General features: G+C 42.4%; 1 protein-coding gene across 1 annotated transcript; it reads left to right on the forward strand.

The window, feature by feature from the left end:
- The first annotated feature begins 6,780 nt into the window (after positions 1-6,780).
- Positions 6,781-17,267, forward strand: LOC115144517 (serine/threonine-protein kinase SBK1-like). The gene is made up of 4 exons (XM_065002290.1): positions 6,781-6,785; positions 9,161-9,399; positions 11,738-11,940; positions 12,326-17,267. The coding sequence occupies exons 1-4, from the start codon at positions 6,781-6,783 to the stop codon at positions 13,157-13,159; spliced, it is 1,281 nt and encodes a 426-aa protein (XP_064858362.1). The 3' UTR covers positions 13,160-17,267.
- The last annotated feature ends 54,822 nt before the right edge of the window (positions 17,268-72,089 follow it).

The following is a 72,089-nucleotide window of genomic DNA, read 5'->3' on the forward strand; positions in this document are numbered from 1 at the left end:
AAAGGATAGCTGATGACCACCAACCATGGTTAGTTGAATACTAACGTTAGCCAGTAAACTGGCTAGCTTCTGGCTAGCTTATTTTGTGGATTTCAGATTTGAGGCGAATAATACTTTTTTTTTTTTTATTGGTGAGGCGAGCCTCCCGGGTGGCACAGTGGTCTAAGACCAGAGACTCTGGGTTCGAGCCCAGGCTCTGTCGCAGCCGTCCGCGACAGGGAGGTCCATGGGGCGACGCACATTTGGCCTAGCGTCGTCCGGATTAGGGAGGGTTTGGCCGGTAGGGATATCCTTATCTCAGCGCGCACTAGCGACTCCTGGGGCGGTCCGGGCGCAGTGCACGCTAACCAGGTCGCCAGGTGCACGGTGTTTCCTCCGACACATTGGTGCGGCTGGCTTATGGGTTGGATGCGCGCTGTGTTAAGAAGCAGTACGGTTTGGTTGGGTTGTGTTCCGGAGGACTAATGACATTCGACCTTCATCTCTCCCGAGCCTGTACGGGAGTTGTAGCGATGAGACAAGATAGTAACTACTAACAATTGGATTCCATGAAAAGGGGGTCAAAATAAAATTAAAAATTAAAAAGTTGGTGAGGCGTGTTGCAGGAGAGTGTTTTGAAGTTGAGTTTTTAGAAAATAAAATATATAAAAAGATATGAAGAAAAGATGTCAATACACATATACGCGGGACACCAGAAGAGGACAAAGGACGTCAGACTGCTATGCCATCTTGGTTAGTTAGCAAGATGGGGAGGTAGAATCTGTTTAGAAGCCTCTTGGACCGAGACTTGGCGATCCGGTACTGCTTGCAGTGTGGTAGCAGAGAGAACAGTCTATGACTAGTGACTGGAGTCTTTGACAATTTTTAGGGCCTTCCTCTGACACCGCCTGGTATAGAGGTCCTGGATGGCAGGAACCTTGGCCCCGGTGATGTTCTGGGCCTGTACGCACTACACTCTGTAGTGCCTTGCGGTCAGAGGCCGAGCAGTTGCCATACCAGGCAGTAATGCAACCCATCAGGATGCTCTCGATGGTGCAACTGTAAAACCTTTTTGAGGATCTGAGGACCCATGCCAAAATATTTTCATTCTCCTGAGGGGGAATAGGTGTTGTCTTACCCTCTTCACGACTGTCTTGGTGTGCTTGGACCATGTTCATTTGTTGGTGATATGGACGCCAAGGAACTTGAAGCTCTCAACCTGCTCCACTGCAGCCCCGTCGATGAGAACGGGGATGTTCTCAGTCCTCCTTTTCCTGTAGTCCACAATCATATCCTTTGTCTTGATCACGTTGAGGGAGAGGTTGTTGTCCTGGCACCACACGATCAGGTCTCTGACCTCCTCCGTATAGTATGTCTCATCGTTGTCGTGATCAGTTGTGTCATTGGAAAACTTAATGATGGTGTTGGAGTCGTACCTGGCCGTGCAGTTATGAGTGAACAGGAAGTACAGGAGGGGACTGAGCACGCACCCCCGAGGGGCCCCCATGTTGAGGATCAGCATGATGGATGTGTTGTTACCTACCCTTACCACCTGGGGGCGGCCCATCAGGAAGTCCAGGATCCAGTTGCAGAGGGAGGTATTTAGTCCCAGGTTCCTTTTTAATGAATTTATTTGCAAATTATGGTGGAAAATAAGTATTTGGTCAATAACAAAAGTTTATCTCAATACTTGTTATAGACCCTTTGTTGGCAATGACAGAGGTCAAATGTTTTCTGTCAGTCTTCACAGGGTTTCACACACTGTTGCTGGTATTTTGGCCCATTCCTCCATGCAGATCTCCTCTAGAGCCATGCAGATCTCCTCTAGAGCAGTGATGTTTTGGGGCTGTTGCTGGGCAACACGGACTTTCAACTCCCTCCAAAGATTTTCTATGGGGTTGAGATCTGGAGACTGGCTAGGCCACTCCAGGACCTTGAAATGCTTCTTACGAAGCCACTCCTTCGTTGCCCGGGCGGTGTGTTTGGGATCATTGTCATGCTGAAAGACCCAGCCACGTTTCATCTTCAACGCCCTTGCTGATGGAAGGAGGTTTTCACTCAAAATCTCACGATACATGGCCCCATTCATTCTTTCCTTTACACGGATCAGTCGTCCTGGTCCCTTTGCAGAAAAACAGCCCCAAAGCATGATGTTTCTACATCCATGTTTCACAGTAGGTATGGTGTTCTTTGGATGCAACTCAGCATTCTTTGTCCTCCAAACACGACGAGTTGAGTTTTTAACAAAAAGTTATATTTTGGTTTCATCTGACCATATGACATTCTCCCAATCTTCTTCTGGATCATCCAAATGCTCTCTAGCAAACTTCAGATGGGCCTGGACATGTACTGGCTTAAGCAGGGTGACACGTCTGGCACTGCAGGATTTGAGTCCTTGGCGACGTAGTGTGTTACTGATGGTAGGCTTTGTTATTTTGGTCCCAGCTCTCTGCAGGTCATTCACTAGGTCCCCCCGTGTGGTTCTGGGATTTTTGCTCACCGTTCTTGTGATCATTTTGACCCCATGGGGTGAGATCTAGTTTGGAGCCCCAGATCGAGGGAGATTATCAGTGGTCTTGTATGTCTTCCATTTCCTAATAATTGCTCCCACAGTTGATTTCTTCAAACCAAGCTGCTTACCTATTGCAGATTCAGTCTTCCCAGCCTGGTGAAGGTCTACAATTTTGTTTCTGGTGTCCTTTGACAGCTCTTTGGTCTTGGCCATAGTGGAGTTTGGAGTGTGACTGTTTGAGGTTGTGGACAAGTGTCTTTTATACTGATAACAAGTTCAAACAGGTGCCATTAATACAGGTAACGAGTGGAAGACAGAGGAGCCTCTTAAAGAAGAAGTTACAGATCTGTGAGAGCCATAAATCTTGCTTGTTTGTAGGTGACCAAATACTTATTGTCCACCAAAATTTGCAAATAAATTCATAAAAAATCCTACAATGTGATTTTCTGGAAGTTTTTTTCTCATTTTGTCTGTCATAGTTGAAGTGTACCTATGATGAAAATTACAGGCCTCTCATATTTTTAAGTGGGAGAACTTGCACAATTGGTGGCTGACTAAATACTTTTTTGCCCACTGTAGGTGTTCCTTTTGTCCAGGTGTGAAACGGCAATGTGGATTGCAATAGATTGCATCATCTGTGCATCTATTGGTGCGGTATGCAAATTGGAGTGGGTCTAGGATTTCTGAGATAATGGTGTTGATATGAGCCATGACCAACCTTTTAAAGCATTTCATGGCTACGGACGTAAGTGCTACATGTCCGTAGTCATTTAGGCAGGTTACCTTAGTGTTCTGCTGGTATTACAGACTCAGTCAGGGAGAGGTTGAAAATGTTAGTGAAGACCCATGCCAGTTGGTCAGCGCATGCTCGGAGTATACGTCCTGGTAATCCATCTGGCCCTGCGGCCTTGTGAATGTTGACCTGTTTAAAATGTCTTGCTCACATCGGCTGCGGAGAGTGTGATCACACAGTTGTCCGGAACAGCTGATGCTCTCATGCATGTTTCAGTGTTGCTTGCCTCAAAGCGAGCATAGAAGTTATTTAGCTTGTCTGGTAGGCTTGTCTCACTGGGCAGCTCTCGGCTGTGCTTCCCTTTGTAGTCTGTAATAGTTTGCAAGCCCTGCCACTTTATATAATGTTTTCATACTCTACATTACTCATCTCATATATATATACTGTACTCTGTACCATCTATTGCATCTTGCCTAAGCCGTTCGGCCATGACTCATTCATATATTTTTATGTACATATTCGTATTCATTCCTTTATACTTGTGTGTGTATAAGGTAGTTGTTGTGAAATTGTTAGGTTCGTCGGAGGTGATATCGGGATTTCTTATAGGCTTCCGGGTTAGAGTCCTGCTCCTTGAAAGTGGTAGCTCGAGCCTTTAGCTCAGTGCAAATGTTGCCTGTAATCCATGGCTTCTGGTTGGGGTATGTACTGTACATAGTCACTGAGGAACGATGTCATCGATCCACTTATTGTTGAAGCCAGTGACTGATGTGGTGTACTCCTCAATCCCGGAACATATTCCAGTCTGTGCTAGCAAAACTATGCTGTAGTTTAGCATCTGCTTCATCTGATCATTTTTTTACCCACCGAGTCACTGGTGCTTCCTGCTTAATTTTTTTTGCTTGTAAGCAGGAATCAGGAGGATAGAATTATGGTCAGATTTGCCAAATGCAGGGCGAGGGAGAGCTTTGTACGCATCTCTGTGTGTGGAGTAAAGGTGGTCTAGAGTTGTTGTTTTTTTATTCCCTCTGGTTGCACATTTAACATACGGATAGAAATGAGGTAAAACTGATTTAAGTTTCCCTGCGTTAATTAAAGTCCCCGGCCACTAGGAGCGCCGCCTCTGGATGAGCGTTTTCCTGTTTGCTTATGGTGGTATACAGCTCATTGAGTGCTGTTTTAGTGCCAGTCTCGGTCTGTGGGAGTATGTAGACAGCTATGAAAAATACAGATGAAAACTCTCTAGGGAAATAGTGTGGTCTACAGCTTATCATGAGATACTCTGCCTCAGACGAGCAAAACCTTGAGACTTCCTTAGATATCGTGCACCAGCTGCATAGGATGCCGCCCCGTGTATTACCAGATGCTGCTGTTCTTTCCTGCCGATAGTATATAACCCACCAGCTGTATGTTAATAATGTCGTCGTTCAGCCACGACACAGTGAAACATAAAATATAAAAAATGTTAATGTCCCGTTGGTAGGATATACGTCCTTTTAATTTGTCCAATTCATTTTCCAGTGATTGAACGTTAGCTAGCAGTACGGAGTACAAAGGCAGATTAGCCACTCGTCACCTGATCCTCACAAGGCACCCTGATCTCTTTCCGCAAAATCTCAGTTTCCTTCTCCAACGAATGACTGGGATGAGGGCCTGTTCGGGTGTTTGGAGTATATCTTTCCCGTCCAACTCATTAAAGAAAAAGCTCTTCGACTCCGGGATGCTGGCCTTCTTGGCAGAGTTCCTCTGTCCAGTGTCTGTGTTCTTTTGCCCATCTTAATCTTTTATTTTTATAGGCCAGTCTGAGATATCTTTTTCTTTGCAACTCTGCCTAGAAGGCCAGCATCCCGGAGTCGCCTCTTCACTGTTGACGTTGAGACTGGTGTTTTGCGGGTACTTTCATGAAGCTGCCAGTTGAGGACTTGTGAGGACTTGTTGAGGACTTGTTTTGTTGATGGTGGTGGAAAACGGTCTCAAACATCACTCCAGAATCTCCCATAAGTGTTCATTTGAGTTCCTTGCTCAGAACATGAGGACATATGGGGTTCCTTTTAACGTGAGTCTTCAATATTCCCAGTTAAGAAGTTTTAGTTATTATAGGACTATTTCTCTCTATACCATTTGTATTTCATAGACCTTTGACTATTGGATGTTCTTATAGGCACTATAGTATTGCCAGCCTAATCTCGGGAGTTGATACGCTTGAAGTCAAACAGCGCTGTGCTTCAAGGATTGCGAAGAGTTGCTGGCAAATGCAGGAAAGTGCTGTTTGAATGAATGCTGCTGCCTACCACCGCTCAGTCAGACTGCTCTATCAAATCATAGACTTAATTATAATATAATAAACACACAGAAATACAAGCCTTAGGGCCTTTTTTATTTTACCTTTATTTAACTAGGAAAGTCAGTTAAGACAAATTCTTATTTTCAATGACAGCCTAGGAACAGTGGGTTAACTGCCTGTTCAGGGGCAGAAGGACAGATTTGTACCTTGTCAGCTCGGGATATGAACTCGCAACCTTTCGGTTACTAGTCCAACGCTCTAACCACTAGGCTACCCTGCCACCCCATTAATATGGTCAAATCCGGAAACTATACTTTCATTGAAATACGGAACTGTTCCATATTTTATAGAACATGTAGCATCCCTAAGTGTAAATATTGCAGTTACATTGCACAACCTTCAATGTCATAATTATGTAAAATTGTGGCAAATTAATTACGGTCTTTGTTAGGAAGAAATGGTCTTCACACAGTTCACAACAAGCCAGGCGGCCCAAACTGCTGCATATACCCTGACTCTGCTTACACTGAAAGCAAGAGAAGTGACACAATTTCAGGCACCGCATTGATTATATGCAACCCAGGACAAGCTAGTTAATTAAACTGGTAATATCATCAACAATGTGTAATTAACTAGTGATTATGTTAAGATTGATTGTTTTTTATAAGGTAAGTTTAATGCTAGCTAGCATTACTTACCATGGCTCCTTGCTGCCTACACTCGCATAACAGGTGGTCAGCCTGCCATGCAGTCTCCTCGATTGCATTGTAATCGGCCATAATGCCGATTACTGATTTGTTATGATAACTTGAAAACGGCCTTTCCGATTAATTGGTCGACCTCTAGTGGAAACACCTGCTTTTGATGTACTTTTTTATCCCTCATTTACTCAAGTGTTTATTTTATTTTGTCAGTGAATATTGCACATGGGGTCATGGGGTCAAAGACTGTACTTTTTGGAGAAATGTCCTCTGATCTGTTTGGCCATTATATAATATATAACTGTTTGGCCTTAATGACTATCGTTATGTTTGGAGGAAAAAGAGGGAGGCTTGCAAGCAGAAGGACACCATCCCAACCGTGAAGCACGGAGGTAGGAGCATCATGTTGTGCGGGTGCTTTGCTGCAGGAGGGACTGGTGCACTTCACAAAATAGATGGCTTTATGAGAAAGGAAAATTATGTGGATATATTGAAGCAACACAAGACAATAGTCAGGAAGTTAAAGCTTGGTCGCAAATGACCCCAAGCATACTTCCAACGTTGTGGCAAAATGGCGTAAGGACAACAAAGTCAAGGTAATGGAGTGGCCATCACAAAGCCCTGACCTCAATCCTATAGAGAATTTGTAGACAGAACTGAAAAAGCGTGTGCGAGCAAGGAGGCGTACAAACCGTTACATCAGCTCTGTCAGGAGGAATGGGCCAAACTTCACAAAACTTATTGTGGGAAGCTTGTGGAAGGCTACCCAAAATGTTTGACCCAAGTTAAACAATTTAAAGGCAATGCTACAAAATACTAATTGAGTGTATGTAAACGTCTGACCCACTGGGAATGTGATGAAGAAATAAAAGCTGAAATAAATCATTCACTCTAATATTATTCTGACATTTTACATTCTTAAAATAAAGATCCTAACTGACCTAAAACAGGGATTTTTTTTACTAGGATTAAATTACAGGAAATGTGAAAATCTGAATTTAAATGTATTTGGCTGAGGTGTATGTAAACTTCTGACTTCAACTTTATATCTATTTCAGTAGTACTGTTATTAGCCTTCTAAATCACTGTGAATGACAGATTCTAGAGTAGACCCATTTTGGCATGTCAAAACATAAAAAGAAACAAAGTATTTTAATTTGGGATTGTTCATCTTCAATTTGGAACGGTTGAAACTTCACTTTGGGATGGTGATGAGCCCTGCCTCTGTCTTCTAATGGTCAGTCTATGCTATTAAAAAGTCTTAACAATTTCTTCAGGGTTCAGGAAATTGAATCAGCATCCAACTTTCTAAAAGCTAGCCCAGAGCTGCAACAAGTCAAATATGTTTACTTGGGCACATCTCAAGTAATCCCTTCACTCCTGCTACGCTATCAATTGTATGGTCATGGATATGTACTGGAAGCTTTTATCTCACCCCTCAGCCACTCTCAGCCCATCCCACCTATCACCATAGACCACCCTCGTTTGGCACTTTTAAATGTGAGAGCAATCATAAGTAAAACCTTCCTTGTGAATGACCTCATTACTGAGCGCAAAGTTGATTGGATGTTTCTCACATTTAAAGTGGCATTTAAATACAAAACAAAATTGACAATACAACTTTCACAACAGTTGCGCACCAATAAAAATAATAATAGTAAGAAATAAGAAATAAAACATTAAATAGCAAGAACTGATGAGAAGTTTGTGCCCTAGCCTACCACGCAAAGGCACTATGGATTTATTTTCCCTGGTTGACACAGATATGCTCAGGAAAATTATATCACAATTTAAGCCTTCTACCTGCCTTCTCGAACCTATCCCCAACACTCTCTTCAAAACTTTTTTTAATTGCATATCTGACGAAGTGCAATCTGTTGTTAAAATCAATCCCTGTTTACAGACACTTTTCCCACTGCACTAAACTGCGATGGTGAAACCCCTTCTGAAGAAAAGTAATCTAGATTGTTCAGCTTTTAGCAATTTTTGGCCAATCTCCAAGCTTACATTCTTAAGCAAAATTCAGGAAAAAGTGCCAACTGTAATTTTGAAAAATACCAATCTGGTTTTCGTGCCCAGCACAGAGACCATGGTAAATTATCTAAAAGCCAACACAGATAGCAAACAGCTCTTTGTCCTTGTACTCTCAGATTTAAGTGCTGCAGTCAACACTGTTGACCATTATGTCCTTCTGGACTGACTGGAGAGTTGGGTTGGCCTCTCCGGTCCTGTTCTAAATTGGTTTAGGACCTATTTAACCTGTCAAGAGTTTGTCATCCTTGGTGACCATAACTCAGAGAAAATACATGTGGCGTTCCACAAGGTATGATTTTGGGTCCGGTACTGTTCAGTTTTTACATATGTTCCCTCTTGGCAGCATTATCAGAAAGCACAGCATTGATTTTCACTGCTACGCAGACGATACAACTTTACATTTCTGTGTCACCAGAGGATTTTAGCTCCACTGATCAATTATTAGACTGTACTAGTGATTTAAATACTTTGATGGCTCACAACTTCATCCAGCTAAATCAAGACAAGACTGAGGTACTTATTGTTGGAGCCAAAGCACAGAGAGAGAATCAAGCCGCATATTTTAATTCACAGGCAATAAAGATAAAACACCAGGTAAAAAAACCTAGGTGTTATTTTAGATTCTGAACAAGATTTCAAATCACATATTAGGAAAGTGACAAAAATATATTTCTACCACCTGAGGAACATTGCCAAGAGCCGGCCGTTTCTCTCTCAGGCTGATACAGAGACTTTATTACTGCAGGTAGCCTAGTGTTTAGAGCGTTGGGCCACACACACTGAATGACATTCAAGGTCAAGTTGTCACATTTATTTGTGATATCGCCAATAAGCCTGCTGTATTTAGCGTAACACAGTTTTTCTTGTTTCAGACACATTATTTTATGTTGTCTGTCTGTGTTCTGTTCCGTCCCTAGTTTGCCCCACAGCGTCAAGGTGAGCCTGTCTCTGTTGGGGCCGGGCAGGGTGGGTGGTGGAGGCTCTCCCAACTCCAAGGTGGGCTACTGCGGTGGTGGAGGAGTGCCTGTGGAGGACATGCAGGCCCTGGCCATTACCTCCCTGCCGGGTGCAGACGTGGCAAAACACTACGAGCACATCCGCGAGCTGGGCAAGGGCACCTATGGCAAGGTGGACCTTGTGGCACACCGCACACAGGGTGAGTCAGAGGGCATGGCTGTGGTGAAGGGACATTGTTGGTGGCAAAAGTTTCCATAGAGTCAACGGTCAATGAAAAAGGGCACTACAGTGACAAGGCATTGTGAGGTCAAAGGTCACCATAGTGTAAGATGTCAGGATGAAAGGGCTCTTCAGGTTGAAAGTTAATTACAAGGTTACATGCCATTAAGCTGAAGAGGGCATTAGACTGGGTAAAAGTGAAGGCCTTAATGCTCAAATTAGTTTTGTTTTTCAAATCCATTTTGGACTACTGAATGTCCAAACAGCAAGTTACAAGGGACCAAATCAGATTTGTGTGTGTTCAGACCGCAGTCATTTGCTGAGAAGGCTACCATAGCTGTCATAGTAATGACGGGTATGTGTGCAGTGGTGTAGGCTGATTGGTGGTGGTGCTCATGCAGCAAGCTAAGGTGACAATGCCTCCAATGGACGTTTCCCAGTTGCTTTGAATGTTCAAAATCATAGGGTAAGAACACTTTCAAAGCCACAAAGGATGATGATCCAACTTTCAAAACAAGTCCTTTTTGGCTAGCCACAACAGTCAACTAGGCAGCTAAGTAGCTGTTTAGCTTTCTAGCACGTTCAGTAATTTGTTGTTTTTTAAACAATTAACAAGTCAGTTATCTACCACATGTTCTTGTCAAACTATCAACAGAGTAGCTAGCAAACGTCAAGATATGCGAAATAAGAGCTGAAAAACCACTTGAGGGCAAATAAATCAGATTTGACCATTCAGTCACATGGCCAGGAATCAGATTTCTGACGTTAAACCACCTATGAAGGTGGTTTGAAATGTGGCTTGAAATATCCGATTCCATGTGCTTTTTGGCTGTTAAGACTGCAGGAAAAATAACAGATTCAAATCGTATCAGATACACAGAATCAGATAGAACAGGCATATTTAGTTCAATTCACTTAATACGTGTCAGTTAAGTTTAGCCTTGCCTAAGATATTTATCTGATACTGTACAGCAAGGTTATAATAATAAACTGAAACAAAGTAATCATGAAAAAAAATATTTAGTCAACTGAAATAAAATAATTAACAAACCAGTTTGAAAAACGGAAACTATACTGAAACTATTATCTTTGTCTCCAAAACAAACTAAAATAACATTTTAGTTTTTCTTCTAAGCTTTGGGGATAAAATCTAATGGGGTTTTCAAGCTACTGAATCTGACAGGTAAATGCTGCCAGGAGATGCCAATGTCTCAAATAGGTCTAGTTTGTATAACCATTAGTCTCTCTAGAAAGACCGGTTATAATACTTCAAGGTCTGGGATATCCGAGATGACATCACACTCACTTGAAAAAATCGTTAGGTTCTAACTTGATTCTTCTTATATGTCCTATAAGAATATGTCCTAGGTGAAAAAGCATTGGATTGGTGTAAATATGGGCGAGAGAGAGTTTCCTTCCACAATATTTTTTTGTACCAGTTTCAGCACTGTTCCTTTTAAATCCTAGTCACATTGATATTTATTTGATCATTTAATGAGCCAATCAGCAGTAGAAAAATAACAAAGCATTTTCCCCTCCATACGCTGAGGGATGGCTCTGGAGAAATGTAACCACTTTCAAATTCATAGACTGCGCATATGGAAACAAGAACTGACCGTCCATGATATCAAAATTATAGTTTTAACCATGCTTTAATGCTTTCCCATGTTTGTTTACATTTACTTTGTTTATAAACAATGAAGTAAAACAAGCTTATATTTTGGGTTCTGATGGGGAATAACAGTTTAACTAAGCTCATGAGGCTCATAAGTTATATTATTCAAGAATCAATCATTAATTGAAGTAAAAATGTATGAAGCAACTGCTGATGGCTCCTTTAAACCTAACCCAACCTATGACCTGATCTATCACCATGTGTATTGCTGCCCCCTGGAAAAAACACACACACAAAAACTATACAACACAAATGGCTCCTAGCCGGGCCCACGTGTACTTTCTGTCTCTAACACTAAAACTGTAATGTAATAATATAAAAATGAAATAATAATTACTTTATACAACTGAAACAGGTCTAAAAAGGAATTGAAACTAAACTGAATTCCAAATACAAATCCCAACACTAACAGAAATAAAAACAAAAAATAAAAAAACCTTTAATAATTTTGCAATACAGAATGTTGATACAGTATGTGAGTTGTAATGTTATTAACTCAGGCGTGTGTGTGAGCGTGTGCTTGCTTCTGTGTGCGTGCATGTGTCTGCCTGTCTATCTTCTGAAATGTTGCCAAACAAATTTCCCTATTGGACATTCAATTATTAATTCATTAATTCTGTCCATCACTGTGTGTACATATCAGGCACCAAAATGGCTCTGAAGTTTGTGACCAAGAGCAAGACGAAGCTGAAGAGCTTCCTGAGGGAGTACAGCCTGACGGGAACACTGAGCTGCAGCCCATTTATCATCAAAGTCTTGGACGTACTCTTCGAGACCGAGGATAGCTACGTCTTTGGACAGGAGTATGCCCCCGCTGGAGACCTGTTTGACATCATTCCTCCCCAGGTACTGGATCATACTTATCTCCACACCAATCACTGTTCTCCCATACCCTAGCCAATCAAGCACAATGTTTCAAAACACTGGTTCTGGGATTGGAGCCTTGTCCTTGCTCAGACTTGAGCTGCATACTCATTTAGTGTACTGTAGAGCTCCGTTTAATTTCAGTGGAGGGACTGGTACCCAGACGCAAAGGTTCTTATTCTAGGTTGTTAAAGAGGAGTGCAATATGATGCTTAACAAGAGCCTCGTTGTCCCACTTAAGTCCCTCTACAACTCTTCTATTTCTTTCTCATTTAATTTATTGTACTTCGTTTTCCTCCCCTACTGTAAAATCTAAAACTAACACCCTTTTCTCTTTCTTCACTCCTTCCTCCTCTCCTCCCTGTAGGTGGGTCTTCCGGAGGAGATGGTGAAGCGCTGTATGCAGCAGCTGGGTCTGGCTCTGGACTTCATGCACAGCAAGAACCTGGTTCACCGTGACGTCAAGCCCGAAAACGTGCTCCTCTTCGACCGCCAGTGCCGACGCGTCAAGCTGGCTGACTTCGGCATGACGCGGAGAGTGGGCTGCCGGGTGAAGCGCGTGAGTGGCACCATCCCGTACACAGCGCCGGAGGTGTGCCGTGCCAGTCGTGCCGAAGGCTTCCTGGTGACCACCAGTCTGGACATCTGGGCGTTCGGAGTGCTTGTCTTCTGCATGCTGACCGGTAACTTCCCCTGGGAGGCAGCGCTGCCTACTGACGCATTCTATGAGGAGTTCCGGCGCTGGCATCGTGCGGGGTGTCCCACGGCGGCCTACCCATCCCAGTGGCGCCGCTTCACTGACGACGCCCTGCGCATGTTCCAGCGGCTGCTAGCTGCCGAACCTGAGAAGCGATGCGGCGTGAAGGACGTCTTCTGCTTTGTCAAGTACGAGCTGGTCAGCGAATTCCGACGCCGTGCCTCCTGCCGAGCCAAGCGAGGCGAGAGGTCCAGTTCATCTGGTGTATGCCCTACAGGCTGCACCTCTACCTCCTCTTTGACCTCCTCCTCAATGCGCTCTCACAGACACCCAGAGCCCTCCACTCCCCCAGGAACGACCTCACTCTTGCGCCCAGCGCCCCTGAAGAGGAGCGTCCTCTCTGACCCCCAGTCCCCTCAGGAGGAGTCTCCTGGCCAGCACCACTCTTCTCTGGTTCGAGAGAAGACCAAGGTGATGGCTACTGCCATAGAGATCTGTGTCTGACAGAGACTGGATGAGCAGCGGTATCTGTGGGCGTTGCCATGGCGATAGGAACCTGCGCAAGGTACTTGTAACGGCCATTTTGACTGGAGTTGAAGGTTGACGCTGCTGAGAAGAAGCCCAATATTGAATTGTTGACTGTGACACAGATTGGTATCAGCACTCACGGCAGTACACTCTTGGACAAGTCATCACTAGCGCATGCGTTTGTCATTTTGATTTGTGACCTTAGACTGTTTTCTGAGTTGGAGAAGCGACATTCAAGAGTCCACTGACTGACATCGTTTTTTTCACAGCAACTCGTTCCACTGTTCAGCTATTTTGCTTCTTGGTACACACATTAACACGGCTAATGATGCTAATAGAAACAGTTCTAGCCATTTCTAAACATTGGGTTCAGTAGAAACATTCAATGCTCCCTGACGACACATTTCCATTCTGCCTCCCTTCTCCCTAATTTCTCTTATTTTTATATTTCTTCTTCTGCTTCTCTCTCTATATATATAAATACCTTTGACCTGGGGAGGCCCAAACCTTAGCTGATCTAGTGACATGCTTTAGATCCAATAGCGATCCAATAGGTCAAATTGATCTTCTGTCTGACTGACATATCGCTGAACGAATGGGAATCCATGGCAGTTCCGTCCATTTCCAAAGTGTGAAAATGTCTATGGACATAGGGGAGAATGATTGTTTTTCAAAAGGAGAAAATATGTGAAGGTGACTCTCCAATGTAGCAGTTACCAAGACAATGGGACATTGCTCATCTAGACTGTCTGAACTGAGACAGGACCCTGCTGTCAGACATCTCAGGACATCTCAGCGGTTACTTCCTGTCTCAGAGTAACTTCCTGTTGAGGGTTACAGGTGATTTCCTGTAGTAGACCACTGTTTAAAAGGACACATTTCATTCTGTAATAGTGCCTAAATAGTTCATACAGGCATCTTCCAATGTGAAAAGAAATGAAAAAATATATAATTGCTTCTGTTGACATTCAAATGCTTGGAAACTGTTATAGAATAGAGTGAGTGTTTATTTTATATTTGCTGTGTGTGTGTGTGTGTGGGGGGGTGTTTGAACAACTAAAACACAATCTCTTTGTAAAGGGGGAGAATAAAATAAAAAGTGCATTATAGATATTTACTATGTTAAGCGCCACACTGTATTATTGTCAGGTAGTTCAACCATGTAGCTCTATTAATATTGTTTACTACTGGGAGAGGTTACAGGGATCAACGCACTGAATGTAGCAAAAATAGTATGACATGTACGTATATGAACATTATAAAATGATAATGCTCTATAGTGGTGCCAAAAATGGGGTGGACAGTAGCAGCCTTTAGAGTATGGTTGGGATGGGACCAGGGCCTATTGGAATAGTACTGTTTAACACGTGTGTGATGTCTCTCCCTGAGCACATTCTGAACACTGTGACCTTAGCCCATCTTAACCATCAATAGTCCCCTTCCTCTGTCAATACAACTCAACTCAAATCAATCAAGTACTTTACTGAGTTACTGCTTTACTGCACACATGCATCCTGTATAACATTACCGAAGCAATTCCAATATAATTGATCATAGTTCCCATGTTCGCTCCAGGCTCCTCAAACTCCCAGCCAACCAATCTTCCTCCACTCTTTGTCCTTCACCTTCATCTATCTCTCACTCACTCGCTCTCTTCCTCCCTTCCCCATCTGCTTGTCTTTCTCCTGCACTTGAGTCTCTGAGCCATTCTGTGTTGTCTGGTAGGATGACCTCTCTCTCCCCCCTTTGGCATGCTGTGGGCTGATGATCAATTGAGGCCGCCACACCGCGAGTGTCTCAGCTAGCGAAAAAAGAAAACAAATTATGTAAGCATCTAAAATGCGCAGTGTGCTGCTTTATCAAGCGTTCATCTCTATTTATCGGCTAAGTTGCTGCTGTTATGTCAGACAGGTGTGTTTTGTGCGTGTCCCACCCTTCCCTTCTTTCCTTTCCCCGATGACAGCCCATCATCCCTGTCGCTATAGTGACAGTCAGTGTTTTTATGGTTAGTTTCTCAGCTCCTGTCCACTCCCGAAACATCAAACATAATTGTCTGGTCTGGTCATTCTGCAACAACACCAGTATTATTAACAACACTGCCCTGCTAGAGTTCTCATAGAAATTGCCTTCCACATATAATGTGTAGTTTACAGTATGTCTGTTCCACTATGTCGGCAATGTCAGTCTCATTCTATCACATATACTATGTACATACATCTGTTGTACTGTTTACGTTTGTCAAAATCTGTCCAATTCACCTTCCTTCTTCCTCCATCGTCTCTAGAACACCTACCTGCTAGTCATGAAGTCAGTGCCCTTGTCATATTTCACACTTTAAGGATGACCGTAGTCAGAGGAGAATGGTGGTTCATTGACCTCAATCTGGGCGGAGATTTTCTGTGATCACTCATAGGGTGAATGCGTGCATAACTTGCATATGTAGCCTCTACTTATGTCAAGATGCATACACTGTTTTGCTGTGTGAATTGTGAATATTTATAGTTTTGTTCGATATTGCATAACCGTATACATCAGAACAGTGTTATGTCAGTTGTCATAAGTGTCAAGTTTTTGTCAGACTGTTATAATAGGTTATGTAGGCATTATGATCACATTGTGTAATGTTCATTTTAGTTTTGTAGCCTACTGTTTACCTCAGTTATGTCCTGATCCTACTAGCTGGTCTCCACCAGCAAGTTGAATTATGTAAATGTGCAAATGTATTAAGTCTTTAACACAGAAACAAATAAAATGTTTAATATTGAGTTCAAATCAAACTTTGTGTACCAGAACTGATACAAACTTGTATTATTTTTGGCAATATGTTAAAATGACCAGTGCATTAACATCTATAAATGGCTGAATGTCTTTGTTTATCCCCTCCCCCTTTTCCCCGCATTTAATTCTACTCCACCTATATGTGTATGCAAATCCAGTCCAACTCTAGGTGTTTCCTTTTGACTGCACATTAGCTGAAGGTCAGGTCAAAGCGGGTCTCATTTCCTGAGTCTTTGGTCTGGTGCATGTGCAGGCTGCTTTAATAAGCTGACTTCCTGCTGAAAGACCAATTGACACATCCGTAGATAAGTTATCTGGCGGTCCTCAAAAAAGTGGGATGAGAGCGAGGCAGTGTGAATATCCCACCACAAACGAGAACAATTATCAGCCACCCCCTTCAGCGAGTGTTAATGTTGTCTTCTCTGAGCTGAGGCATTAGCAGTATAGCCATAATGGGGCTGAGTTGGACGTCTGGGAAATGGTGGGTTTTAGCGGCTACTGTGTTAAGCTAATCACGTCAGACAGTACAGAAGCACTTGAAAGGTCTACGTGGCAGAGAGAGAGATGGGGTTAGCATGTGGAATCTAGCCATGTGCAATAGCCTGTTCTCCCGCTCTTTGAAGGACTGGTGACCTGAGGTAACTAGCTACAGTAGCGACTGAATTGCAGGTTAATTGAGTTAGTATAAGATGCTCTAATAGCCTGTTACGGATACAGGTATCCTGTGTCTGTGTGTATATGTATCCTGTGTTGTTTTCTCTCCTTCTCCCCTCACAGGTGAAAATCATCACTCCCCAATCAGTCAACAATCAATCATCAATCAGAAGACACACCTCCTCCTGTTTCCTACCCAATCACAGTTCCTTTCCCTTGGTTTAAAAACCCCATCAGTTGTTTGCTCAGGGGCTCAATCTCTCTGTAAATGCCATGTCTGTAGGTCTCTGTGTTTCACTCTCGCGTTGTGTCTTAAACCTCTTTTGTTTGAGCACCTCCATAGCACTTTTTCATCACCTGTGAGTATTGTTTTTGGTTATGGTGTTTGTTTGCTTGTGGGAAAAGGGGAAACCAAGACAAGTCGTCCATGGGCATACACTACCCGTAGGTAGACTTTGTTAAATACACTAGTTAGAACTGGGTGGACCACCCACTGTATTTTTGGTTAGTTAGCTATTGTTAAAGTAGGCTAGTCTAGCTTAGGGGTGTTTTTGAATACTTATTGTTTCTTTCCTTTGGTCCAGCTCAGCCCCTTTTCCTGCTCCCCCCCATTACCGTGTGTTTACAAATAAACCTTGACTTTGATGGTAGATTTCAGTTGTCGTGATTATTTCGTTCTCACTTTTACTTTGTCACAATTATAATTTGCATGAGTTATGTTACGGGTCTCATTACCATCCCCCCCCTAGACTGTCGGGCCGAAAGGGATTCGTAACAGCCTATACCTCAGATCTGGCTGGAGAGAAATAGGATTTCTAAACCAAGGCTGTGTGGAGCTGATAGGCAAGGGTGGATGGAGCCTAGATGTTTCATGGATGGATGGAGTTGTCAAGCTCCGCAGAGGTGCTGTGGTGTTAAGCCCTGGCTTTGTGGAGATGCTAGCTAAATCGCTAGGAGGGAGAGGCGGCTGGTGGGAGGAGCTATAGGAGGACAGGCTCATTGTAATGGCTGGAATGGAATTAATGAAACGTGGTCTCCATATGTTTGATATGTATAAGACAGTTCCATTTACTCCATTCCAGCTAATACAATGAGCCTGTCCCCCTGTAGCTCCTCCCACCAGCCTCTTCTACAAGTAGGCAGTTAGCAGAAATGGAGTTCAGGTCTCGAGACCACATATTGAGTGTCTAGGTCTTGCTTTGGTGTCGGATATATTTGTACTCTGTCTCACAGTGAGGACTAGTATCGGGAATCAAGGAAAGACCCAGATGCGGACTGACGAAGTAACACTGTTTATTGTAGCAACAGGGGCAGGCAAAAACAGGTCAAGGCAGGCAGGGGTTGAAAATCCAGGGTGAGGCAAAGGTACAGGCGGACTCAGGGACAGGCAGGGTTCAGTAATCCAGAGGTGGAGCAAAGGTACAGGACGGCAGGCAGACACAGGGTCAGGCAGAGAGGTACAGTGTCAGGACATGCAAAGGTCAAAACAGGGATGACTAGCACAGAGAGGCTGGGAACCGATAGGCGCTGACAGGAAAACCACTAGTAAGCTTGAACAAACAAGATGAACTGGCAACAAACAGACAGAACACAGCTACACCTGGAGGGGGTTGGAGACGAGCACAAGGACAGGTGAAACAGATCAGGGCATGACACTAGTAATGTATTCCCGTAACCAGCCAAGACCAGTAGAGTAAAACACTCATAATTGTCAGCTTCCATTCAGTCAGTGCATAAAACCGCTTCGCCAAGCCAAATATATACTCTTTTCTTTTTAAACATTAATATCTTAACAGCCTTTATATCTTTTACAGATATGTTTGCACAGTGGTGGGACAGGTTCATGATTCTGAAAGGACAGCAAACGTAATACCAGCACTTTTGGTAAAACACAAAGAGCCAGTGGTGTAGTGTTTTTTTTCAGTGTGCATTAATCTGTATTGATGCGTATCAAAGTAGTGGAGGTATACGACTTAGCAATTATGTAGTACGATACAGAGATCATACACAATCGCAAAGCACGTGAAATATATTCACATGCGTGCCGCACCCAGCCTAGTTTCAGCGGAATATCATCTGCAGTTTGCAGCTCTCAATTGTTTTTTTTTCTTGTTTTTTTCTTTTTTTCCCCCCACCTTTATTTAACCAGGTAGGCAAGTTGAGAACAAGTTCTCATTTACAATTGCGACCTGGCCAAGATAAAGCAAAGCAGTTCGACAGGTACAACAACAGAGTTACACATGGAGTAAAACCAACAGTCAATAATAGAGTAGAAAAACGTATATATACAATGTGAGCAAATGAGGTGAGATAAGGGAGGTAAAGGCAAAAAAGGCCATGGTGGCGTAGTAAATACAATATAGCAAGTAAAAAATAAATAAACACTGGAATGGTAGATGATAGTTTTGGTATGGAGCCGCTCACAGAAGAATAACATCGGTAGGGTAGGAAAGATGTCTCAACTCATCTACCAGTAAATGCTAACTAATTCAACACTGGGTATGCAAACCAGGTTTTGTCCGATGTCTTGGTTAGTAAGTAGGCTATTTGTGACCAACCGGCTCGATTCAATCTTGTCGCAAAATTTTAAATGGTGTTTTTTGCATTTGATAAAAGTAGAAACTCAGAGGTAGAAGATGGTATATCAAACACTACAGTTGAGAAACGTTTAACCTGCACCTGCTTCTCAACTCACAGCGTCTCCATTACAATACCCAAAGGGCTCCTAAAATTCTAAATCAAATAGCTAAGCATATGCTAATTTCAACTTGAAAACATCATAGAATATGGATTGATGTGATATTGTGGTAATATTACCTCAGTGTTTGAAAAATGCACCAAAGACTAAACTGGAGGCTTGCTGGTGAAATGTGAATGCATCTGTAGCCATACAGCTGTTGTGCCTTTGAGGCCTCGTAACCTGGTTTGCGTCAGTAAATATCCAGCTGTATGAATGGGTAAATATGTTAAATATGAGTGATTCACTATGGTTAAATGGAAATAATTAGCAGCTTAGTAAATGCAAATCATATTATTTCAATGTTTTCACAGCAGTTACAAATATGTGATGGAATTTTATAGGAATATTTTTGACATTTCCACAACAGTGGAGTATCAGACACACTGTAGAAACTAGACTCCTTCTCTGTGGAAAAGAGGGCACAATAATGTGCCATAGCAGTAGGAAACCCTGATGAGAAATGAGTTGATTCCATAAGTCACCAGACCCTCATATCTAACCAAGCCACCCAAGCAGACAGACAACCTGTCCAAGGCTTTTAGGATTATCTCCCTATTGGAGGTAGAAGTGAATGAGCTTCGAGGTGAGAGGACAGTTCTGAAGTAGGATAAGGTGGCAACGGTCGAGAGCATCATGAGAGCGGTGGCTGACATCAGGGAGAAGCTACAGAAAGTTGTCAGTCATAGAATTGCTTCAATACAAATACCACCATCCACACTCTAAGAGAACACAATCCCCACTACCACACCCTCACATCCCCTCATCAGCGGTAACACTGCTGCTCACTGTGACCCTCTGGAACTCATACAGACTCATACTGAGGAAGACACGGAAAGGCCACCTGTGGTCCCCACCGCACACCCTCCAAAGAACATCACAGACAAATTAAATCCAATTGTATTTGTAGACTAACAGTGAAATGCTTACTTACTCATTGTGTATTTAGTCGTTGTGTGTGTGTGTGTGTATATATATATATTTTTATTTTTTTTTTTTATTTTTTTATTCTGTGCATTGTTGGGAAGAACAACAAAGAGAGAAAAAGATTGAAAAATATAAATACTACAAGGAATAGATATAGAAAGAGTAACTAACTTGGCTATATATAAACAGTAGCAGCAGCATGTGATGAGTCAAAAGAGTTAGTGCAAAGAGGGTCAAAGTCTGATGACTTGGGGTTAGAAGCTGTTCTGGGTCCTGTTGGTTCCAGAATTGATGCATCGGTACCACTTACCATGTGGTAGCAGAGAGAACAGTCGATGACTTTGGTGGCTGGAGTCTGACAATTTTTAGGGGCTTCCTCAGACACCGCCTGGAATAGAGGTCCTGGATGGCAGGGAGCTCGGCCCCAGTCATGTACTGGGCCGTATGCACTACCCTCTATAACGCCATACGGTCAGTTGCCATACCAAGCGGTATTGCAGCCAGTCAAGATGCTTTCAAAGGTGCAGTTGTGTACATTTCTGAGGATCGGGCACATGCCAAGTCTTTTCAGCCTGCCTTGGTGTGTGTGGACCACAACAGCAGCACACAGGCAGAGCACCCTATCTAGCTAACAACAAAACATTCCCACTACTTTCGAGAATGTTCGTTCCCATAAGAGTCTCATTAGGTCATTACCTAACATTTTTTTAGGAATGTTCCAGTGATGTGCAAGACTGACTATGGTATAGGAAACCTACAAAATAATAGCAACAACCCCCTCTGCAGTTTAGAAAATGCTGTCATAACGCTGTGCTGATAAACATTTGCAATACATGTCAAGAGTCCAAGAGACCATTCCCTTCATTCTTAGAGCTAGGGGACAACATCCTGAATTTCCGCCTGACTGACGTGCCCAAAGTACACTGCCTGTTTACTCAGGCCCAGAAGCAGCATTGGATAGGAAACACTCTAAAGTTTCCAAAACTGTTAAGCTAATGTCTGTGAGTATAACAGAACATATATGTCAGGTGAAAATCCGACCAGAATTCATATTTTTTCAGCTCCCAGGCTCTTATTATGGAAACCTATTGCTTTAACATATGTCCCTCACCCAAATTGCAATTCCTACAGCTTCCACTACATGTCAACAGTCTTTATTCAAGGTTTCAGGCTTCTTTTTGAAAAACAAACAAGTATTTGGAGTTTTTGTTAGGAGAGCACCTGGACCAAATCAGTCTTTCGGCACGTGAGGGAGAAGGTGCGCGCTTACGAATTTTACTTTCCTATTGAACATAGTACTTTCCGTGTGACAAAGTTGTAGCGGTAGCTTTTTGGACTCCTTTATTTGCATGTTGAACGAGTGGATTACTGAAATCAAACAGACTTTTGGGGATATAAAGAAGGATTTTTATTGAACAAAACAACCATTCATGTTGTAGCTGGGACCCTTGGGATTGCAAACAGAGGTAGATATTCAAAGGTAAGTGATTTATTCAATTGCTATTTGTGATTTTGTGAAGCCTGTGCTGGTTGAAAGATATGTGGTGCTGTCCTCAGATAATCGCATGGTATGCTTTTGCCATAAAGACTTTTTGAAATCTGACAACGCAGTTGGATTACAAAGAAGTTAAGCTTTTAAATGATATAAGACTGTTTAATATTACAAATATTTATTTGAATTTTCTATATTAATGTTCTAGACACTTTTCTTTGGAATGTTACAAACATTTTCCAGAGTTCAGTATTCTGAGGGTTAAAATCAAAAAATGCTGTTTAGAGAACAGCAAAAGCACCAACAAGAAATGACCCCAAGTATTAATTGTCACCGCAATATTAAGTTTAAACGTCTGTAGAACTGCGTGTACAATGTAAACAACTACTCAACCTCATCATGAATTGACACATTTAGGCTACTTGTGGAAAGATGCAAACATTGCAACATGAAATACTGAAATATAAGATGCACAATACACACTGTCTCAAAAAGAATGACTTCAAATGACGACGTCAATGTGAAAGTTACTGGTGCATTAAACAGCTGACTTTGAATGCAAACTATGCCAGATAAATGCTACACACGCATTGAAATAAAAGGACGTACTTAGGCCTACAATCGACAAGGACACATGAAGACAAACAAGCTCAACCAAAGAATGACGAAAATCACGAAATACAAAAGAAACATCAAAACATTCCTTTTTAAAACCACAGCTGAATGGACAGTGCCTCGGTAACCTACAGGTTGGAATAGTGGAGCTCTGTGGAGTGGTTCTGAATGGGCAGCGCCTCTGACTAGTTTACATAAGTATTCAGACCCTTTACTCAGTACTTTGTTGAAGCACCTTTGACAGTGATTACAGCTTTGTGTCTTCTTGGGTATGATGCTACAAGCTTGGCACACCTGTATTTGGGGGGTTTCTCCCATCTTTCTCTGCAGGTCCTCTGCACAGCTATTTTCAGGTCTCTCCAGAGATTTTAGATCGGGTTCAAGGACATTCAGAGATTCGATCCTGACTAGTCTCCCAGTCCATGCCGCTGCAAACACCATGCTTCACTGTAGGGATAGTGCCAGGTTTCCTCCACTCTTGGCATTCAGGCCAAATAATTCAATCTTGGTTTCATCAGACCTGAGAATCTTGTTTCTCATGGTTTGAGAGTCTTTGTGCCTTTTGGCAAACTCCAAGTGGGCTGTCATGTGGTTTTCACTGAGGAGTGGCTTCCGTCTGGCCACTCTTAAGGCCTGTTTGGTGGTGCTGCTGAGATGGTTGTCCTTCTGGAAGATTCTCCCATCTCCACAGAGGAACTCTAGAGCTCTGTCAGAGTGACCATCATGTTCTTGGTCACCTCCCTGACCAAGGCCCTTCTCTCCCGATTGCTCAGTTTTGCTGGGCGGTCAGCTCTAGGAAGAGTCTTGGTGGTTCCAAACTTCTTCCATTTAAGAATGATGGGGACCATCAATGCTGCAGAAACTTTTTGGTACCCTTTCCCAGATCTGTGCCTCAACACACTCCTGTCTCAGAGCTCTACAGACAATTCCTTCAACCTCATGGCTTGGTTTTTGCTCTGACATGCACTGTCAACTGTGGGACATTATAGACAGGTGTGTGCCTTTCTAAATCCTGTCCTATCAAGTTGTAGAAACATCTCAAGGATGATCAATGGAAACCGGATGCACCTGAGCTAAATGTTGAGTATTATAGCAAAGGATCTGAATACATTTCTAAAAACCTATATTCGCTTTGTCATTATGGGGTACTGTGTGTAGATTGATGAGAAAAAAAATGTCATCCAATTTAGAATAAGACTGTAATGTAACAAAATATGGAAAAAGTCAAGGGGTCTGAATACTTTCCGAGTGCACTATATATGAAAATCCTAACTTGCACGCAGATCTTTAGAAATGGTAGTTTCAATTTTAAACTGGCACTCCATTATGAAAAGGTTGCCGAACTCCTGCTATAGGCTATATGAAGCCACCCTTGTGGAAAGTACTGTGACAGTGTCGTTGTCTCCTGTGCTTCCCACCAACATTGTCTCGTGCACTTCAATATAATTTTTTTTATTTGTCTGCTGCATTATTCGCCAGGAAATGGAAACATTCTGCGAATATTGAAGCATTGTATCAACAAAGTGGCTCTGAGAATATTGTAATATTGTATCAACGAACAAGGCGGCTGTGAGAATTTTGAAATATATTGTATCAACAAGGCAATGCCGAGAATATTGAATGTGGGCGGCTCGCGCATTTCCCCCAGGCCAGCTTGTCTCGCGTCTGATATTATTGTTGCCTACGCAGTAGTTGCACTCTCTGGTGATTATATACATATACCACACTATAGCTAAATAACCTAGCAATATTTAATTACGTTTTGCCAGCAATATTGATCTGTAAGAATTCCTCATTTTAATTGAGGAAGATGGACAAGCAATACTGATAGAGTGAGAGGTGGAAATTCATTATACCAGAGGCAGGTAGGCTACAGGTACGGATTAGGGATGCAGGCAGAGGATGATGATGAAGTATGTGTCATGCCTGCTCCCGCTCTTCCACCCTGGTGCTCAAGGGCGCCAGGCTGCCCTGCATTACGCAATCCTGCCACCATCATTTACGCGCATCAGCGATATTGGACTCACCTGGACTCATCCAATCACCTGTTTATTAACTCTCCTATATTTGTCATTTCCCCATCTCTGTTCCCTGCTGCTGCATTGATTGTAATTTGTTTCTGTCTCGTTCTATTAAATGTTTGACTCCCTGTACTTGCTTCTCCTCTCCAGCGTCATCCCTTGACAGTATGCCTAAAAAGTTAATCCAACTTTTTTTTAAATTTTTTTATTTTTATCTCAATTATCATTCTGTCACTGCATGACAATGCATATTTGTTATAGCCTACAATTGTACTGTCTTCGAAGCCAAAACCAGGACATGTATTTTGTGGAAATGCTCTAAATAGCAAGTTGTTCAGTTGTGTTTATTTTTATACTAATACATAACACCAAGATTGCACAAGCCTACTGGGCAAATAAATGTAATTATAAATTAGGTTTACAGCTAACACAGCTTATATTTTAATAGCCATAAAGTGACTTTTGGTTTTGAATGGTCACCAAAAATGCAGGCTTCCCCACCTCCCAATTAAATGAACAATAAAGGGAGACGGGTGGGCAACGGTGTTGGGGGCTGTAACAATGGTGAGGTGTAAATGTCAGGATAACTTAATGAAATGTCTCAGGCTGGACACATTGGCAGTCAGGATCTCTAGTCTCTACCAAGTTTTCTTAACACACCATGTTCCCCTTATCCTACAGTCAGTGGACAAATCAACTTTTGAGTGTTCAGAAATAAAAACGTAATTTATTCTGACTGGCATGGAAGTGGCTAGAGTCTACAGAGTTGTAAGGTTAATTAGGAGTCTGAAAGTAGGGTGTTTCTTAGTGTAAACAAATACATGTATTTTCTTGGTGACCTGAACTTAGACTGGTTATCATCTAGCTGTCCTCTCAAGAGGAAGCTTCTAACTGTGACTAATGCCTGTATTATGACCCAGGTTATCACTCATCCAACTACAGTGTCGGAAAGTATTAGTGGATCTGTGACATCCACTTGTATTGACCATATATTCACTAATGTTGCAGGGCTTTGCTCCAAAGTAATATAAGTTCCCATTGGCTGTAGAGTCATTCCAAATCATTTCAGCAGCAATGACACCCACCATCTCAGATTGCTCTAAAAATCAATCCTGTAGTTGGAAATAGGTAAGATTTGCAATCCTAGCATATTATTTTGCTGAAATTGTATTTAATTTAGGAGAAATTAAAGTAATTGATTGCACTCAAATTGGCTCTTTGAATGTGTATAATTTAGATAATAATCTAATTATAAACCGGGCACTTATCTGCTTCACTGACTGGTGTGCAGGAAAAGGGAAAACAACAAACGCAGCTGAACGTCATTCTACGGGACTTGTATGGTTCAGTGAGAAACATGAAGTTTTTGTTTTATTTATTTCACCTTTATTTAACCAGGTAGGCAAGTTGAGAATAACTTCTCATTTACAACTGCGACCTAGCCAAGATAAAGCAAAGCAGTTCGACACATACAACAACACAGAGTTACACATGGAGTAAAACAAACATACAATCAATAATACAGTAGAAAAATAAGACTATATACGATGTGAGCAAATGAGGTGAGATAAGGGAGTAAATACAATATAGCAAGTAAAACACTGGAATGGTAGATTTGCAGTGGAAGAATGTGCAAAGTAGAAATAATGGGGTGCAAAGGAGCTAAATAAATAAATATAGTAGGGGAAGAGGTAGTTGTTTGGGCTAAATTATAGATGGGCTATGTACAGGTGCAGTAATCTGTGAGCTACTCTGACAGCTGGTGCTTAAAGCTAGTGAGGGAGATAAGTGTTTCCAGTTTCAGAGATTTTTGCAGTTCGTTCCAGTCATTGGCAGCAGAACTGGGGCGCAGTGCACACTAACCAGGTCGTCAGGTGCACAGTGTTTCCTCTGACACATTGGTGCGGCTGGCTTCCGGGTTGGATGCGCGCTGTGTTAAGAAGCAGTGCGGCTTGGTTGGGTTGTGTTTCGGAGAATGCATGGCTTTCGACCTTCGTCTCTCCTGAGCCCGTACGGCAGTTGTAGCGATGAGACAAGATAGTAACTATTAACAATTGGATACCACGAAATTGGTGAGAAAAAGGAGGGTACATTTTTTTAATAAATAAAAGTTACTGGAGGCCAAGTCTGGAAACGGTGGAGCACTATTCTCTCAGACAACACAGCAGCAGCTCCCCCAGTTAAAATAACCACATCAATTTCCAGCAGCGTGGAGCCAACAAACGACAACATGGGCAAGTCAACAAGAAACAATAACATGAGACAATTTTTCATTCAATCTATAGTTAATTGAATTGTATTGCTAATTTATAACACAACCTTTTGATATAGCCAATCATTTCATAGACATTTCATAGAAAAAAAATACAAGTTAACTACTGACTTTCAGCTTGCATATAGGAAAGGGCACTCAACTTGTACTGCACTCTCAGATAACTGATGTTTGGATAAAATAAATGGATAATAAGATGATGGTTCAAAACATTCTCTTAAACCTAAACCTCAACTGGAGTTGTGCATAAAGGGTGTGACCCAGTAGCGTGCCGTGGTTCTGGGGCCTGGGCCTTCAGTGAAGTCCTACACAGTCCCACCCGAATTAATCCACCTCTTATTACCATCATTATGATGCCATGGCTCTAGACACTATACATTTAAACAGAAACGCAGTTTAAACAGGCGTTGCGTCACCTTGAAATTGACATTTTTATTCAGAGAATTGCAGGGGAAGAGTACAATACCTTTTCATTGTGCAGCTTCGTTGCCCTACGCGCTTGTTCGTTGAGCTGTAGATCCACTCGGGTGTCCCCAAAAGTTTTCAAAAGCACCATTTCTTGTAAGTGCCCAGCCGTACTTTGGTGTCTCGTTGCTGCCTTGGTTAGACAACTCAGGTTTGCAAAGCCAGTGTGGCTCCAAACACCAAATCGATCACTTGCAAATAATAGGCATTCCCAGCAGTACAGTTTGCAGTGCTTCTCGGAGCCTGTGAGTCATTCATAGTTGAAAGTGGCGAACGAACCCCTTTCCCGCCTGCGTCGGCGTCTACCTCTCCTGACAATGTCTAACTTTTCTTGAGAATGGCGTTATAATTATATCCTCGACCAACTCGATATCTTCTCCTTCCGCCATTGTGGGTTGAAAAAACAGCTTAGTAGTACGCGAATGAATTTGTTGATCAATTTCAGTTTCCTAGTTCTGAGACCTGCCCATATAGGACCTGCCTCTCAATATTGGTAATCCAATCAAAAGACGTGCACGCACTACGCCTGCTAGCTGGCTCCTGTGTAACACTGGAGCCAGGCAGCAGGTGTACAATAGCCAACTCTAAAGCTGATTGGTTGACACAACATTTTAATTTCCATTCACTTTAAGCTACAAGCGCCCGCACTGTTGATTCTGAAGGCCTGAGGGCAGATTTTAGACCCCTGGCAACACATGATGGCTGAATATGATTGGATAAAAGATCTAACATAAAGACCAGCCCTCCAAATCTCAACCTGGGGCTGGAAGCAGTGCAACCAAGAGGAACGCTATGAAATGAAGAGTGTAACTCTTACTCTGGGGAATAATTTCATACATATTTGTGGGAAAATATATTTAAAAAATATATATATTCTGATGATGTTTAAGGCCAGCAGAGAAGGCCTTGCTGGCCCTGACGGCCCACCACTGGTGTGACCATTGAGCAAGTTGAAGAAGCTGAACTCATAGGAGTACAATTGGATGGTCAGTCATCATGGTGAAGTCATATTGACAAATTGTTGCGTTTTTGACACAAAGCTAAATGGAACTTGTTGTTGGTTTCCCGACGGATGGAATTTAGGCCTACTGATGCATGTTTCCTACAACGGCTGAAGATTTAACATGCGTTTCCCAAAACACCAGATAGAAAGTTCACTAAGTACATTGTTGAATTGTGTCGATACTGATAGGTTTGAATGAAAGACAGCGCTGCACTCAGATCAGCGTTCTCACTTTCAAATCTTACCTTAAAATTAGAATTATTCCATAATACTGACAACGGATCAGCTTCTATGAGATATTATCACCTATTGCTATAAATATTGAGGCTGCTTATCCTTACCCAAACATAATGCACTAAATCAAGCTTAGACACATCATTGCTTTGCTACATGACAACTTTACGTTTTTTACTTTTTAATTACCGTTAATATTTTTAGTTTTTCCCTCACTCAACTTTTTTTCATTCAACTTTTTCACTCCGGAGGTTTTATCTGGACATGATGATATACAGGTGACTCATAATATACAGGAGAAAGAGAAAGATTGTCTTACGGCGAGGATAGCTGTGCTGCAAGCCCAGCTTCAGACGCAATCGTTAGGCAAGGGTAATTTCAGTGCAGGAAAGGATGAAACAGTGTCTGTGCCACCAGTAAGTACAGATAGTAACGTTAGTATAAATCCCCTCACACGGTCCCCGCAGCCGGACAATTTTCTCATGGTTTCTAGAGGGAACTGCTGCAGGAATGCTCAACCGGTGTCGCTCATTCAGAAGACAGAAACTTCCAACCGGTTCTCCCCATTAAGCAGCGAGTCAGAGGCCGAGCCTTCTCTTGTCTCTACTCCTCCCGTTACGTGGTCTGAGACGCCGAAGCTTCCCACCATTAGCTCTGACAAATTGAAAACCCTAGTCATTGGCGACTCCTTTACCAGCAGTATTAGACTTAAAACGAATCATCCAGCGATCATACACTGTTTACCCGGGGGCAGGGCTACCGACGTTAAGGCTAATCTGAAGATGGTGCTGGCTAAAGCTAAAACTGGCGAGTGTGGAGAGTATAGAGATATTGTTATCCATCAACGATGTTAGGATGAAGCAGTCAGAGGTCACCAAGCACAACATAGATTCTGCGTGTAAATCAGCTAGAAAGATGTGTCGGCATCGAGTAATTGTCTCTGGCCCCCTCCCAGTTAGGGGGAGTGATGAGCTCTACAGCAGAGTCTCACAACTCAATCGCTGGTTGAAAACTGTTTTCTGCCCCTCCCAAAAGATAGAATTTGTAGATAATTGGCCCTCTTTCTGGGACTCACCAACAAACAGGACCAAGCCTGGCCTGTTGAGGAGTGACGGACTCCATCCTAGCTGGAGGAGTGCTCTCATCTTATCTACGAACATAGACAGGACTCTAACTCCCCTTGCTCCATAATGAAATCGGGTGCAGGCCAGGCAGCAGGCTGTTAGCCAGCAGGCTGTTAGCCAGCCTGCCAGCTTAGTGGAGTATGCCACTTGCACAGTCATCCCCATTGAGACAGTGTCTGTGCCTCGACCTAGGTTGGGCAAAACTAAACATGGCGGTGTTCGCCTTAGCAATCTCACTAGAATAAAGACCTCTATTCCTGCCATTATTGAAAGAGATCGTGATACCTCACATCTCAAAATAGGGCTACTTAATGTTAGATCCCTCACTTCAAAGGCAGTTATAGTCAATGAACTAATCACTGATCATAATCTTGATGTGATTGGCCTGACTGAAACATGGCTTAAGCCTGATGAATTTACTGTGTTAAATGAGGCCTCACCTCCTGGTTACACCAGTGACAATATCCACCGTGCACCCCGCAAAGGCGGAGGTGTTGCTAACATTTACGATAGCAAATTTCAATCTACAAAGGTTTTCGTCTTTTGAGCTTCTAGTCATGAAATCTATGAAGCCTACTCAATCACTTTTTATAGCTACTGTTTACAGGCCTCCTGGGCCATATACAGCATTCCTCACTGAGTTCCCTGAATTCCTATCGGACCTTGTAGTCATAGCAGATAATATTCACATTTTTGGTGACTTTAATATTCACATGGAAAAGTCCACAGACCCACTCCAAAAGGCTTTCGGAGCCATCATCGACTCAGTGGGTTTTATCCAACATGTCTCTGGACCTACTCACTGCCACAGTCGTACCTAGTTTTGTCCATTGGAATAAATGTTGGGGATCTTAATGTTTTTCCTAATAATCCTGGACTATCGGACCACCATTTTATTACGTTTGCAATCACAACAAATAATCTGCTCAGACCCCAACCAAGGAGCATCAAATGTTGTGCTATAATTTCTCAGACAATCCAAAGATTCCTTGATGCCCTTCCAGACTCCCTCTGCCTACCCAAGGACAAAAATCAGTTAACCTCCTAACGGAGGAACTCAATTTAACCTTGCACAATACCCCAGATGCAGTTGCACCCCTAAAAACTAAAAACATTTGTCATAAGACTAGCTCCCTGGTATACAGAAAATACCCGAGGTCTAAAGCAAGCTTCCAGGAAATTGGAACGGAAATGGCACCAGAACCAAACTGGAAGTCTTCCGACTAGCTTGGAAAGACACTACCGTGCAGTACTGCTGCTCGATCATCCTATTTTTCCAACTTAATTGAGGAAAATAAGAGAAATCTGAGAAAAAAATGTATACTGTCGCAAAGCTAACTAAGAAGCAGCATTCCCCAAGAGAGGATGGCTTTCACTTCAGCAGTAATACATTCATGAAAAGATCATGATCTTTTCATGAAGCAAATTAAGGACTCCTCTTTAAATCTGCGTATTCCTCCAAAGCTCAGTTGTCCTGAGTCTGCAAAACTCTGCCAGGACCTAGGATCAAGGGAGACACTCAAGTGTTTTAGTACTATATCTCTTGACACAATGATGAAAATAATCATGGCCTCTATACCTTCAAGCTGCATACTGGACCCTATTCCAACTAAACTACTGAAAGAGCTGCTTCCTGTGCTTGGCCCTCCTATGTTGAACATAATAAACGGCTCTCTATCCACCAAATGTGTACCAAACTCACTAAAAGTGGCAGTAATAAAGCCTCTCTTGAAAAAGCCAAACCTTGACCCAGAAAATATAAAAACAACGGTCCTATATCGAATCTTCCATTCCTCCCATTTTTTTTTAGAAAAGGCTCACTGCTTTCCTGAAGACAAACAATGTATACGAAATGATTCCGTCTCGTTTTAGACCACATCATAGCACTGAGACTGCACATGTGAAGGTGATAAATGACCTTTTAATGGCGTCAGACCGAGGCTTTGCATATGTCCTCGTGCTCCTAGACCTTAGTGCTGCTTTTGATACCATCGATCACCACATTCTTTTGGAGATTGGAAACCCAAATTGGTCTATACGGACAAGTTCTGGCCTGGTTTAGATCTTATCTGTCGGAAAGATATCGGTTTGTCCTCTGACAAATCAACTGTAAATTTCGGTGTTCCTCAAGGTTCCGTTTTAGGACCACCATTGTTTTCACTGTATATTTTAACTCTTAGTGATGTCATTGGAAAACATAATGTTAACTTTCACTGTTATGTGGATGACACACAGCTGTACATTTCAATGAAACATGGTGAAGCCCCAAAATTGCCCTCGCTAGAAGCCTGTGTTTCAGACATAAGAAAGTGGATGGCTGCAAACTTTCTACTTTTAAACTCGGACAAAGCAGAGATGCTTGTTCTAGGTCCCAAGAAACAAAGATCTTCTGTTGAATCTGACAATTAATCTTGATGGTTCTACAGTCGTCTCAAATAAAACTGTGAAGGACCTCGGTGTTACTCTGGACCCTGATCTCTCTTTTGACGAACATATCAAGACTTTTTCAAGGACAGCTTTTTCCATTTACGTAACATTGCAAAAATCAGAAACTTTCTGTCCAAAAATGATGCAGAGAAATGTATTCATGCTTTTGTTGAATCTAGGTTAGACTACTGCAATGCTCTACTTTCTGGCTACCGGGATAAAGCAATAAATAAACTTCAGTTAGTGCTAAATACGGCTACTAGAATCCTGTCTAGAATCAAAAAATTGGATCATATTATTCCAGTGCTAGCCTCCCTACACTGGCTTCCTGTTAAGGCAAAGGCTGATTTCAAGGTTTTACTGCTAACCTACAAAGCGTTACATGGGCTTGCTCCTACCTGCCGTACATACCTACATGTATGCTACAGTCACAAGACGCAGGCCTCCTAATTGTCCCTAGAATTTCTAAGCAAACAGCTGGAGGCAGGGCTTTCTCCTATAGAGCTCCATTTTTATGGAATGGTCTGCCTAACCATGTGAGAGACGCAGACTCGCTCTCAACCTTTAAGTCTTTACTGAAGACTCATCTCTTAAGTAGGTCGTGTAGTCTGGCCCAGGAGTGTGAAGGTGAACGGCAAGGCTCTGGAGCAACGAAACGCCGTTGCTGTCTCTGCCTGGCCAGTTCCCCTCTCTCCACTGCAATTCTCTGTCTCTAACCCTATTACAGGGGCTGAGTCACTGGCTTACTGGTGCTCTTCCATGCCGTCCCTAGGAGGGGTGCGTCACTTGAGTGGGTTGAGTCACTGATGTGGTCTTCCTGTCTGGGCTATACCCCCCCCCCGTGGGTTGTGCCGTTGTGGAGATCTTTGTGGGCTATACTTGGCCTTGTCTCAGGATGGTACGTTGGTGGTTGAAAATCTCCCTCTAGTGGTGTGGGGGCTGTGCTTTGGCAAAGTGGGTGGGGTTATATCCTGCCTGTTTGGCCCTGTCTGGGGGTATCATGGGATGGGGCCACAGTGTCTCCTGACCCCTCCTGTCTCAGCCTCCAGTATTTATGCTGCAGTAGTTTGTGTCGGGGGGCTAAGGTCAGTCTGTTATATCTGGAGTATTTCTCCTGTTTCATCCGGTGTCCTGTGTGAATTTAAGTATGCTCTCTCTAATTCTCTCTTTTTTCATTCTCTCTCGGGGGACCTGAGCCATAGGACCATGCCTCAGGACTACCTGGCATGCTGACTGCTTGCTGTCCCCAGTCCACCTGGCCGTGCTGCTGCTCCAGGTTCAACTGTTCTGCCTGTGGCTATTTAACATTTAACATTTAAGTCATTTAGCAGACGCTCTTATCCAGAGCGACATACAAATTGGTGCGTTCACCTTAAGACATCCAGTGGAACAGCCACTTTACAATAGTGCATCTAAATCTTTCAAAGGGGGGTGAGAAGGATTACTTTATCCTATCCTAGGTATTCCTGAAAGAGGTGGGGTTTCAGGTGTCTCCGGAAGGTGGTGATTGACTCCGCTGTCCTGGCGTCGTGAGGGAGTTTGTTCCACCATTGGGGGGCCAGAGCAGCAAACAGTTTTGACTGGGCTGCGCGGGAACTGTACTTCCTCAGTGGTAGGGAGGCGAGCAGGCCAGAGGTGGATGAACGCAGTGCCCTTGTTTGGGTGTAGGGCCTGATCAGAGCCTGGAGGTACTGAGGTGCCGTTCCCCTCACAGCTCCGTAGGCAAGCACCATGGTATTGTAGCGGATGCGAGCTTCAACTGGAAGCCAGTGGAGAGAGCGGAGGAGCGGGGTGACGTGAGAGAACTTGGGAAGGTTGAACACCAGACGGGCTGCGGCGTTCTGGATGAGTTGTAGAGGTTTAATGGCACAGGCAGGGAGCCCAGCCAACAGCGAGTTGCAGTAATCCAGACGGGAGATGACAAGTGCCTGGATTAGGACCTGCGCTGCTTCCTGTGTGAGGCAGGGTCGTACTCTGCGGATGTTGTAGAGCATGAACCTACAAGAACGGGCCACCGCCTTGATGTTAGTTGAGAACGACAGGGTGTTGTCCAGGATCACGCCAAGGTTCTTAGCGCTCTGGGAGGAGGACACAATGGAGTTGTCAACCGTGATGGCGAGATCATGGAACGGGCAGTCCTTCCCCGGGAGGAAGAGCAGCTCCGTCTTGCCGAGGTTCAGCTTGAGGTGGTGATCCGTCATCCACACTGATATGTCTGCCAGACATGCAGAGATGCGATTCGCCACCTGGTCATCAGAAGGGGGAAAGATGGATGGAACCCTATGGAACCCTGACCTTTTCACCGGACGTGCTCCCTGTCCCAGACCTGCTGTTTTCAACTCTCTAGAGACAGCAGGAGCAGTAGAGATACTCTCAATGATCGGCTATGAAAAGCCAACTGACATTTACTCCTGAGGTGCTGACTTGTTGCACCCTCGACAACTACTGTGATTATTATTATTTGACCATGCTGGTCATTTTTGAACATTTTAAACACCGTGGCCATGTTCTGTTATATTCTCCTCTCTAGGTTTCTTGTTAGGTTTTGGCCTTTCTAGGGAGTTTTTCCTAGCCACCGTGCTTTTACACCTGCATTGATTGGTGTTTGAGGTTTGAGGCTGGGTTTCTGTACAGCACTTTGATATATCAGCTGATGTAAGAAGGGCTATAATAAATACATTTGATTTGATTTGCTTGAGCACATCTTGTTACCCTTGTTATCCTTTATCCAATTAGCAGAATGAACACTAAATTGATTTCAACATTATTGAGTTATAGACATCTAACCTATACTGAAGGATATTGATATTTTAATGCAGTCATCTCGGTTTTCATTTAATAAAGCATATTTTTTATCCTTTGCTTGTTTATAGCAATTTGTAGTCAAGTAATTTGTGAAGTTATATGTGGTCAGCGAGAGACAGAACATCTTGATTCTATGTTTAGCGGAGATCTTCGGTGTATAAAGTGACGGTACTTAGCTGTTCCACTCGTGGTCTGAGGCATTCGGTAAATAACAAGCGTTTTCAAGTGCGACTTTAGTAACAATGGATTTGGGAAACCGTTCGGAGAATTAACAATGCTCCTACAAAGTTTCTAACGATGAACTGAGCCTTAAGATGCTTTCGGGAAACCGGGCCCTGACCCATATTACCAACGCAACGTTTTTTCTACAAATACCGGATCCCTGGGACTACATTTTACGTTCATCAACCACGTTGTGGGCCGTTATAAAACTACTCATTAATCATTTGTTTACACATTGTCCAGACATGTTACCTCATTGACTAACTAGCTAACAACCTGATAACTTTACCAGTATATCCCAAAAATTGTGGGCACAGAAAGGGGATAGTTTATTTAGAAGATTGATGATCATATCAATGATAGAACGCTTGCATGTTGTCATCACAAACCTGACGTTTTTAAAGAGACAGTGTTCAATTTTCAATGTAATGCATCTCAATAGAAAAATAGTGGTTTTACGCAATGTAAAAATATACCTAATATTCCACTAATTACTTTGTAATTTCACTGACAAGCATTCGTATCAACATTTGAGCTTTTATAATAAATACATGTCTTCACAGTACTACATATTAGTTTCTAGGGCCCAACAGGTGCTTGAAAAGTAGCTAGAATTCATATAGGATGTAGGATTTCAATCTGGACCTGGCTCCACAAGGGTGCTTAACCCTCTCAGTTCAAACTTGAGCTCCCTCAGTTTTACTTCTCTGTCCCTATGTTAAAATGAAAAAAAATCTGTATCTCTACTGTGCTGTGCCAGCACAATGGACAGGGAACGCCACGGTCTGTGTAGGCGGGCTATGGTAAGCCACAGGGTGTTTTGGTATGACTCCTTTGGGTTTCCATAAAAAGTGGGGGGGAAAAAGGTTCTAATCTCTGTGGAAACTAAGTGAATAATGTGATTTGATCTATAAGGGGCAGGCCGTGGGGTCAAGTTTACTGTTTCACTTAACTCTGCCTCACGCCATACCACTACCGAGTTTAGTTTGCTTCTTAGCTAGCTGTAAAAAGTGTTATTAACTTTAGCGCATTTAGTGAGCTCAAACCAGTTAATCTGCCACAATGGATATAAGAAATTGGATTCGCCAAAGTACCCAAACAAAGGAGAATGAGAGAATGGGAGCGATGAGCAGAAGCAGCAGCATTAAACCACCAAGGCCGAAGCCAAGCCCAGCAGCGATGATGCTGCCGAGCTCTAGCTAGCTCCGTGTGCAGAGCCTACCCACCCTTCCACAAGCGCTGCCAGGATAAGGGCTCCACAGCTGCCTCCACCTCTGACTGTTCCTGATGACATTGGAGCAGACTTGCCGGCCTAGATTAGCCTAGAAGCCTACCCTAGTCGCAGGTTTTCTGTCCAAGAACATTCATTTAATAGCAAATGGTTCAGAGGAAAAGAATAACTGGAATACTCAGTTACTGCAGATGCTGCATTTTGTTTCCCATGTCAAAAGTTCTGTGTTGGGTCGAATGCTAACGCAGACAAGGACTTTACCCAAGCTAGGTGTTCTAACTGGAAGAATGCTATTGATGGTACCAAATGATTTGCTAGGCACGCATGAAACAAAGAGCATTTGAGACTGTTCTTGGATGATGTCATTGGTGAAATGTCAGTCAACTGGTGGAGGCCCTGTGTGTCGTTGTCCCAGATTGCCATGACTTTCTAGATGTGAAAAAGGTGAAACAACTGCTGGATGTAAGCTAAACAGATTTGATGGAGGCTGAGTTGCACTTGCCAATGTCGCTTGCCAGTTTTTCCAGACTGAAATCGCCTGCTCTCGCTCCAATGAAGAAAAATTGATAACCTGCAAAGATTCTCTGGGACTCCACAAGTTGCAACCTCCTTGATGCTCTGTGGAACTTCCTGAGTAATCGATCATTCCATTCTCCCCGAAATCTTCTTGTAAGATCCCCCATCACAGCTGTGCATTTGTTTTGTTTTTTTGCATTATGTGCTATTGCTCTGTCTGTGTGCTACGTTTTGCTTGTCCTATGTTGCTCTGCTCTGTAAATTGGTATAGAATCAGTTTGATCCCCTCTGTCAAAGATGCTTGGATGTCCTTTTTTGATATTTTCAGTGGTGTTGTTAACAAACCCGCCCCGTAAGTAAGGAAATGAGGTTCAGCCCCTGGTTCGACTGTGATCTTGCAGAGTTACTACACCTCAAGAATTGTATTTGGCAAAAGGCTCGGCACAGACATTCTCAGGCTGACTGGCTCTCGTTCAGGCAAATGAAAAATAAGTGCACTCAGGCTATCCAGAAGGCCAAAGTTAGTTACTTTAAGGAGCAGTTCTCTCTCTGTGGGTCTAACCCCAAGAAGTTCTGGAAAATAGTTAAAGACCTGAAGAATAAACCCTCTTCCTCACATTTGCCCGTGTCCCTTAATGTTGATGATGTGGTTGTTACTGACACGAAGCACATGGCTGAGCTCTTTAATCAACACTTCTTTAAGTCAGGAATCCTATTTGACTCAGCCATGCATCCTTGCCCGTCCAACATTTCCTCATCTCCCACCCTTTATAATGCGACTAGCCCATCGCAAGTCCCACTGATTGATGCTTATTTATAAAACCCTCTTAGGCCTCACTCCCCCCTATCTGAGATATCTACAGCAGCCCTCATCCTCCACAGACAAGACACGTTCTGCCAGTCACATTCTGTTAAAGGTCCCCAAAGCACAAACATCCCTGGGTCGCTCGTCCTTTCAGTTCGCTGCAGCTAGCGACTGGAACGAGCTGCAACAAACACTCAAACTGGACCATTTTATCTCAACCTCTTCATTCAAAGACTAAATCATGGACACTCTTACTGACATTTGTGGCTGTTTTGCATGATGTATTGTTTTCTATACTTTCTTGCCCATTGTGCTGTTGTCTGTTCCCAATAATGTTTGTACCATGTTTTATGCTGTTGCCATCATACTGTGTTGTTATGTGCTGCTGCCTTGCTATGTTGTTGTCTGTCTTTGTCTTTATGTAATGTTGTATCTCTTGTCGAGATGTGTTTTCCCCTATATTTATATTTTATAAAAAATAAAAATAAAAATAATTCCAGCCCCCGTTCCCGCAGGAGGCGTTTTGCCTTTTGGTAGGCCGTATTGTAAATAAGAATTTGTTCTTAACTGACTTGTCTAGTTGAATAAAAATGTGGTCACTGATCATTGTTTGTCTGTATTGTTATTGTAATTGTTTTTAATAATCTGCATAGGGACTGCAGTTGAAAATTAGCCGACTGGCTAAAACCAGCACTTTTACTGAAACGTGTAAAAATACAAATAAACTCAAACGAATTAGTTGAGCATTCCTTGGCTTCTTCTGTGACTGAACAAAGTGGAAAATTAGTTATTGTATGTAGTTGTGGAAGCCACAAAAGTCAGTCCATGTTTCAGTGCAGTAAGCATGACTTGTTTGAAAAGGTAAGATTGAAACAGTGTAGTTGGTTGTTTTTTAAAATCAAAATCTTGCTTTAGGGTGTAGGGCACTGTCCATGGTGCTGATAGCGCACAGCAGAGATTTTGTGCCATTGAACCTTGGTCAAAAGCATTTGAACTTTTATGTTTATTGGGGTGTAGTGGGATATAAGCAGAATTCAATACAATTCCAATAAAGAAACCCAAATGATGCCCCTGTTTCATCATAGAAATAGATACATTCTAAATGGAATTGTACGTATTGGAAACGTGTTTATGGTAGGCTGCTAAATTGATTAAGTGGGTCAAATTTGATTTACAGAAGTGTATTGTACCATATCACAATGTGTTGCTGAACTCATTATCAAGTGGCATGATTTTCCTTGTTTGAAGTGGGCCTGTCCAGGCCTATTCATTTGTTAAGACAGCTGTGTATGGCTGCATCTCACTGTAGTAGGATGTAGCCTATGTTTTGGTTATTTGGATCTCCATTCGCCTTTTGTTGACTGCATGTGTTTACTGTTAAAGTAACTGGCCTAAATATAGATTGTGTCATGCCTTTATCAATCTGATATTTTGTTTACTAGGCCTACTACTTGGTACCACTGTTTTCTTCTGTTCTCATTCATTTGTCGGCATTTTAAGCCAAACTGCTATTCAGAATTTTTGGTTGCATGCTTGAATAACTAGGCTACTCGTTTTAGCATTTAGTTTGCATTATTTTGGTAAGACACCTGTGTGTACGACTGCATTCACATAGACTGTTTGTAATATCTATCTTGAGGCCTATATTTAATTACCAAAACGGCCTAGCTGTAGTACGCTGTCCATTATGTTGATACAGTGTAGCAGAGATAGGCTACAGATTTTAAAAGAACTCAATAATCTCAGTGTCTCTGAATTGTAACTTTATGTTTATTGTGCTATAGCGTGATAATATAAGCAGAATTCAATATAATTCCAATGCAAGAACCCCCAAAATGTAGCCCCCCTCGCCGATTTCAACTGCCCCTTTAGTCACTTTATCTTTAAAAAATATTATTTTCTTGTGCTTCTAAATTTCGTATTCCTAACTTTTTAACATTTGGAGCGCCAGTGCTACCAATTAAACATTTAAATTTAGAGCCCTGTGTAACGACTCTCGTGGGTTCAAGAAGGAGACCAAGGTGCAGCGTGGTAGGCGCTCATGATTTTAAATTAACTGAACACCGCAACAAAATAACAAAGTAGAAAAAACGAAAGTGCACAATTCTGTCAGGCAACTAAACAGCTAAACAGAAAATAACTCCCCACAAAACCCAAACGGAAAATCACAACATATATATGATCCCCAATCAGAGACAACGATAGACAGCTGCTTCTGATTGGGAACCACACATAGCAAAAACAACAAAGAGTTAGAAAACATAGAAACAGAAAACCTAGAATGCCCACCCTAATCATACCCTGACCTAACCAAAAACAGAAATAAAAGGCTCTCTAAGGTCAGGGCGTGACACCCTGCTTCTAGAATCTATGCCTAGCTGTTCTGGCTCGTGATGGCCCAGTGCCCTATTAAGACACTTTATGTTGGTGTTTCCTTTATTTTGGCAGTTACCTGTACATGTTTTATTAGAGCCGGCTTCTTGGTATATTTTTAATTTCATGTAATATTATGTTGTTGTTCTTGTCTATAACTTATGTACTCTGTCATGTATTTTTACGTGGAAGAGTACCTGCTGCATGTGCAATAGCTAATGGGGATCCAAATAAACTAAACTAAACCCAGGACCAAATAGGTCTTGATCTGATGATTAGAACTGTGAAATATTTATCTTGGTTGGAGCAGACTGCTGAGTGATGCTCCACACTCTGTCAGATCTATGTCTATAAGAGATGAGAAAGGACACTCTTCTACTCTGTCAGATCACAACTGGAGGATCTCTGTATTTGAGACATCAGTGTGTGTGTGCAGAGAAAGAGTATATGCATGTACTTGTCAACGGCAGCAAGTGTATAAGAAATATGACAGCTGGTTCCTAGACCTCACCCTGGCACTCTCGCCTTTGGAGGACAGGTGACAGGGACACAAAATACCAGATACCTCTACCCCAGCAGTAGTGTGTGTGTGTGTGTGTGTGTGTGTGTGTGTGTGTGTGTGTGTGTGTGTGTGTGTGTGTGTGTGGTGTGTGTGGTGTGTGTGGTGTGTGTGTGTGTGTTTTGCCAGAACTGTGGCTGTATATTTTGAGTCAGACAAGAGGAACTCATGGGCAGTGTGTGGCCATCTGTCACCATTGCCATAGCAGAACCGAAAAGAGTTCTGAAATGTACATTTTATCCAAAGCCTCCTCCTCATCCCTTAGTTTGGAAGTACACACTTGTTTATAAGTATGCCTGTTTGTTTGTTGTGGGTTTGTGAATACATTTTACTGTACGCTGTGTCTTCTGACCTGACCCACCATCCACCAGTTCACTAAGCAGAGAGGATAGTATATAACAAAATCAATCCCGCCTCATCTTGTTGTGCTACTAGACAACAATCTTTAGTTTAAGAATCCTGTATTAATACTGAATATCGTATGTACTGTAATTGTAAGGAGGCGGACTGGCTGGATAAGTGTCTAAGGTGCCTAAGGACTGGACAAGAGGATCGTTGACAGTTGCAACTGGTTTTATTTTTTATTTTCAAGCAAAGCTGAAAGGCTTTGCACAGTGCCAGAGTCCCAAAAATAAGAAAAATCTAAAATGCCAAAACGTAAAAAATGAAGTAAACTTGTCCAAACATAAATATAATGAACTCAAGGAAAGCTGAACCCGTGCACTATGTTAGCTTAGCATTAGACTACCATAGCTGGGCGGCATGCCATGAAGCAAATGGAATGCGCATCACGGTAAGTGCACAGTTCAGCTTCTGAAACATAAACGCAGTTAGCACAACATAATGACTCTTAACTGTATTAGTTTATCAGTCTAACAATGGACCAGAGATCACTAAAATGTGTTGTTTGTTTGTTCCGTTACAGCTTACTGAATGCCCACTGTATCTTCCCCCAGCTCCCAACACATTGTGCATATGGCGCTCTGCTGCACATTACACACCTGTGCTCAATCAACAATTAAATAGTACCTTGTAATTCATGATGATTTCTAATAGATGTTGACTGGAATGAGAACTGTCACAACAATCCATCATGTACATGTATAGTCTGATTTCATCCATCCTGTGCAGTCTGTTTGAATCTTTTTTCAAATTAATCCCAGTCGTGTTTGAATCTTGTTTGGATCCCACTGTGTATCCTATAATTCCACGGAATAACCTGGACCTGGGGTGGCAGGGTAGCCTAGTGGTTAGAGAATTGGACTAGTAACCAAAAGGTTGCAAGTTCAAATCCCCGAGCTGACAAGGTACAAAATCTGTCGTTCTGCCTCTGAACAGGCAGTTAATCCACTGTTCCTAGGCCGTCATTGAAAATAAGAATTTATTCTTAACTGACTTGCCTAGTAAAATAAAGGTAAACAACAACCCAAGGGAGCGCTCCCTCATCCGCCATAGCAATATTCTCCCTGTGCTTTGAAGTCAGTATAATGAAGTGAGCCTTACGACCTGCCTGTGCCACACAGCAACACCTGTCAACACCCCTCAACTCTGAGCTCCAAACCGTTACTTTGGCTCAGTCTGAAAGTTCAACAGAGAGCTTGTACTACCGTCTCAGCAACCTGGCCTCAGGGCAATTCATAGGATTTGGTATGTACATTTGTTTCCCTCCATTTTGTATGATATATTAGATTAGGTTACGTTACGTTACGAGTGGAATAGCGGTCGTACAATATCATACGAATTAGAGGAAATGTATTATAATAGTGTACGTCTTACCCATTTGTATGAAGTAACTTATCATATATCTCGGAGAAGTCTGGTCTCAGAGCTCAGCACAAATTTAACACTAGTTGCTTACAGTAACTCCTGCCTCCTTAAAGTAACACTAACATTTTAACACCACCTTCTTAATGCTAACTCCTTAACCCTAATTTACCTCTTGTACTCAACTCTAAGGGGCGGTTTCGCGAACACAGATTAAGCCTAATCCTAGACTAAATTGCACTTTTAAACTGGTCTAACTGAAATGGAATTTCTCAGACATGGTTTAAAATAGTCTCAGACTTGCCCTAGTCCTTAAAAAGTCAGATTTTTCAGAAGGACGATTACAGTTAATCTAGGGTAGCCTAGTGGTTAGAGTGTTGGACTAGTAACTGAAAGGTTGCACGTTCAAATCCCCGAGCTGACAAGGTACAAATCTGTCGTTCTGCCCCTGAACAGGCAGTTAACCCACTGTTCCTAGGCTGTCATTGAAAATAAGAATTAGTTCTTAACTGACTTACCTAGTAAAATAATCTAAGTAAATGTTTAAATTAAACCTGGCCAAAGCAGGTTTACCATCAGATGAACCACTAGGTTGACCTTGGCAATGGAGGAAAATGGATTACCTGGACTATTCATTGATGATCAAAGAGCACCACTGACAGAAATGTGGTTATAGACAGGAGAAACCCACTGAATGACTTTGATGAAATGTATTTCTGTGACCTTTTCCCTATGTACAAACAAAATACAGCTGTCATATTTAGTTTGCTGATGCCAAGGCTTTAATCTGACTCTCTTAGGGGAAGGCCCATCCCTCTTTCCCTACAAGTACTGGTCACCTTGAGGTTTTTGGCATCTGTAACCTTCCATCATGAAACAGGAGATTTGTGTGGTGTAAGTGAACTGACTGTACACAGAATAGTCCACAAAGTCTGCAACAAAATATGTTAACTGAAAGACAATTACATGACGTTTCCTGATGCTGCTGCCCAAGCCAACTGGAAGCAACTTTACTCAATAATATCACAATACACGTCGCAAAATACAAGGCGACAAATACGGACCGCAATACAATAAACAATTACTCACAAACAAACATGGGGGAACAGAGGGTTAAATAATGAACAAGTAATTGGGGAATTGAAACCAGGTGTGTAAGACAAAGACAAAAGAAATGGAAAATGAAAAGTGGATCGGCGATGGCTAGAAGGCCGGTGACGTCGACCACCGAACGCCGCCCGATCAAGGAGAGGGACCGACTTCGGCGGAAGTCATGACAGTTCTTTTGCCCAACATAATCTTTTATTTTTATTGGCCAGTCTGAGATATGGCTTTTTCTTTGCAACTCTGCCTAGAAGGCCAGCATCCCAGAGTCGCCTCTTCACTGTTGACGTTGAGACGGGTGTTTTGCGGGTACTATTTAATGAAGCTGCCAGTTGAGGACTTTTGAGACACTCTAATCTGCAGATCTAGCAGCCTGACCTTTATCCTGTCTTATCCCCTCCAAGCTATGGTGATCATCTGCCTCTAGAAAATGATTACATTGCTGCATTAGAGAACATTATTTATTCAGAGTTGAGTTTGTGAAATTATTTTTATTTTGGGAGTGCAAGAGATGACCGTCAACATTACATATTCACTGTAGTCCGGGAATGGCACATGTTGAACAAATGTATCCTACCAAATGAGGATTGGAAAGGTCCCCCATCTGAACTGTCCAAATGGTCATCATCGGGGATACCTTACAGGGGTTGATGGCTATGAATGATCCTGGTCAACAAGTCCTCCAGCTCATCTGGCTCTGGTATTACTGGGAGTCTGCCACCAGTTTTGAAAGGCTCCCTACGAGCAACAACATTTGTCTTCTTTAAGTTGATTTTTATGTTTTTCCATAGGACCTTAGAAAGAAGACAATATAGAAATGATTAGTAATTATGTATGATATTGTTTGTTACATTTATGTCACACATACATTTAGGCCCCACTGTGTTGTGTTACACAAGAAAACTAAGATTTCAAATGGACTTTCATTTGAGTTTGTTCTCGATAATTGGGTGGTTTGATACTATTCGCTTCAAGAGGGTTTTTTCAAAGTCACTGAAATTCTTTGAATGTTTTTCTTCACCTCCGTCCATTGTTTGGTTTACACTAATATATAAGCAATTCCACAATGCTTATGTATTAGTGTCCCATCCCTCTTTTTTAAGCATCCTCAGGTCAGCACCAAGTGCACATCATCTAATTAGGCTTCACAAATATTAATAAACAATGAATCCTTATTTACCTTAGTCTGGGACTCCCTAGTCTAGAACTAATTAATCTGACGTTAAAGCAACGTCTCAGAAAGCCATTTTTTAAAATCTGGATTCATTTAAGTAGAATTAGCCTCGTCCTGAAAATTAAACTCTGTCCAGGAAACCACCCCTACATTTCAGAAGTCAACATGCTGCTCCCACTTTAGATCGGCATTGAGATAGGATTGTCTGTGTCATTCCCTGTTCGGAAATATCAAGGTCCTAGTGGATGCCGCTCAAGAGCGTTGCATAATCACCGTCGTTACTTTTAATTACTCTTAATGAGTCTCCATAACATGCGGGAAAGCAAGAGGGGTACAGCTGTGTGACACATGAATTACAGCCAGTGTTAAAGCAAAGATGATTAATGTATCTGTAATTCTCTAATTACACTGGACCCACTAGTGTTGCCAGCTGGACATGAGCACTGATTTTCCCACACATTCTGATTATGGTTCCATCTCAAATGACAACCTATTCCATAAATAGTGCATGACTTTTGACAAGGGCCCATAGGGCTTTGGTCAAAAGTAGTTCACTATGTTGGGAATAGGGTGTCAATTGGTAAGAAAACACTCTAACTATGTAATAATGGAGCTGTGAGTCGGGAAGCAGGTACAGGTGAAACGTTTAATAAAACAAAACCAGTAACCATAAGGCTCCACAACGATACAAAAGGACAATACCAACTGATGCGAAAGCAAAAGGGAGTGACATATAAAGGGGAAAAATGATGAAGGTAATGAAGTCCAGGTGTGAATCATAATGATTAACAGGTGCACGTAATGATGAATCCCAGGACCGGTGGTTAGTGTTCTGGCGATGTCGTATGCCGAAGGGGAGGAGGCCGACGTGCGGCTCCTCCCCTTCGGGATATTCATCAGAATGCACTCCCAGGAATCCCAGTTCCACAATAAATCTTTGAGTTGTTCAATAAAGTTCATAATTTATGTCCATATACCGGCGTTTGGTAAACAAATCCAAACACGCGTGCAAGTCCAGCAGAAAGGTCAGACGAAAAGTCCAAAAAGTTATATTACTGGTCGTAGAAACATATCAAACGAAGTATAGAATCAATCTTTAGGATGTTTTAAAAATAAATCTTCAATAATGTCCCAACCGGAGAATTCCTTTGTCTGTAGAAAAGCAATGGAACGCGAGCTAACTCTCACATGATGGCGCGTCACGAGCTCGTGGCTGCTGGCAGACCTCTGACTCATTCCCTTCTCATTCAACCCCCTTCACAGTAGAAGCCTGAAACAACATTCTAAAGACTGTTGACATCTTGTGGAAGCCTTAGGAAGTGCAACATGACCAATATGTAACGATGGGTGAGTGATGGGTGAGGAGTCAAACGCAGAGAGCAAAGTAAACGGGAAAAAACGCTTTAATGTCCTTAACCAAGTAACAGGTCCCAAAGATGGGTGAATGCCCTAAAACACAGGTGCAAAAACAAACCCAAAACCAGTGAAAACCCAAAACCGACGATACACTACAAACGTAACAAATACAACAAGCCCGCACAAACACCAGCGGGCAAAACTAACTTAGATAACACCCATCCCAAAACCCCAACAAGGAACAGGTGACAATAACAATAACAAAAAAAAGAAAAAGGGATCGGTGGCAGCTAGTAGACGGGCGACGACGACCGCCGAGCGCCATCCGAGCAGGAAGGGGAGACACCTTCGGTGGTATTCGTGACACAATATCCCACTGTATCTTCAAGGGGCTGAGTTGAAAAACTACAAAACCTCAGATTTCCCACTCCCTGGTTGAATTTTTTCTCAGGTGTTTGCCTGACATATGAGTTCTGTTATACTCACAGACATCATTCAAACAGTTTTAGAAACTTCAGAGTGTTTTCTATCCAATACTACTAATAATATGCATACATTAGCATTTGGCACTGAGTAGCAGGCAGTTTACTCTGGGCATGCTTTTCATTCAAAATTGAAAATGCTGCCCCCAATCCCAATGAAGTTAACTCCCTGACTGATGTCTTGAGATGTTCCTTCAATATATCCACAGAATATTCCTCCCTCCTGATTTCATCTATTTTATGAAGTGCACCAGTCCCTCCTGCAGCAAAGCACACCCACAACATGATGCTGCAACCCCCCATGCTTCACGGTAGGGATGGTGTTCTTCGGCTTGCAAGCCTCCCCCTTTTCCTCCAAACATAACAATGGCCATTATGGCCAAACAGTTCTATTTGTGTTTCATCAGACCAGAGGACATTTCTCAAAAAAGTACAATCTTTGTCCCCATCTGCAGTTGCAAACCGTAGTCTGGCTTTTTTATGCGGTTTTGGAGCAGTGGCTTCTTCCTTGCTGAGCGGCTGGGTTATGTCGATATAGGACTCGTTTTACTGTGGATATAGATACTTTTGTACCTGTTTCCTCCAGCATCTTCACAAGGTCCTTTGTTGTTGTTCTGGGATTTATTTGCACTTTTTGCACCAAAGTACGTTAATTTCTAGGAGACAGAACGCGTCTCCTTCCTGACCAGTATGACGGCTGCGTGGTCCCATGGTGTTGATACTTGCATACTATTGTTTGTACAGATGAACGTGGTACCTTCAGGCATTTGGAAATTGCTCCCAAGGATGAACCAGACTTGTGGAGGTCTACAATTTTTTTCTGAGGTCTTAGCTGATTTCTTTTGATTTTCCCATGATGTCAAGCAAAGAGGCACTGCATTTTAAGGTAGGCCTTGAAATACATCCACAGATACACCTCCAATTGACTCAAATGATGTCAATTAGCCTATCAAAAGTTTCTAAAGCCATAACATAATTCTCTGGAATTTTCCAAGCTGTTTAAAGGCACAGTCAACTTAGTGTCTGTAAACTTCTGACCCACTGGGATTGTGATACAGTGAATTATAAGTGAAATAATCTGACTGTAAACAATTGTTGGACAAATGACTTGTGTCATGCACAAAGTAGATGTCGTAACCGACTTGCCAAAACTATAGTTTGTTAACAAGACATTTGTGGAGTGGTTAAAAATTAGTTTTAATGACTCCAACATGTGTATGTAAACTTCCGACTTCAACTTTATATGCTATACACGGTATATATAATATATACGGTATACATTTTCTTCATAATGGTTATTGACATTTTTTGCTACCTCTTGGCATCCACGAGCCTGGGCCCAGAAGCCCCTGCATTAATCCAGCCCTGGCTCTGAGGCCAAGGGAGATAGGGTTTGTCACGTTCTGACCTTTATTTCTTTGTTTTGTATTTATTTAGTATGGTCAGGGCGTGAGTTGGGTGGGCAGTCTATGTTTGTTTTTCTATGATTTGGGGATTTGCATGTTTCGGCCTAGTATGGTTCTCAATCAGAGGCAGGTGTCATTAGTTGTCTCTGATTGAGAATCATACTTAGGTAGCCTGGGTTGCACTGTTTGTTTGTGGGTGATTGTCTATGTTGATTGCTTGTGTCATCACAGTTCTCATTTAGCTTCACGGTCGTTATTTGTTTATTGTTTTTGTATTCAGTGTTCAGTACTTTCTTTAATTAAATATCAAGATGAACACAAACCACGCTGCGCTTTGGTCTGCCTTTCCTTCAACAGAAGTAAACCGTGACAGGGTTGAGGACACAAAAACATTTTTTGAAAGGGATGATACAAAATAAATGTGCAACTGCATTTAAGTTTACCTGTCTTCTTCCATGATTGAACATATTTTTTAGATTAATTTATTATTTTCAGAGCCATACTTTCACCTGATGGTACTTGATGATAGGTGAATAAGTCATTCAACTGATTTTAACTGAAGGGATGTTCTTTGCATGACATGTTTTTGCATACAGTAATAAATACACATTTGATAACAATTATGATTTTTTTTTAATTCCCAGAATTCATTAGGTAAAAAATTACCTAGCCATTTACAGCTCTAGTACTAGGTATCAAACAGTTATTGATGACTACAAAAACTCCATCTCATTAAAGATATTAATGCCATACGAAAACGTTGGGCAATATAATCCTTGTTGTATATGAAGATAATGAGTGCAATTCTGCCCTCTCTCCTATTTTTGCACATCATTAGAGCCGGGCTCAGTCGGTGCTTGCATTCTATTGGACGATCATTCCGGGTAAATGCAGTCACTAGTGGCATAGAGATGAAGGTCAGAGACCAATATCACAGACAAGATCTTTCAATGCATATCAAAACAGATGACATATTGCCTAGAGCAGAAAAACCCTACTACTGTGCACTAGAGACTGCTATGCCTTGTGTAGGCATAGACACTGCATTCCAGCCACATGGACAGCAAAATCTTTATTTATGATATTCTGAGAGAGAATGAAAGCAATATCTTTCCGATTGTCTTTTTTAAATCACAGATTGTTGATGTCAAACCTGGCCTTAGTCATTTCACCTCCCTTAACATTACTCAATACTCTATAAAGATAGAGCTACAACAAGGAAGGGACATGAGTCTGTCTTTTTGAGGTAATGCTCATCTAGAAGCTATAGGTAATTAAAGAAGAAGTTTTGGATGGAAGCTTCAATAACCTCTATTTGCCTTTGCAGACTTGTGTTGGCGATGTCTACATCAGGGCAACGTCTCCTGCTGAGACTGGGGCTGTCCTAATATGGACACAACGTTTGGGTAATGTTTACTAAGGATAGAGGAAGAATGAGTTCACACTGGTTAAACAATATGAATGATTTATGGGATATTAAGAAAACTAGGTCAAGGCGGTGAGTGTTGGATGGTGGAGAGTAACAAATGTTATGAAACCTACAATGAAAAGGCTGTGAATAAAGAGCCTTCACAAAGTACCTCCCACACAATAAAAATGTAAGCCTTTATTCCAGGTGTAATGCCCTATGTAGCCTTATAAAGGCCTTATTCATGCATTAACTCTCTAGCGGTTTTGCATGGCATACGTGTGTGACCAACCGACCGGCTCGAGTCTTATGTAGCAAAATTTGAAATTGTGTTTTTGTTTTTACATTGGATAAAAGTAGAAACAGAGGTAGAAAATGGTGTATCCTACACTAAAGTTCAGGAACAATGGAAAATAAATTATTCTTTGAAAGTTGATAAACATGTAACCTCACTTTTGAGAAAATGGCCTTTGAATGTTTTGGTACATGAACTGGAGAGCTCTTCCTGGAGAGCTCGTCCACACCCATTCAGCATCGTCCAAACACTCTTAAGCAATAACCCTGCACTTAAACTCAGAGCGTTGTCAGATTGTCCATTCGTAAATTCAGAGCGTTCAGAGCGCACACTGGACGCTCTGGCCGGGGAGTAGGGTTGATCCAAGTGTTCTGTCCTAACAACAGGAGTCAAGAACCCATTCGTCAGTTATTCGGCGCTCTGGCACACTCAGACGAGAGTGCTCTGATATCGGAGTAGATAGACGTAGCTGGTAAATTCGCTCTGGCTATCAACAGTTGTTGCATTGACATCATGAACATTATATTGAAATGGTTAATTGCAAAGTGAAGTCTTTTATTAAGACATGTAAGCAAGCTAGCAATGAACCACTACACAGATCATATGCATAACATTAGCTAGTGAGCCAGCCAGCTAACGTTTAGCTAGCTAGCTAACAGTACACTTTGACTTTAAATTAAAACAACTTTCTGACAAAATTAGAAACGTGTAATATCTGAAAATGTAGTTAGCTACACTATATTACCTGTATACATTGATTGGCGCTTCTCCCTCTCTGTCACGGATGCCATGGTTTCCTCTAGTTTGAAGATGTAATCTGAAGACAGGTGTTTTCTCCATTTCCTTAGTTATCATACTTTAATTCCACTGATTTCAATGCTCGGCATGTCCAGCCCACTCATTATCTCAGCCAATCATGGCTAGTGGGAAGGTTGCTGACTTTGTCTGTGGCTAAACCAACTAGGCTCGCAATTTAACAATTTTATTATATTTACAGATGGCGTACAAGTTTGTTATTAAGACACCTGAAAGTTCACATGTTCCAGAAGACATTTCTGCCCAAAAAACACACATTTAAAACACAAATAAAAAGTTTACGTTCAAATGGCTCACCTGTGAAGTAGTGATTCGATTGGGGTTGTATTATATAAGATTGTCTTAAAAGTGTACAGACTGCCAATTACGGTGCATTACAATAGAATGTAATAACAACACATATTTTTTATATTTAACCGACCTTAAAGCTTGGTGCCGGTGTGGTCTGAATGCAGTTAATTATTATTTATTTTATTATTTATTTATTTATTATTATTAATTATGATTATATTGATGTGCAATAGACAAACAAATCCATCACATACTGTCATGTAACATTCAGTATACCTGACTATTACCATTCTTAAGTGGTCAAACATCGCTGGGCATTTGTGAGTATAGCGCAAAAGGGGCGACAGGAATTGTATTGTACATGGTAAGCAGACTTTAGGTAGTTATTAAACCATGTACTCTACCCACAGTATATTGTGCTATGATTAATTAATAATTATGTTTTTCGATAAAATCATCTTCGTGACAAAACAGCCATACTGTGCTTCTCTGAAGTGATTTAAATGAGCATTTATGTATGTATTGGGTTTTTCAGGAATTGCAGTAGCATTTGGGCATGGCATTTGGATTTTTTAAACTTAGAATTGTTTTATGTACTTGAGTAGATCTTCCCATTCTAAATGGACTAATATGGCAGCTTAATGACTTTAAACCATTTGTACCATTATGATAGCAATGTGCCACCAGTAGGAGTAGAAGGTCTAACACTAATGACAGGAACAGCAATGACGGTAACACCAATGACCATAGATGCTCAAATCTATGGTCATTAACCATTTTAAAATAATTTACTAAAGTGACGTGATTAATAATTTTGCACAAAATGCAATTCCCCTTCTTTTACATTGGGTAATACCAATTAGATATAATGTAGGAATAGCCTTCTTTTTTATTGATCTATACAGCATAAACTTAGCAAAAATAGAAATGTCCCTTTTTCAGGACCCTGTCTTTCAAAGATAATACATAAAAATCTAAATAACTTCACAGATCTTCATTGTAAAGGGTTTAAACACTGTTTCCCATGAACCATAATCAATTACTGAACAATAATGGTCATTATTAAGACATTAACAGCTAACAGACGGTAGGCAATTAAGCTGACAGTTATGAACATTTAGGACACTAAAGAGGCCTTTCTACTGACTCTCTGGAAAACACCAAAGAAAGATGCCCAGAGTCTCTGCTCATCTGCGTGAATGTGCCTTAGGCATGCCGCAAGAGGCATGAGGACTGCGGATGTGGCCAGGGCAATAAATTGCAATGTCTATACTGTGAGGTGCCAAAGACATCGCTACAGGGAGACAGGACGGACAGCTGATCGGCCTTGCAGTGGCAGACCACGTGTAACAACACCTGCACAGGATCGGTACATCCAAACATCACACCTGCGGGACAGGTACAGGATAGCAACAACAACTGCCCGAGTTACACCAGGAACGCAAAATCCCTCCATCAGTGCTCAGACTGTCCACAATAGGCTGAGAGCTGGACTGAGGTCTTGTAGGCCTATTGTAAGGCAGGTCCTCACCAGACATCACCGGCAACAAAGTCGCCTATGGGCACAAACCCACTGTCGCTGGACCAGACAAGACTGGCTAAAAGTGCTCTTCACTGATGAGTCGCGGATTTGTCTCACCAGGGGTGATGATCGGATTCACGTTTATCGTCGAAGAAATGAGTGTTACACCGAGGCCTGTACTCTGGAGCAGGATCAATTTGGAGGTGGAGGGTCCGTCATGGTCTGGAGCGGTGTGTCACAGCATCATCGGACTGAGCTTGTTGTCATTGGAGGCAATCTCAACGCTGTGCGTTACAGGAAAGACATCCTCCTCCCTCATGTGGTACTCTTCCTGCAGGCTCATCCTGACCTAACCCTCCAGCATGACAATGCCACCAGCCATACTGCTTGTTTTGTGAGTGATTTCCTGCAAGACAGGAATGTCAGTGTTCTGCCATGGCCAGCAAATAGCCCGGATCTCAATCCCATTGAGCACGTCTGGGACCTGTTGGATCAAAGGGTGAGGGCTAGGGCAAATCCCCCCCAGAAATGTCCGGGAACTTGCAGGTGCCTTGGTGGAAGAGTGGGGTAACATCTTACAGCAAGAACTGGCAAATCTGGTGCAGTCCATGAGGAGGAGATGCAATGCAGTACTTAATGCAGCTGGTGGCCACAGCAGATACTGACTGTTAATTTTGATTTTGATCCCCCTTTGTTCAGGGACATATTATTCAATTTCTGTTAGTCACGTCTGTGGAACTTGTTCAGTTTATGTCTCAGTTGTTGAATCTTGTTATGTTCATACAAATATTTCCACGTCAAAATAATGGATAGATATCTCTACATCCCAAAAACATGTCACTACAACTCTACTCATCACTACTGGGAAAAGCCAATTTGCTTACCCTAAGTATTTAACCTGTTGCTTCTACTCGGGACGCTTGCGTCCCAACTAGAGCTCTGGAAATGCAAATGCGCTACGCTAAATGCTAATAGTATTAGTTAAAACTCAAAAGTTCATTAAAATACACATGCAGGGTATCGAATTAAAGCTACACTCGTTGTGAATCCAGGCAACAAGTCAGATTTTTAAAATGCTTTTCGGCGAAAGCATGAGAAGCTATTATCTGATAGCATGCAACACCACAAAAGACCCACAGGGGACGTAAACAAAATAATTAGCATTTCGGCGTTACACAAACCGCACAATAAAACAGAAAACATTCATTACCTTTCACCATCTTCTTTGTTGGCACTCCTAGATGTCCCATAAACACTATTTGGGTCTTTATTTCGATTAAATCGGTCCATATAAAGCCTAGATATCGTTATATGTAGACTGTGTGATAAACGAAAAAAACATCGTTTCAAAACGTAACGTCATTTTTTTAAATTCAAAAAGTCGACGATAAACTTTCACAAAACACTTCGAAATACGTTTGTAATGCAACTTTAGGTATTAGTAAACGTTAATAAGCGATAAAATTCATCAGGAGGCGATGTAAAGATCATTAGCTGTCCGTCTGGAAAAATGTCCGGCTAGAAACTCAACGAAAATATCCGGTCCTAGACCGGATTAGATACGGTGTCCTGTATGTGTTTGACCAAGAAAAAAGAAAAAACTCGAAGGGAAATGACAAGACTCTAGACACCCTGTGGAAGCTGTAGGTACTGCAACCTCAGTCAATTAATTGTGGTTCACGTTTATCAATGGGTTCAAGTAGCGCATGGATATATTTTCCCCATTTTCAGTGATCAGTTTTTCCTGTGCTTTTCGATGTAAATGCCGTTCTGGTAAAGCCACAGCAGTGATTTAACCAGTTTTTTAAACGTCTGAGTGTTTTCTATCCACACAGACTAAGCAAATGCATATACTATATTCCTGGCATGAGTAGCAGGGCGCTGAAATGTTGCGCGATTTTTAACAGAATGTTCAAAAAAGTAGAGGGTCGACTGAAGAGGTTAAACAATGCAGAAACAAAGGTTTGTTTATATAAATGACTTGCATTAAGTTTTATCGTTGATAATCAGCTAAATACAAAATAAAAACATATATGATGTGTAGTAGCTATTTGCCATTTTAAAGTGTTTTTCATGGTTGCAGATGCAAGAGACGCAAATGACACCGCATTTCAAGAATGACCCTATTGGGATGGATTAGGCAACGCTCATTATTACTACATTAATGCACAGATTTAAAACCTGACATTGAATGGTCTTTTGTATTTGCCCTTGAGAGTGCCTCTCTCTCTCTCGGGAGTGTTTGGTGCATGCTGGGAATTGTTTGAGTGAAGGAGTGCGTGTGTTGTGGAGAGTTAGATATTCACAACTTTCTTTCGGTTTGCTATTTTTTGGTTTTCTTCTGTGCATGATTAAGGTTATTATTTTTGTTGTGGTAGAATTAAGTATTTTGTTTTTCGTATCGAAATTACCCTGATTTTGGCGGGTTGGCAGCCCGAATGGTGATGCCGTCCCTGTCACTTCGGCACGGCTTTAGGTGTGTTACTGAAGCTACTGTCACGGTTGAGGAGTTTCTGGTTGCAGTAGGAGAGAAGGTAGGCTATGAGAATGTTGCTTATGCATCCCGGATGAATAAAGCGGTGGTGGTATTTCTTAAAGAAGAGTGTCTTGTTGATTGTATGGTAGAGCATGGCGTACTTCTTAAAGGAATGTTTATTCAAGGTACGCCGCTTTTTTCTCCGTCAACAAGGGTAACGATTTCAAATGTACCGCCGTTTATTCCAAATGAGCTACTGGAGCGCGAGTTATTGTGCTTTGGGAAGTTCGCCAGTTCAATTAAGGTTGTCCCGTTGGGTTGAAACAGGTGTCATTTCTTTGGACTCACCGCAGCAGACTTGAGTCATCGTTTAAAATCAAGTATGACAATAGAATGTATATGGCTTATGCTAGTAAGGGTAGTCAACGGTGTTTTGAGTGTGGGGATGTTGGTCATAAGCGACATGCTTGCCCGAAAAGGGAGAAGGCTGAGGGAGGGGCGCAGGCGGTCATCGTAACGCCTGGGTCCACTGATGTAGGGAGAGGTGGGCCGACAGCGGTAGAGCAGCCAAAAGCACATGTTGCTGAGGAACAAGTTATCCGTGTTGCGGGCACGGAGTTGCAACTTGTATTAGAGGGAAATGTTATGCTACAGAAAGGTATTGTTGTAGACGGTAAGGATGTATCTGAAGAGCCAGTTCCTCAGACTAGTGAGCAGGTGCCCAGTACGTGTGTTGGGGTGAAGGAGGGGGTTCATGTGGAGCTAGGCTCCCAGGTAGTGGAGGAGGTGCCCAGTACGAATGCTGGGGTAAAGGAGGGGGTTCATGTGGAGCTAGGCTCCCAGGTATTGGAGGAGACGCCCACTACGAGTGCTGGGGTTCATGTGGAGCTAGGCTCTCAGGTAGTGGAGGAGATGCCCACTACGAGTAATGAGGTACAGGATGGTTTTCATGTGGAGCTAGGCTCCCAGGTAGTGGAGGAGATGCCCACTACGAGTGCTGGGGTTCATGTGGAGCTAGGCTCCAAGGTAGTGGAGGAGATGCCCACTATGAGTAATGATCTTCAGGTGGGGCTAGTCTCCCAGGTAGTGGAGGAGATGCCTGGTACGAGTGATGAGGTGCAAGTGGGGAGTGTTGAAAGGGATGTGGTAGAGGGGAGTCAGTTGTCTGTGGTCTCAGCTGAGGATCAGGAGAAGGATATGGATATCTCTTTTGATATGATAGCTGCTGGTGAGGACTCAGTTTATGATCTAGAGGAGGTAAATGAGTTTCTGGAACAGACTTTTGGGAAATCTGTCAAATTGGCAGATTATTTTGATGTTGATAAATTTGTGAGGTCAGCTGTGATGTTACAGAAGACGGTGGGGTTAGACCAATTGAGTGAGAAGAAGCGGTTTCGCTTGAGGAAATCTATTGCAGCAGCAAAGGTGGTGGGAAATGTGGTCAGGTTAAGAGAAGATTAAAACAATGATGATAATCATGCTTCAGAGGCTGTCTTTTTTCTCTTTGGTTTCTCTGTGGTTTCTTCTGCTTTTCTTTTCTATATGGAGGTACTAAGGGTAGGTTCTCTCAATATTAATGGGGGAAGGGACAGGAATAAGAGGGCTTGGGTATTAGAAGTAATAAAACAGAAAAGGCTTAATGTAGTTTTCCTACAGGAGACACATAGTGATGAGGAAAATGAGGTTGACTGGGGTATGTGGTGGGGGGGGCAGCATGTACTCAGTCATGGTACTAATTTCAGTGCTGGGGTGGCAATCTTGTTTTCCTCAGGCTTAGGGGTGACTGTGGTATCTACAACAGAGAGTGTCACGGGTCGGGTTTTATTGGTTTTATTATTATTATTTTTAAAAATGTTTATGCTCCTAATGAGGGTACAGAGCGTATTGCTATATTTGATCAAATAAAGGAAACCTTAAGACAGTGTGATCAAGAGGGGTGTATGGTTTTAGGGGGTGACTGGAACTGTACAGTGGATTTTACTATTGATCGCACCGCTGAAGAACCTCACCTGCGGTCAGCCACTTGCCTGCCTGGCCTATTAACTGAGTTTGAGCTTTCTGATGTGTGGAGAGTAAGGAATGCAAAAGTTAGGCAGTACTCATGGCTAAAAATTAATGAAGGTCGTGTCAGTGCAGCAAGGTTAGACAGATTGTTTGTATCTGAGCAATACTGTAGTAGGGTTGGAAAGTGTGCCAATACTCCTGTGGGTTTCTCTGATCATGATATTGTTACTGTTGATATTCACAAGTCCTGTCCACGAAGGTCATCACCTTACTGGTATTTTAATGTTAAATTGTTGTGACAGGTTTTTGTTGTTTTGGGGAAAATGGAGGGTTATAAAAGGTCATTTTGAGTCCTTGAGACAATGGTGGGAGGTTGGGAAGGCCCAAATACGAGTATTTTGTCAACAGTATACTGCTCTGTCTCAAATTGAAGTTAAAGAGACTATCAAGGCCCTTGAACAGGACATCAAATCTATTGAATTGAAACTGCTCACTCAGAATGACCCTGGACTAGTCATGAACTTACAGGACAAGAGACATGAACTGAGGTCGTTTCTGCATGAAAGAGTGAAGGGTGCCTTGATTAGGTCTCGTTTCGCTTCCCTCAAGGATATGGATGCTCCTAGCGCTTTTTTTAATTATACCTAGGACAGTCGACATTTCAATGTAAACAGATGGTCTGCCTTCGTCTCCCTGATGGGAAGGTGACCACGGATGACATTGAAATGCGTCAACATGCCGTGGATTCCTACTCTGCCCTCTATAAGGCGGAGGATTGTGACTCTCTGTGTACTGAACAGTTGTTACACGGTCTTCCTCAATTGGGACCTGAGCAGAGAGTCGCATTGGACTCTGATATTACACTGCAAGAGCTGTCCACAGCAGTTATGCAGCTCTCAACAGGCCGAGCCCCTGGCATCGATGGTTTACCATCTGAGTTAAGCACTTTTGGGGGTCTATTGGGGAGGATTTTTATGAAGTGGTGTGTGAATCTTTTCATGAGGGTTCTCTTCCTGTATCTTGTCAACGTGCGGTGCTTTCACTGTTGCCTATAAAAAGGGGGATTTGGCTCTCGTAAAAAATTGGAGACCTGTTGCTTTGCTGTGCGCTGAATACAAAATTGTTTGTAAGTCGCTCTGGATAAGAGCGTCTGCTAAATGACTTAAATGTAAATGTTTCTAAATGTCTCTCAAACAGGTTGAAAGAGTATTTGGGATTGTTGATCCACAAGGACCAGTCCTACTGTATACCTGATCGCTCTATTGTTGACAACTTGTTTCTGATAAGAGATGTTTTAGACATTTGTAAACTGTCTGATGTAAATGTGGGTTTACTTTCGTTGGATCAGGAGAAGGCCTTTGATCGTGTGGACCACCAGTACTTGTTTAAAACAATGAAAGCCTTTGGGGTTGGGGATGTTTTTCTGTCTTGGATGAATTTACTGTATGCTGGGGCCTCGTGTATGGTGAAGGTGGGTGGTGGTTTGAGTTGCCCCATCCCTGTCCAAAGGGGCATCAGGCAGGGATGCCCAATTTCAGGGCAGTTATATAGTCTGGCGATTCAACCAATGCTTCGTTTTTAAGAGCGAAGCTTACTGGTTTCTCTGTGCCAGGGGTAATGAAGGGTCCCACGATAGCACTGTCTGCGTATGCAGATTTTTATTACAGGGGGTGAGGATGTTAAGGTTCTCTCAAATGCTTTAAAGGTGTATGAGGGGGCCTCCTCAGCTAGAGTCAATTGGGGAAAGAGTGAAGCGCTGTGGGCAGGTTAGCTTCAGACGGGGTGCGCTACACGGTTACCAGGGGGGCTTCAGTGGGGCAGAGATGGGATGAAGACTTTGGGGGGTTTTCTAGGCTCCGATGTCTTTCAGAAAAAGAACTGGGAGGGTGTATTGGAGAAAGTGTGTGCCAGACTGTCAAGGTGGAAATGGGTGCTGCCCCAGCTGTCTTATAGGGGAAGGGTACTGGTAGCTAATAATCTTGCTTCCTCTCCCCTGTGGCACAGACACAATGATTTTGCAGCCACCAAAGGGTCTGATACAGTAGCTTCAGAGGACCCTTGTCAATTTCTTCTGGTCTGGACAACACTGGATTAAAGCTGCAGCCCTGTACCTAACACTGCACGATGGTGGGCAAGGCCTGGTGGACATTTCCTCTAGAATCATGGCTTTCCGGCTCCAAGCAGCCCAGAGATTGTTGTACAGAGACGGTTCTAGCTGGGTCGAAACAGCCTACATACTGATGAGGAGAGAGCGGGCTGTTTGGGCTTAGACAAGCACCTTTTCCTCTTAAAGCTGGAGGGGGGTGATTTGCTTGGCCTGACTCCATTTTATGAGTCTGTTATGCAGGCTTGGAGAATCCTTGTCAAGTCCCGTAAGGCCTGCACGCCACCAGGGATGTGGCTTTTTGAAGAGCCTCTTTTTCACAACACTGCCATCCAGTCCCATGTTCTGGGTTCAGCTAGCCTACGTTCATGCCTGTTAGGCGTGGGGTGTACCAAGCTGGGTCATCTGATGCGGAGCAGGAGCAGATCGTTGGAGGAGCTGGGAGAAAGAGCGGGGATCTGATCATCTCTCCTACTGGGGAAGGTCATCGCTGAGGTCTGCGACTCCTTGCCAGTGCTTCATCTGCAGTATGTGACTGACACTTCCAATTCTGATTGGTGGAGGGTCTGGATTATGTGTTCCCTGCACTGATTGTTAGTGCTGCAATGGTTGGCATTTGAGGAGGACGTGGGGATGCTGCTTTCCTTCGATACCCCGGAGCTGGGGGAGTTCAAGGAGGTGGGAAAGAAGGCAATGTACAGAATATGTGTAAAGGTGTCCCATGCCTCTTCCCTGGAAGGGGTAAAATCGACGAGGTCGGCGGGTGTGCTTGGTCCAGGTGCCTCTCCAAAAGGCTGTTGGCAATCATTGTACAAACTGCCTATTGATAAGAGGACAGCTGACCTCCAATGGAGGATAATACATGGAGCTATAGCCACCAACATGCATCTGGTACACCTGGACCCTACTGTTGGGGAGGGGTGTCCATTCTGCATCTGGTACACCTGGACCCTACTGTTGGGGAGGGGTGTCCATTCTGCATCTGGTACACCTGGACCCTACTGTTGGAGAGGGGTGTCCATTCTGCATCTGGTACACCTGGACCCTACTGTTGGGGAGGGGTGTCCATTCTGCATCTGGTACACCTGGACCCTACTGTTGGGGAGGGGTGTCCATTCTGTGCTGAGTCTGAATCTCTGGCACATCTGTTTTTACTGTGTCCCAGGTTGGTAGGGATGATTGAACTGATCACTGATTGATTCTCAACGTTGGGAGAGGTTTTCTCTTCCCAATTGTATGTATATTTGGGGCAAAGTACAGGTTCAGTCAAAAGGGTGTAGTTGTGTTGCATAATTTTGTGTTAGGGGCAGCAAAATTAGCGATATGGAAGACCCGAAAGAACAGTATTCGGGGACAGGGGTCTGTGGATGTGGTGGGAATGTTGGCAGCGAGATTAAGGGTTGAGTTTGCCTATTATAAACTTGTCAACAATATCCATCTGTTTTTGAGTATATGGGGTATTCAGAGGCTGTTGTGCTTAGTTACTGTGGATGAGGAATTGTAGTTGTGTTTTTAATTGATGTGTAACTGTGGTTTTGTATGAGTATTTATTGTGTGGTGCTCTGGCTCTCTCTCTCTCTTATTTTTGCACACCCAAAATGCCTACTATATTGAAAGCTAAATAGTAGTCATTTTGGCTATGTGAAAATATAACGTGGAAATTGAATTTGCTTTAAACGCCCAGATGTCATTCTAATTTCAGTTTTTCATCTATAGTACAATTCGCTGCATACTATTTAGGAAGATAATCGTCTTTTGCGACCTACACGTTTTTAACAACAGCTGATAATCAGATAAGGGGACGTGCTCTACCAAAATGAATGAATGACGGGATTCAACGCAATTGAGCATTAGATGCCTTCGTAGTAGGCTATGGATGAGCCTAGTATGTTGATATGTGCATACTGCCTTCGTTTTTTACTAAACAAAGCTTTCTAAAGTATGTAGTACGATTAGTTTACAGTATGCAGTCTAAGTAAGTAGCCGGCAAGTAAGATTTCGGACTCAGCCAGCCTTCGACAATGTGAGTAGGCGGTGTGTACCTCTTTGGTCTCAAAAGACGCCCTCAATGCTCATCTCTAATACATTCCTAATTACAGGGATGAGTACCTGAGAAGCACCTTCCTATCTTGTCCCCTCTTCATCACCCCGGGTCCTGCTATTCTAGAATTATTTTCGTTTTTCCTTCCTTCATTCCTTTCATCCTTCCTTCCTACTAGTGACGGTCTTTCATTCCTCTGTTATCTCTCCCAAGTGAAGAACAGGCTCTGCGGAAGTAAAGTATGTAGAGATTACTGTATGAATGTTGAGCGTGCACAGTGCACACAATTCAACTTTAGTGTCAGTATATAATATATTAAATATATTAAACACGTAACACAAACAACGCACCGGCATGAAAACAGAGTCAATAACACCTGAGGAAAGAACCAAGGGGAGTGACAGATATAGGGAAGGTACATGATGGAATCCAGGTGAGTCTGAGGACGTGCAAGTGCGCCAAACGATGGTGACAGGTGTGCGCCATTACGAGCAGCCCAATGACCTAGAGGCCGGAGAGGGAGCACACGCAACACTATTGTTTATCGGCTGCTACTATCTATTTTGTTCAGTACATGGCAAACACTATTGAAGAGAATGCAGATACACACACACCTACTGTAAACTTGCTGTACACCTACTGTAGATACTGTAGGGTCGCAGGTAGCCTAGCGGATAAGAGCGGAGGGCGGTGGGCCAGTACCTGAAAGGTCACTAATATAAAGCAAGGCACTTAACCCTAAATGCTGCTGTAAGTCGCTCTGGATAATTGCGTCTGCCTAATAATGTAAATGTACACACACGCACACATTCATGTACAGTGGGATACAACATTATTGACACCCTTGATAAAGATGAACAAAAATGACTGTAATAAATAATTGAAAATCTGAGCTATATTTTTTGCAATTTTTGTTGTTGAAATTATATTATTTCACACTAATACAATTTGCTCAGAGAAAGAGATGTTGTTTAACAACGAATACTTGTTTTTCTCAAAAAGGTAGGGTCACATTTTTTGACACCCCTGTTTCCAATACCTTTTAATAACTCACCTTGCGAGGATAATGGAACAGAGCCTTGAAAACAAATGTTTTATAAGTTGGAGAACACATTCCTCCATACCGAATCCTTCCTTCCTTGTTATTTTTCGTCTGCATTCGGACGGCCCTCTTCAATTCAAACCCCAGAGTTTCAATGGGTTTCAAAGACTGAGATGGCCAATGCAAAATATTGATTTTGTGGCCAATTAAAAATTTCTTTGTGGATTTTGATATGTGCTTGGGGTTTTGTCTTTCTGGAAGATCCACTTGTGGCCAAGTTTCAGCCTTCTGACAGAGGCAAACAGGGTTTTGGTTGAAAAATCCTGGTACTGGGAAAAGTTCATGATGTCCCATTACCAGTGGAAGCAAAATAGCCCCATAATATCAAAGATCCACCACCATATTTATAGTAAGTACGAAGTAAGTTTTTGCTCGTGCATGCTCATTTCGATGACAAATCCACCACCGGTGTGCACGGCCAAAGAGCTAGATTTTTACCCAACAGCAAAATACTACTTCCCATAGGGGTAGTACTAATGGTTGTACAGTCGTCTCAAATAAAACTGTGAAGGACCTCGGCGTTACTCTGGACCCTGATCTCTCTTTTGAAGAACATATCAAGACCATTTCGAGGACAGCTTTTTTCCATCTACGTAACATTGCAAAAATCAGAAACTTTCTGTCCAAAAATGATGCAGAAAAATTAATCCATGCTTTTGTCACTTCTAGGTTAGACTACTGCAAATGCTCTACTTTCCGGCTACCCGGATAATGCACTAAATAAACTTCAGTTAGTGCTAAATACGGCTGCTAGAATCCTGACTAGAACCAAAAAATTTGATCATATTACTCCAGAGCTAGCCTCTCTACACTGGCTTCCTGTCAAAGCAAGGGCTGATTTCAAGGTTTTACTGCTAACCTACAAAGCATTACATGGGCTTGCTCCTACCTATCTCTCTGATTTGGTCCTGCCGTACATACCCACACGTACGCTACGGTCACAAGACGCAGGCCTCCTAATTGTCCCTAGAATTTCTAAGCAAACAGCTGGAGGCAGGGCTTTCTCCTATAGAGCTCCATTTTTATGGAACGGTCTGCCTACCCATGTCAGAGACGCAAACTCGGTCTCAACCTATAAGTCTTTACTGAAGACTCATCTCTTCAGTGGGTCATATGATTGAGTGTAGTCTGGCCCAGGAGTGGGAAGGTGAACGGAAAGGCTCTGGAGCAACGAACCGCCCTTGCTGTCTCTGCCTGGCCGGTTCCCCTCTTTCCACTGGGATTCTCTGCATCTAACCCTATTACAGGGGCTGAGTCACTGGCTTACTGGGGCTCTCTCATGCCGTCCCTGGAAGGGGTGCGTCACCTGTGTGGGTTGATTCACGGTTGTGGTCATCCTGTCTGGGTTGCCCCCCCCCCCTTGGGTTGTGCCATGGCAGAGATCTTTGTGGGCTATACTCAGCCTTGTCTCAGGATGGTAAGTTGGTGGTTGAAGATATCCCTCTAGTGGTGTGGGGGCTGTGCTTTGGCAAAGTGGGTGGGGTTATATCCTTCCTGTTTGGCCCTGTCCAGGGGTGTCCTCGGATGGGGCCACAGTGTCTCCTGACCCCTCCTGTCTCAGCCTCCAGTATTTATGCTGCAGTAGTTTGTGTGTCGGGGGGCTAGGGTCAGTTTGTTATATCTGGAGTACTTCTCCTGTCCTATTCGGTGTCCTGTGTGAATCTAAGTGTGCGTTCTCTAATTATCTCCTTCTCTCTTTCTTTCTCTCTCTCGGAGGACCTGAGCCCTAGGACCATGCCCCAGGACTACCTGACATGATGACTCCTTGCTGTCCCCAGTCCACCTGACTGTGCTGCTGCTCCAGTTTCAACTGTTCTGCCTTATTATTATTCGACCATGCTGGTCATTTATAAACATTTGAACATCTTGGCCATGTTCTGTTATAATCTCCACCCGGCACAGCCAGAAGAGGACTGGCCACCCCACATAGCCTGGTTTCTCTCTAGGTTTCTTCCTAGGTTTTGGCCTTTCTAGGGAGTTTTTCCTAGCCACCGTGCTTCTACACCTGCATTGCTTGCTGTTTGGGGTTTTAGGCTGAGTTTCTGTACAGCACTTTGAGATATCAGCTGATGTACGAAGGGCTATATAAATACATTTGATTTGATTTGATTAGTACTACAACAACACTTACAGTCTAATATACTTGCTATTATCTGCATGAGCATTCTCTGTTCTGACCCTCTGTGTTTTTATTACCTGCTTTTCTGCTGTGTTTCACTGTGAAGATTCTATTGTCTCTTTTGTAGTCTAATCCTTTTAGTTCACTGTGTTATTCTGTGTTATTCTGAAGGACAGCATTGTCTGTGTGTGGACTGGATAAGCAGTTACAGTGCCTTCAGAAAGTAATCATACCCCTTGACGTATTCCAAATGTTGCTGTGTTACAGCCTGAATTCAAAATGGATTAAATAGATGTTTTCTTTTATCTCACCCATCTACACACAATACATCTACACACAATAACCCATAATGACAAAGCAAAAACATTTAGAAATGTTTGCAAATTTATTGAAAATGAAATACAGAAATATTTGCACACCCCTGGAGCGTTAGAATCACCTTTTGGCAGTGATTACAGCTGTGACTCTTTCAAAGTCTCTAAGAACTTTACACACCTGGAGCGTTAGAATCACCTTTTGGCAGTGATTACAGCTGTGACTCTTTCAAAGTCTCTAAGAACTTTACACACCTGGAGCGTTAGAATCACCTTTTGGCAGTGATTACAGCTGTGACTCTTTCTCTAAGAACTTTACACACCTGGAGCGTTAGAATCACCTTTTGGCAGTGATTACAGCTGTGACTCTTTCTCTAAGAACTTTACACACCTGGAGCGTTAGAATCACCTTTTGGCAGTGATTACAGCTGTGACTCTTTCAAAGTCTCTAAGAACTTTACACACCTGGAGCGTTAGAATCACCTTTTGGCAGTGATTACAGCTGTGACTCTTTCAAAGTCTCTAAGAACTTTACACCCCTGGAGCGTTAGAATCACCTTTTGGCAGTGATTACAGCTGTGACTCTTTCAAAGTCTCTAAGAACTTTACACACCTGGAGCGTTAGAATCACCTTTTGGCAGTGATTACAGCTGTGACTCTTTCAAAGTCTCTAAGAACTTTACACACCTGGAGCGTTAGAATCACCTTTTGGCAGTGATTACAGCTGTGACTCTTTCAAAGTCTCTAAGAACTTTACACACCTGGAGCATTAGAATCACCTTTTGGCAGTGATTACAGCTGTGACTCTTTCAAAGTCTCTAAGAACTTTACACACCTGGAGCGTTAGAATCACCTTTTGGCAGTGATTACAGCTGTGACTCTTTCAAAGTCTCTAAGAACTTTACACACCTGGATTAAACAATATTTGCCCATTGTTCTATTCAAAAGTATTCAAGCTCTGTCAAATTGGTTGTTGATCATTACTAGACAACCATTTAAGTGTTGACAGATTTTCGAACACATTTCAATTTTAAACTGTAACTCGGCCACTCGGGAACATTCACTGCCTTTTTAGTAAGCAACTCCAGTGTAGAAATGGCCTTGAGTTTTAGGTTATTGTCCTGCAGAAAGGTGAATTCATCACCACGTGTCTGGTGGAAAGCAGACTGAACCAGGTTTTCCTCTAGGATATTTCCTGTGCTTTGCTCAGTTTAGTTTATTTAAAATAAAATTCAAATAAAAAGGTCTGGGACCATTCAATATCCCCAGTCCTTAATGATTACAAGCATACACATAACATGATGCAGCCACCACTATGCTTGAAAATACAGAGAGTGGTACTCAGTAATGTGTTGTGTTGGACTTGCCTCAAACATAACACTTTGTATTCAGGTCAAAAGGTTAATTGCTTGCCACATTTTTTGCAGTATTACTTTAGTGCCTTGTTGCAAACAGGATGCATGTTTTTGGAATATTTTATTCTGTACAGGCTTCTTTCTTTTCACTCTGTCAATTAGGTCAGTATTGTGGAGTAATTACAATGTTGTTGATCCATCCTCAGTGTTCTCCTATTTCAGCCATTCAACTCTGTAACTGTTTTAACCTCTTCGGACTACGGGGCAGTATTTTCACGTCCGGATGAAAAGCGTTCCCAAAGTAAACTGCCTGCTACTCAGGCCCAGAAGCTAGGATATGCATATTATTAGTAGATTTGGATAGAAAACACTCTGAATTTCTAAAACTGTTTGAATGCTGTCTGTGAATATAACAGAACTTATTTGGCAGGCGAAACCCCGAGGCCAACCATCCAGGAATATTTTTTTTTTAGGTCACTCTCTTTTCAATGGGAATCTAGAACTTTAAGGCAGTTGCTTGCAGTTCCTATGGCTTCCACTGGATGTTAACAGTCTTTAGAAATTGGTTGATGTTGTTCCTTTGTGTAATGAAGAAGTAGCCCTGTTCAGAACGAGGGTCGAGTGAAATGTACTGTTTGTTAGAGGCGCATGACCTGAGAGCATGCTCCACTTTGTTTTCCTCCGGTATTGAACATGGTTTATCCCGTCTTAAATTTGATCAATTATTTACGTAAAAAAATACCTAAAGCTGTATTCGGAAAGTTATTTGAAATGTTTGGACAACGATTACAGGTAATTTATGAGATATCTTGTAGTCATGTTGCGCGAATTGGAATCAGTGTTTTTCTGGATCAAACATGCTAAATAAATGGACATTTTGGACATGTAATGACAGAATTAATTGAACAAAAGGACCATTTGTGATGTTTATGGGACATATTGGAGTGCCAACAGAAGAAGCTGGTTTAAGGTAAGGCATGAATTATATATTTTTTCTGAGTTTCGTGTCGCGCCTGGCAGGTTGAAAAATGATTGTCTGTGTTTGTTTGATGGGGTGCTAACCTCAGATAATCTTATGGTTTGCTTTTGCCGTAAAGTCTTTTTGAAATCTGACACATTGGCTGGATTAACAACAAGTGTAGTTTTAATTTGGTGTATTGCATGTGTGATTTCATGAAAGTTTTAATATTTATAGTAATTTAATTTGAATTTGGCGCTCTGCCATTTCCCCCGGATGTTGTCAAGGGGTTCCGCTAGCGGAACGTCTAGCCGTAACAGGCACCTTTGGGCTCATGGTGAAATCCCTGAGCGGTTTCCTTACACTCTGGCAACTGAGTTAGGTACGACACTTGTAATTTTGTGGCGACTGGGTATATTTCTCCGCCATCCAAAGTGTAATTAATAACTTCACCATGATCAAGGGATATTCAATGTCTGCTTTTTTTTACCCATCTACCAATTAGTGTCCTTCTTTGTGAGTCATTGGAAAACCTCCCTGGTCTTTGTGGTTGAATCTGTGTTTAAAATTCACTGCTGGATTGATGGGCATTTGAATTGTCTGTATGAATGGGGTACAGCTGTGATTGAGATTTTTTTTAACCTTTATTTAACTAGGCAAGTCAGATAAGAACAAAATCTTATTTACAATGACGGCCTACCCCAGCCAACACTGTGCCAATTGAACGCCACCTTATGGGACTCAAAATCACAGCTGTGTCCCTGAACAAAGGGGGGTCAAAATCAAAATTAAGTCAGTATCTGGTATGGCCACCAGCTGCATTAAGTACTGCAGTGCATCTCCTCATGAACTGCACCAGATTTGCCAGTTCTTGCTGTGAGATGTTACCCCATTCTTCCATCAATGCACCTGCAAGTTCCCGGACATTTCTGGGGGGAATGGCCCTAGCCCTTACCCTCCGATCCAAAAGGTCCCAGGCGTGCTCAATGGGATTGAGATCCGGGCTCTTCGCTGGCCATGGCAGAACACTGACATTCCTGTCTTGCAGGAAATCACGCACAGAACAAGCAGTATGGGGCGGCAGGGTAGCCTAGTGGTTAGAGCGTTGGACTAGTAACCGGAAGGTTGCAAGTTCAAATCCCCGAGCTGACAAGGTACAAATCTGTCGTTCTGCCCCTGAACAGGCAGTTAACCCACTGTTCCTAGGCCGTCATTGAAAATAAGAATTTGTTCTTAACTGACTTGCCTAGTAAAATAAAGGTAAAATAAAAAAATTAAACATAAAAATGGCTGGTAGCATTGTCATGCTGCAGGGTCATGTCAGGATGAGCCCACCTCCAAATCGATGCCACAACTTCCACCGAAGTCGGTCCCTCTCCTTGTTCGGGCAGCTTTTGGTGGTCGACGTCACCGGCCTTCTAGCTATCGCTGATCCACTTTTCATTTTGCATTTGTCTTACACACCTGGTTTCAATACCCCAATTACTTGTTCAATATTTAACCCTCTGTTCCCTCCATGTTTGTTTGTGAGTAATTGTTTATTGTATTGCGGTCCGTATTTGTTGCCTTGTATTACGACGTATTATAACGTATTGTTATATTATTGAGTAAAATTGCTTTCATTACTCATATCTGCTGTCCTGCGCCTGACTTATCTCACCAGCTACACACAGACGCATTACAATCAATCCCACTCCAGAGTACAGGCCTTGGTGTAACGCTCATTCTTTTAATGATAAATGTGAATCCGACCATTACCCCTGGTGAGACAAAACCGCGACTCATCAGTGAAGAGCACTTTTTGCCAGTTCTGTTTGGTCCAGCGACGGTGGGTTTGTGCCCACAGGCGTAATATTCGGATGTATACCGATCCTGTGCAGGTGTTGTTACACGTGGTCTGCCACTGCGAGGACGATCAGCTGTTCGTCCTGTAGCCCTGTCTTAGGCATCTCACAGTACGGACATTGCAATTTATTGCCCTGGCCACATCTGCAGTCCTCATGCCTTCTTGCAGCATGCCTAAGGCACGTTCACACAGATGAGCAGGGACACTGGGCATCTTTCTTTTGGTGTTTTTCAGTCAGTAGAAAGGCCTCCTTAGTGTCCTAAGATTTCATACTGTCAGCTTAATTGCCTACCGTCTGTTAGCTGTTAGTGTCTTAACGGCCGTTCCACAGGTGCATGTTCATTAATTGTTTATGGTTCGATGAACAAGCATTGGAAACAGTGTTTAAACCCTTCACAATGAAGATCTGTGAAGTTATTTGGATTTTTACGAATGATCTTTGAAAGACCTGGAAGGGATGTTTAGTTCTTTTGCTGAGTTTATTATGTGACTTGATAAAAGCACATTTTTACTCCTAAACTTATTTAAGCTTGCCATAACAAAAGGGTTGAATACTTATTGACTCAAGGCATTTCAGCTGTACATTTTTATTATTAATTTGTTCAAATAACTAAAAACATATTTCCACTTTGACATTATGGGGTCTTGTGTGACAAAAATCTCAATTGAATCCATTTTAAATTCAGGCTGTAACACAACAAAATGTGGAAAAGGTCATGGTGTCACTACTTTCTGAAGGCACTGTAGTCGTGCTATGGTTAAGGGCTTGTAAGTAAGCATTTCACCTTTAGTCTGCAGCTGTTGTTTACAAAGCACGTGACAATAACATTTGATTTGCTCTCCACTGACCTCAAAAGCATCCAGTGAGGATGAGATTGTTATTCAGCGCCTGTACACAAGTTATTCAAGTGACTCTGCTCTCAGAAAACACCCTGCAGTCCCTTACTAGGGGATTCTTTACACACTGAGAGTTGTCCCCATAGGTAACGGTAATAATACTTAAAAAAAATATTTTATTTGTACAGCAAATTCTAAACTGAGCTTGAGGATTCAAAAAAAGTAAAACAAGAGGGAGCTTTGTGTGTAAGTGGGACTCCCCTGCGTGCTAAATTGGTGTTTGCCAGATCATGCAAAGTCTCTCTCTCTCTCTCTCTCTCTCTCTCTCTCCTTAAAGAAGAAGTTACAGGTCTGTGAGAGCCAGAAATCTTGTGACCAAATACGTATTTTCCACCATAATTTGTAAATAAATTCATTAAAAATCCTACAATGTGATTTTCAGGATTTTTTTTCTGTCATAGGTACACTTCAACTATGATGAAAATTACAGGCCTCTCATATTTTTAAGTGGGAGAACTTGCACAATTGGTGGCTGACTAAATACTTTTTTGCCCCACTGTATACAGGGGATTTACATTAACCTCCATCAAAAGTTGTGGCAGCCATATTGTATTTTTTTGTGATGGCTGTGTGACTTAATTGCAAGACTAGGGGCTAAATACAGAAACTCCTTTAAAGAACCTTGGACTCCAAAAAATGTCACTTCGATGTCGGAGCCCACTTTCCTTAGAGCACAACATTAAAAAAACGTGCATTTTTTGTATGCATTTTTTTCCAGGCATGACCATACTGAATGAGAGCAAATTTTCCTTGGAAAGTTGTCTATTGAACAGCTACCAAAAAGTGAATTTAGCATTTATAATAAATATTCATAGTTGATATCCCCCCCATTTCACATGACATTAGAGATATGGAAAAATAATACCTCGAGTAGGGGTATCTAAAATAAATTGGGGGATTTGCCACTAGCCTATATTTAGTTTAATATCGAATTGATATCGTTAGGTTTAGTGATGCACAAATTGCCCAAAACAAAGGAGCTAAATCCACCAGACATGTTTTGTAAACATTGTAGCACAACAAGCGCACAAGCTCAAAGATATTAAGTGAGGGTCCACTCTCTATGTTCCTTCTTCAGATTCCTCTTTTTGTCCACAGAGGCCTAACCCACTTTAAACATGGCTTAAATTATGCGAAGGATATGGGGTGAGAAAGTGGAAAAAACCCACCCAATATCCAAGCTCATGTGTTGAGGTGCTGTTGCTGGGTGTGGCAGTTAACAGATGAGTACAAATGAGACAGGTTTGTGTTTATGCAGAATGACAGGTATGCATAAAAGCGTGATGTCAAACTGTCCACCAATTAAAGATCATGTTTTTTTCAATGTGTCTTATATATTGTAGCATTCATTTCTAGGGGAAATTCACTCCCAATTACTGCAGACATATTTAAGGACATGCGGACAAAAATAAACTTACACATAACCTACCACCCGTATTCTTACAACCAGATGAGCCAGATTAATTTGGTTGTTTTCACTTGAAAACCCTCACTTTTTAAACTTTTACATCAGGGTTCACATACTGAGTGACTGAAAGTCAGCTACAGTACGATTGCTAAACACCTTGAGGCTATGTAATGTTGTCCAACCTAGTGCATCCCGTGACTTCTTCCAGAATCGGTTAATACTTGTACTTAATGCATGACTTCCCATGTGAATCCTTATTGCTTGAGCGGCTCAGATTAATTAAAAAAGATCTGGTGACTGGACTGCGACCAATTTTTGGGGTTCATATCTTTTTTGAAACATTCTCAGAGTTGGGATTGGGAGAAATGATGTAAACTGTTCCTTCGAGCATAATGAATTATATCAAATCAAATTTATTTATATAGCCCTTCGTACATCAGCTGATATCTCAAAGTGCTGTACAGAAACCCAGCCTAAAACCCCAAACAGCAAACAATGCAGGTGTAAAAGCACGGTGGCTAGGAAAAACTCCCTAGAAAGGCCAAAACCTAGGAAGAAACCTAGAGAGGAACCAGGCTATGTGGGGTGGCCAGTCCTCTTCTGGCTGTGCCGGGTAGAGATTATAACAGAACATGACCAAGATGTTCAAATGTTCATAAATGACCAGCATGGTCGAATAATAATAAGGCAGAACAGTTGAAACTGGAGCAGCAGCACAGTCAGGTGGACTGGGGACAGCAAGGAGTCATCATGTCAGGTAACGGTCCTAGGGCTCAGGTCCTCGAGAGAGAGAAAGAAAGAGAGAATTAGAGAGAGCATATGTGGGGTGGCCAGTCCTCTTCTGGCTGTGCCGGGTGGAGATTATAACAGACGTGGCCAAGATGTTCAAATGTTCATAAATGACCAGCATGGTTGAATAATAGTAAGGCAGAACAGTTGAAACTGGAGCAGCAGCATGGCCAGGTGGACTGGGGACAGCAAGGGAGTCATCATGTCAGGTAGTCCTGGGACATGGTCCTAGGGCCCAGGCCAGTTGAAACTGGAGCAGCAGCATGGCCAGGTGGACTGGGGACAGCAAGGAGTCATCATGTCAGGTAGTCCTGGGGCATGGTCCTAGGGCTCAAGTCCTCCGAGAGAGAGAAAGAGAGAGAAGGAGAGGAATTAGAGAAACGCACACTTAGATTCACACAGGACACCGAATAGGACAGGAGAAGTACTCCAGATATAACAAACTGACCCTAGCCCCCCGACACATAAACTAATGCAGCATAAATACTGGAGGCTGAGACAGGAGGGGTCAGGAGACACTGTGGCCCCATCATATATATAATAATAATAACATCAGGCTTGAAATATTATTTACAACCGGGTGCTTCTGATAGCCTGCTGTACTCTGACGTGTCA

Source organism: Oncorhynchus nerka, linkage group LG16, assembly GCF_034236695.1.
Source record: "Oncorhynchus nerka isolate Pitt River linkage group LG16, Oner_Uvic_2.0, whole genome shotgun sequence".
Classification (NCBI taxonomy): Eukaryota; Metazoa; Chordata; class Actinopteri; order Salmoniformes; family Salmonidae; genus Oncorhynchus; species Oncorhynchus nerka.

Bases quoted from the DNA above. Each gene is read 5' to 3' on its own strand.
- LOC115144517 (XM_065002290.1), top strand. The intron at 9,400-11,737 runs GTGAGTCAGAGG...TGTACATATCAG, and splicing joins TGTGGCACACCGCACACAGG to GCACCAAAATGGCTCTGAAG. The intron at 11,941-12,325 runs GTACTGGATCAT...TCCTCCCTGTAG, and splicing joins TTGACATCATTCCTCCCCAG to GTGGGTCTTCCGGAGGAGAT.